Source organism: Bidens hawaiensis, unplaced genomic scaffold (genome assembly GCF_021521415.1).
Source record: "Bidens hawaiensis isolate Kalapana, Puna unplaced genomic scaffold, B.hawaiensis_p1.1 tig00040207_1, whole genome shotgun sequence".
Taxonomy (NCBI): Eukaryota; Viridiplantae; Streptophyta; class Magnoliopsida; order Asterales; family Asteraceae; genus Bidens; species Bidens hawaiensis.
In genome coordinates this window covers 8,430-80,518 of record NW_027497104.1, presented here as the reverse complement: position 1 = coordinate 80,518, position 72,089 = coordinate 8,430, and the positions used below count along the sequence as shown (strand labels likewise).

Sequence of the window (72,089 nt, the reverse complement as noted above, 5' to 3'; positions counted from 1 at the left end):
TGTTATTTATTAATTAATTAACTTGTATACTTTTTAATTATTATTATTATATATATTAAAAAGAGGATTTCTCCCCCTCGCATAACTCCTATTCAATTTACTATTCACTTTATTTTTTATTATTAATTTTCTTTTAATATTCAGTTTCAAGTCCACTTATTTTTACATATATTGTGTATTGTTTTTTTTTTAACTTAAGTTTTACTTTATTGTTTGTATAATTTATATATGTTTTAACTTTTAAAAATACAGTATAGATCGGTACACTATCAGATGGTTTTTATTCCCTTTATTTTACTTTTTGTTTCAAAAAATTATAATATTTAACAAGCTATATTTCTAAACCTTAAACTTGGACAAGTGTCGGCTTTACATGTTTCATTTGTCGGTTAAAACTTTTCTTAAACTTTGCCTTCGTATTTGTTATGGTTGGTCTTTAAAATGACTGAAACTTTTTTCATGATTTAAAATCTCATCGTCACATGTTTTTATATCCGCCTTTCGACGTTTGATACCACGCTTTTAAAATATGAATTTATTTTGCTTACTAATTCATGTTTACCAATTTGTGCTCGTATTTCCGATACTAACCGAATTTGAGTCGGTTCGTAACTGTAACGTGCTGGTTTTTTTGTTCCATATATGATAATTTGTTGTATTTTGTCATTGACAGATTTATATCTTTTGTTTAGCTTCGATGTCGTAACTCGATACAGACTGATTTCGCATCGACTCACAGCACATTTGTGATTTAATGTTTTTACCTATGTTTTTTTATTCGGTTTAATGGTCTCGTCGCAAAGCGCGGGGTCCTAAACCCTAGTTTTTATCTATATTGAGAAAAACCTTAAAACGAGCCAAAACTATGCTTGAGCTCGTGTGTAGTGTGAAATAAATATATAGAAGTCCAAAAAGGTAAAACATAAAAATACACAAGGCTCGAGCTTGGGCTTGATAACTCAACGAGCTTTGTTTGAGACTCTGGCTCGGCTTGAGCTTGAAAAAGCTCGGATAGTTTATCAGCCCGATCTCGTGTAGCTTGCGAGTGGCTCGGTTTGTTTGCACCGCTATTTTTGGGAAATTGCTAATGGTAGAATTCGATCTGTGATTTGGAGTTCTAGGTCAAATTTTGGTTTGATGTTGCTCAATTCAGGTTGTAGTTTCTAATTTGCAATTGATCTCAAGCATAATCTTTGTTTTATCCACAAATAATTTCGAAATGTTGCTATTTTTTTTTAATTGTAAGCACTAATTTTTGGCATATAATCCATCTGAAGTTCTAAGCTGCAAATTGTACACTATATTATCTTATGCTTTGATGATTTTAGTTTCTCAAAATAGCTAACTAGCTTTCCAAATTATAAAAAGAAACTTGAAATAATTGCGAGTATTATCCATTGAATCTCAGGTATAAAGAAAAAAGATGGGATCCTAAAAAGATTGTGGGCTCAGGTGGAATGCCATCATCTCATTCTTCAACTGTTGTGGCACTTGCAGTATCCATTGGTTTACACGATGGAGTTGAATCATCATCATTTGCAATTGCTGTTGTTATGGCTTTTATTGTATGTGATCTCGAACATAATTCCTTGCTAACATAAATAATCTTATTTATGTGATTATAACTTTGTATACTTGTTTATGTTTTGAAATAATTCAGGTTATGTATGATGCATCTGGAGTCAGACTCCATGCTGGTCGCCAGGCTGAAGTAAGAAATTTTTACACAAAATTTAGATTTTTCTATTGTATCTAATTAAGATTTGACTATATTTTCGGATGATCACATGCAGTGGCGGAGCCACACTTTCACCATCGGGTTCGGCCGAACCCGGTTCTTTTTCGGTTTTATATATAACCTATAGTGTTGAATTAACGAACGAACCCATTCTTTATCGGCGAGCGAACCCAGTGTCGTTTTAAAAAAGTATATTCGAACCCATTGATTATAAAAAGTTTAGTTATATTTTTTTAGTAACGGATATTCTTTTTATAAAATACAAAAAGCTTTTAAAAACCTATAAAAATTATTAACAAACATTATATATGGGCCAATAATACCCTATTACCCATATATGGATTAATAAAAAGCCCAAAATACTCATACCATGGATTAATAAGCCCAACCCAATCAACATGTTTAAACATAATACCTAAATAAAAAATATATAAATAAACAAAGAAAAACATGTGCCATAGACTCAGCAACCGATCAGCTTCTTTCTATCGACCAGATGGCCATTGCTTCATCACCTTCGCCGTTCGCCTCAAGGTTTCAATCATCTTCAACAACCAATACCTGTTGGTCTATCGTTTGAGAAATGTTTTTCTTCAATGAAGCATGTGAAGTCGGATTTTCGTAATCATTTGGATGACGATTATATGAATGATGCTTGTATTGTATTTGTTATTTTGAGAATGAGTTCTTTTCAAAGTCGCGATTGAAGATATTTTTCAAAACATGAAACACATAAGGAACAATTATAATATGCAATATCTTTTTATTTAATGACTTTGTATTTTATTGAATGCTAACGATATATTTTTGCTATGATAGTGATATTACATTTTATTTATCTAACCGAAGACCCGACCCATTCGGGCCCGAAAACTTTGACACCGGAAAAAAATTAAGCATCAAAAAATTCCGAACCCATAGAATAAAGTTCCTGGCTCCGCCACTGATCACATGCATTGTCATTTCAGTAGCCAATGATTAATTGGCTGCGTTCAGTGAACCGTTTGGCTTAAAGTTCATTTCTGCTAAGTAAACGAAAATGAACACATGTCTCATTCATTAATATATGTTCTTGAATATTCGTTCATTTATGCTTGTTCATTTACCTTCATTTATGTTCGTTAGCTTACGTTAATTCGTTTGTTTACGCTTATTTAACTTCGCTTGTTAACGTTTGTTAATATATACATTTATTTAAACTTTTTAGGCTCATATTAATTTACTCTAGTTTAAATAACTTCTTAGGCCAAGCACATTGTTATTCAAGTTTACTTTTAAATTGGTTTTTACTTAATAATGTCCGTTCGTTTACGTTCATGATCCGGTCGTTTATACTGTTAACGAACGGAGATAAACGAGCACAAACACATTTATTTTCTTAACGAATATTCGGTTGAATTTAAATGAATGAACACAACCATGCTATGTTCGTGTTTGCTTGGTTCTTTTACAGGACTAAAATCATGGTAGTTTAACTGAACATTGATGTGGTAGTTACATAACTGAGAGGTTTCATGCATAAATCTTTCAAGATTATCAGCTGTCTGTTACTAAGACAATAATTGGTTATGACCATTTTACCCTTATGTCAAAGTAACTCTCTTTTCACCTTTCCATGATGTATGGGCAAAATGGTCAAAATCATATAATTTGATAAAATGACCATTTTACTCTTATGTCAAAGTAACTCCTTTTTTACCTATCCATGATGTAAGAGCAAAATGGTCATAATATAATTTGATAAATGACCATTTTACCCATACGTTGATTTTTAGCTCTTGTTTACCTTCCCCTTGTGTGAATCCTCATGTATACTTGTGTTACACTTGTGCAGGTGTTGAACCAAATTGTCTGTGAATTTCCTCCCGAGCACCCGTTATCCACATCCAGACCTCTACGCGATTCTCTTGGCCATACTCCATTGCAGGTTTCTCTTTCATCTATTAATATAGTTTTTTAGTGCCAATATCGTTTCAATGGTTATATTACAGTATATGAATAATAATCTACCTTTCGAATGAATAGTTATAGGATGTTCCATGCATTAAACTTACACTTTGGGTGAACCTGACCCAATTGGCTATTTTTTGAATATTACCATTTACCCCTTGGGGATAAAACAGACCTTGAATTCGGCATATAATTGGTTTGGTTTATCTTTAATAAATGTCAATAGCAGGATCTTTATAAGGGAAATTCACGAAAATAATCGTAGTCATAATCTAATCACTCATTTGGCCAAAGTCGTGTATCTACTTTTACTCACGTATCAGACTTTTAACAGTTAACAATAACTTAAACCAAAGTATTATCATCCTTGTATAGAATGCAAATTTTAGATGGCTATATATGCTTCAAATTGTTTTGACGTTGACCTTGACAAAGTCTTAATCGAGTTTTCTTTATTAAATCTTTTCTATGCATTTAAAGAGTTAGTTTGATTTGGAACAGGTGATAGCGGGAGCTATGCTAGGATTCATAGTCGCACTTATGATGAAAGCATCCGAGTAGCACAATTTATGTCGCCCGAAGTATATGATGCAAGGGATTCAAGTGCTTTCGGCTTTAGAGGTGTGTTTCATGACCTCCAACAAGCTTATTGTATAAAAATTGTTATTTTTGTCAATTGTCATATTCTACCATTTGTAAAGTAACACACCATTGCTCTTATATTGGCATTCATTTATGAAGATGTAATTACGAAAACGAACTAAATATGGTTTATTATTGTGATCTCATATTTATAAGCCAGGATTATGTTCACGAGTTTATGTATATTTTTTCAACATATTTATTTTGGTTTTTATTTTATTCAAAGTCGTCGTTCTAAAAAAATAGTAATTAAGTATTTAAAGTCTACATTGTGTTTTAATGGTCAATCTAATATAAGTTGGTGTCTATTTATGTTACTTAGGCTTTTTCTAGATTTGGTATGAAGGATTGTGGTTGACTGGTTGGTAAGTTTGATGCCCTGTTTTGTCTTTGTGGTTGACAAGTTTACATCATATTCTCCGTCGAAACAAAGAGGTGATCCAATGGTAAAAGGTCTTCGTACGGAGCCCTTAAGCGCCCCCCGAGTTATCTCTAGTTCCGGGGAAAGTCTACCTGCCCGCAGGACAACTGACGGTAAACCCGAACGTCCTCAGGATCGAATTGGAAATCACAAACATTCTGTCTTAACTGCCCGGGTTTGCCGACCAAATAAACATTGCTTTAAATATTTTGTTTTTTTATATATTAATTTGACGAGTTAATTTTTTGGGTTTTTAATGCTCAAATTTTACTAACGATATTTATACTGTAACGAACATAACCGGTAACGACTAAATTCGCGTCGACTCATCGTCGTAATGCTCGGGTTTCACAAAGCATTGGTCTCAACGTTAGGGTTTTGTCAGCTGCACCAGCGTGTTGCGTCGGGCAAACAAAACTAATTTAGAAAAAAAAAATTGAAATGAGTCAAAGTCGAACTTGAGCTTGAGTTTCTGAAAAAGAAACAAAAAAAAAACCTTAAAGTGAGCCAACGTCACACTCGAGCTTTATTAAAAAAAAACTCGAAACAAACCGAAATCTAGCTCGACCTTGACTTCAAAACGAACCAAAGTCGAGGTCGAACTTTATAAAAGAAAATTCTTAAACGAGACGAAGCCAAACTCAAGCTCAAGCTATCGTAATTCAAATCCTAATAATAACAAACTCACGTGCACACGTGACCCCAACTCCCTCCTACATTCTTCCGTCCGATTCCGTCTGCAACCAAACAAACAAACTCTCACACCACCGTAACGCCGTCGTAACAAACTCCATCTCCACCGTTAACTCACTCTTAACCTATACATTCATTCAACTTCATTATTATTATTATTATTATTATTATGACTCCGAAGAAGCGATTCGTAACCGCTACATCCAGACGCCACATCTCGCCGTTCGTGTTAAAGTTTCTGATATTATTATCAATATTATTCTGTTTCGTAGTGTTTTTCGGAATGTTTACTCAATTTAGGTTTAAATCGGCGGCTAGTCTCACTGATTTCGGATATGATGAGTTGCGTATTGAAAGCTTTCGGATGAAGATAGCGTTCGTGTTCCTTGTTCGTGATAATATTCCGCTAGATTTCCTCTGGCATAACTTCTTCAAGGTTCGTACTGATTATTGGTTGCAAATTAGTGTTTATAAGTCTGTATGTGTGTTATTTAGCTACAGATAGTTTCAGTTTGTGCTTATTAGGTTTAGTATATAGTTCATATTGATGATTATTAGGTTTAGTGTATAGTTCTTGTTGATGACTCCGAAGATTATTGGTTGCAAATTAGTGGTTATAAGCCTGTATGTGTTTCATTAAGCTATAGTTGGTTTCAGTTTGCGCTTATTAGGTTTAGTGTATAATGCGTGTTGATGATTATCAGGTTCATGTTGATTATTAGGTTTAGCGTATAGTTCATATTGCGTTTTGAAAGCTTTCGGATGAAGATCGCGTTTGCGCTAATGTTCCTTGTGCGTGACAATATTCCGCTTGATTTTCTCTGACATAACTTCTTGAAGGTTCGTTTGGTTATGTATTTGTTATGTTAGATGATGCTGGTTACAATACGCAGCTTGTAATTCTGTATGTGTGTTATTAAGCTATAGTTAGTTGCAATTTGTGCTTATTAGGTTTAGTATATAGTGCATATTAATTATTAGGTTTAGTGTATAGTTCATATTGATTATTAGGTTTACTATATAGTTCACACTGATTATAATTGCTGATCATTTTGCCCTAATTTTGGAGTTATGAACTCAAAAGTGAGTATAAAGCTATAGTTAATTCCAGTTTATGCTTTTGTATTTCAATTTGATTGTTACGTTTAGTATATAATCCATGTTGATTGTTAGGTTTACTGTATAAGTGTATACCTCATATTGATTATTTGGGTTACTATGTATAGTTCATATTGATTATTAGGTTTCCTGTATAAGTGCATAGTTCATATTGATTATTAGGTTTACTATATAGCTCATGTTGATTATTTGGTTTACTATATGTAGTTCATATTGATTATTAGGTTTAGTATCTAGTTCATACTGATTATTAGGTTTAGTATCTATTTCATACTGATTATTTGGTTTACTGTATATTTCATACTGATTATAAGTGCTAATCAATCTGTCCTAATTAGGTTTACTGGAGTTAGAACTTACAGGGTCACAAAAATGCAGATGATTATGAAATTATGAACTAAAGTTCTACTATTGTCTTCTTATAGACAATGCTTGGAGATTTTACAGAATGTTTGGATAGTTATTACATTTTTTCATGTGTAGTAGATTTGATAGGTAAAACTACAGTTCATTATTGCTGATCTTTAAGGGCATATTGTGATACAAGTTTTATCTAATTTAATTTTGGTGTCTGCAGCCTTTAATATAGGAGAGAAATCTTAGAAAATGTAGCGTGCAAACTATATCCCCATGCCCATATGAACTTTGAATTCAAGTAATTTTTGGCCAGAATTAGTAAAATGTTTTTAGGCACATTATCGAGCATTTGAAGTTGATGAGCTTACAGAATGCAGATCCTGAGAAATTCTCAATTTACATACACTCGAAGCCTGGTTTTGTGTTTGATGCATCATCTACCAGATCAGCATTTTTCTACAATCGGCAGCTGGAAAACAGTGTCGAGGTAAACTGATCAGACTAATCAATGATTTCTTTGTTTTTTAAATGATATGATTTATTTAGAATCAGATAATTGGATGCAGTCAGATGCTTGAGTATTGAAAAGATGTAATTTATCTTACCATTAGATAATCAATTTTGTTACAGCTGGTATGACACTGATCTTTTGACTTCTGAATAATCAGAATACAGAAGCAAAGTCGGTTTATTACGACTTCAACTCATAATCAGATAAACAGTTTCAAATTCCGTATCCAAACACTCCCTGATATAGTTAACATTATGAATATTTTTAACTTGTTTATAGTAACTGTAGTTTAACCTTATTGTACAGGTGGGTTGGGGTAAGCCAACTATGATTCAAGCAGAAAAACTGCTGTTCAAAGCAGCCCTTGATGATCCACACAATCATATATTTGTTCTTCTCTCTGACAGGTTTCTTTCACTGAGTTTTTATATATTTATGTATGTGTGTGATATTATTACACAAACAGAATGTATGTAATGCTAAACTTGATTATCTATTGCCTTTAGCATGTTTTGATGAGACATTTGTATATTATTATAAGTTTATTTGTTTTTTTTTTCAGTTGTGTCCCGCTATATAAATTCAGTTACATATACACATATTTAATGTCATCTCCAAGAAGTTTTGTGGACAGGTAATTTTCAATGTCTAGGGGGAATATTAATTTATTTTATGTATAGTTTACATCCTGTGTTGTTTTCTTTTTCAGCTTTATTGATGCCAAAGACACACGTTATAATCCAGAGATGTCTCCTGACATACCTAAAGAAAAATGGCGTAAAGGATCCCAGGTTATTTTCACGAATATACCCTCCTATTACAAAATAAGATAAACTAAAACGAGGGTACAATTGTAAACTTTTTATAGGTTTTGGTGGAGTACAAATAACCTTCCAAAACAAAAATGCCTGTGAATCTGCTCATATGTTGGTTGTTTATCGATTCATGGGCATTTTTGTCATTTTACAAATTTTCAGACTTTAACAAAATTGATGGTTGAGTGATCCGGTAACACTATTTTAATATTTGGTGACTTATGCATACATTATTTCCCTATTTCTTTTCATTTCTTTTACTATTAACTTTAAACAGTTTGCATGTTTACTGATTACAGTGGATCACATTGGCCAGAAAGCATGCAGAGGTGGTTGCATATGATAATGTTGTTTTCCCGGTATTTAACAATCACTGCAAGGTATCTTTATTACCATTTAACAATATATTTGTTCTTATGATCTTATCTTTATTTCTTATTACCATGTCAATTTATACTGTTTTTGTTTTTTTATTAATAAATCAGCGGCGACCACTTCTAGACTTGAGCAAGGGAAACGAGTCTCTTGTAAGTAAACAAAAGTATTATGTTGTTTTACATGTAGAAGTTTTTATTACATTTTATCATGATTCCTATAAAGTTTTGACTAATATAAATCCACTTTTTTATTTATTTATTTTACATTATTATCATTATTATTAATATTAATATTTTTATTTTTGCAGAAAGAGCAGCAGCAACACAATTGCATTCCAGATGAACATTATGTCCCCACTTTACTTGCAGTAAGCGAAATATTATTAAATGTCCTTTAGCAATATTTTATATCCATTTGTTTCAGTTATTTTTAATAAGAAAGCATATTTTTTGGTTATTTGTTATAAAACGAATTACGCGGTTGGTCCTTATAGTTTACCCATATTACAGATTTGATACATAGGTTTCAAAATTACACTTTTAGATTTCAAAAATGTAACACATTTAGTCCCGGCCCTTAGATGGGGTTAACCTTTTCTTTTAAAATTTTCAAAATGACTAAAATCCCTTTATCTTGTAAGTATTAATTTAAAAAAATCATTGGAGGTGGGGCCAATAATTTATTATTATAATTTTAATATTAAAGGGTAAGGGTATTTTGGTCATTGCACACCTATTTAACAGAAAATTTAACTCCATATGTGAGCTGGGACTAAATGTGTTACTTTTAAAAAAAATGTCAGGTCTGAAGGTGTAATTTTGAAAAGCATGTATCAATTCCATAATTTTGGTAAGGACCATCCGTGTAATTCGTTTTTTTTATAATAATAGGCACACGCAAACATTTAATTATTATAACTTCAAAGTTCAAACAACAGAAATACATCCAAACACTATCTTATACAACCCGTTTTACTGTAACTCATAATATCCAAATGTAACTTTTAAACAACCAATAACAAAAACCCTAATAAATGCTTTTTATTTTGTTTTTTTATGATAAGATGCGGGGGTTTGAAGATGAATTGGCGAGAAGAACATTGACTTATTCTTTATGGAACCAGACAACTGAAACGATGAATACACAAGCCTGGCACCCTGTAACATTTAGTTATGCAAGTGCTAGCCAGAAAACCATTCAAGATATTAAGGTAATTAACCGCTTCAACTTATTAGTTTGCTTCATCATTTTTATATTTCATTTAAAATCATGTAGTTGGGTCGTGCAAGAAACCGAATAAAGAGAAAAAGAACAGAACACAAAAAGCAAAACCATTTTAAAAACTGTTGGTCTGTTTTTGAACTTTTGGTTTAGTTTTTTTAGTTATAATCAGAAAAGAAAATTACTGAAATATTTTAAAAAACCCTCGATCTGGTTTTTGAATTTGGAAAAAACCAAATTTTTTGGAAAAAAGTATTTGATTATTTGTTTAATATTTAAAGTAAATTTATAGTGTTGATTTACATATTTGGTTAATGAGCATTAAAATTTAAGCTCACACTGCGATATAATAGATTATTGGGTTCAATTCTCCCAAGCCCAAAAAACCAAAAAGAAAACCGACAAGTAATATATTTTATCAATTTATTTTTAGCCCTTACATCTTAGGGGGTGTTTGGGATACCTTATTTTACCTCCTTATAACTTTTCATTAAGTTAATAAGTTACAAAAGTGTAACTTATTAACTTTTCCCTTTCACATTAAAAGCAATCCCAAACACCTAATTCCTTTTCAAAAAGTTAATAAGGTATAAGTTGATGAAAATAAGCAATCCCAAACACCACCTTAAACTCGGTGTTCTTTTCTTATGGTGCAAGACTGCAAGGGTAAAACTGTCAAATTACATGCTTTTTTTTAAAGCATGAATCACAACTTTTTGTTGTGTAATTTGTAACCGCACTAAACATGTGCAGGATATTGACCATGTTTATTTCAAGTCTGAGAACCGGACCGAATGGTGTGGCGGGCATGGTGCTGGAGCCAGCCGAGGACCATGTTACCTTTTCGCAAGGAAGTTCACTCGCGGTGCCGCCATGCGTCTTTTAACCAACGGTGTGGTGGGTCCATATGATCCCGACACGTTGCTTCTAGACCGAATATAGGCTTGTCTTGTAGGCGGCAAATATGGAAGAGTTATAGCGGATGTATACCGAGTCGAGAGCATGTACATATGGAGGGTATTTCATATATGCCAGTTGAGAGTATTGCAGACCATCTAATTCCTTTAAATGTCAAAGGACATTATTCATTTGTTTAATTTTTTTTAATAATAAGATACTTTCACTAAAAGGTTGTGCCGGTAACCCTTTCTAAGCAGGCAACAAGTTGCGTTCACTAACCCTTTTTTATATAGCAAAACTAAGTCAAACACAGTTTACTGTTTTAACTTGCTTGTTTGTTATTTTTACACATTAGTATTCTAGATTCAATGCTATTATTTTATATTTTCTATGTTTTATTAGTAATGACTTTTAGATAATAATAATAATAATAATAATAATAAAAATAATATTTAGAGTTAATTTATGTGGAGCGCCATAGGAAAGCCATAACCGTCCATAGAAACCCCCCCCCAGCGTTATGGAGATCAAAATGGTCTCCGGCGTTACCAACATAGCGTCCATATGTGTGTTGAATTTATTACAGCCAGAGGGGCGGAGGCGCCATTGGGCGTGAATGCATGACCGCTACGGCGTTAAAAGTCAATAGGCAACCGCTAGCTTCTTATTTTTCAAGTGAACGTGAATGAGCGAATTAAAGGATGAGAGTTAAAAAGTAGATGATGATGATGATGATGATAATAATAATAATAATAATAATAATAATAATGATGATGACTTGTGGGACTCCGTTTTTGTTCTCTTTTGGTTTTATTTTAAATTTTTTGTTATATTTATATGATTTTTTCTGAACCTTTGTTTTCTGTCTATTTTTTGTTTTCTTTAGTTTCTTTTTTACCTTTTTATTTATCATGCATAAAACTTGGTTAGTATAGTAAGCTTGTTTGATTATACTTCCAAATTGGTTTTCCCTTTAATTAAATGTATAGTAAAAAAAAGACCTCACAATTAAGATAGAATGCTTTTGGATTATTAAATTGTATGTTTTTCTTTTTATTATCTTACTTCTTAGTTTTTAAGAACTAACAAATAGAAAATCTTATGTATATTTAATTTAAATGCATGATTTATTATTCTAGTGGTATGGTGTTTGTTCCTTTAATATAAAGGTGGTGAGCTCAAATACTTACAAACGCTCTAGCCTCACACCTTGCTTTGAGAACCTAAATATTTCGAAGCGCTTCATGCTTTTTTAAAAACCAATCATGTTAAAATAAAAAAAAAAATTATACCAGTTCTAAATAAACATATTAAAATTGTCGAAATTGACACCTCTTATCTGCTTCTCTATTGTAATTGGATCATTTTATTATAATATAAAAATACGAACAATAACAAGCCAAAAAAAATAACTTATGAAGAGAGCGGTATTCCACTCGACCACTTGTTAATCTTTGTCAAATCAGCTTTAGCGTCCTGAACTTTAAGATATACCACATGGCCTTATTAACGATGTTGGACATTATGAGGACTTAATGACAACCAAACAAGTGTAACTAATGAGGACACCTATAATATAGAGGATGAGTTGACATAAAACTTTGAGATGCTTGGTTATTCGTTCTAGTTTTGGCGAAATAGGTGAGATGGACTGGTTATGCAACAGGTTAAAATAGACCGGTTGAATTGCATTATTTTATTTTTATTTTTGTCTATTTTAAACTTTTTAAATAATAATTATTACCTGATTATAAAACAATAAACTCGACACACCAAAACAATTACGTTAATACTGATCGTTCGATCCTAACTCAACTCAATACTCTAAATAAATCTAATCAGACTTTATACAATCATCTTCTCTTTGAAGTACCTCATACGCTCTTGTTGAACCCTTCGACTCGCTACTAACCCGTACGCCATATTTGGTCACGTAAATGAACCCGAACATAACACGCTTCTATCCCGTTTTGACAATTGGCATTGATACGACTAAATTCGAAATCTAATCATAAATGAGTTCAGATATTTTTAGATCAAACATTTGATGAAATAAAATAAAATAAAATAGTTAGATATTTTACCTCAAATTTTAAGTCACATGCTACCAGTAATACTACAGTCAAAGTGTAGGCCTAAGAGAGGACAACTTAAAGCACATCATATATTCATATGATTCGTTTGCTTTTTATTATTTTTCTTCTTCACAAATGATAATACTAGCAACTCCATTGATTGAGCAGAGTACAAATTATTATGTTATGAGCTTCTTCTCTCTACTGATATTGTTTAGTCTCATCCCCCCTATGGATCACGCGATCGATCGAATTAGTGTGAGATCGCTCAGATCGGTATTGTACTGGTACCACACCGAAAAATACTGATGCCGAAAACGAGTAAATCCATATATTGAATGTTGTACCGAGTTTTCGGCTCAGTATAAGTACCATTGAAAATACTGAAGGCGGGAACATGAAAAAATGAATACCGGTATTGGTACCAGGGCCGGCTCCGAGAACGGTTAAAAATTTTTGGGCCGAAGGCGAAAAAAATTTTGGGCCCTAAGTAAAAAAGGCGTGTCTTGTTGGGTTTAACCAATTAAAATTTTAAATGGGCTTACTTGGTTACGATTTGATTGTGTGAAAAACCTTTTTTTATATAAAAATAGGGTTAAAATGTTTCAAATGAGGTTAGAACCCACAAACTTTTAATTGAAAGTCATACCCTTTTATCACTAAACCAAGCCATTGGTGTTTTTAAAAAACCAATAAATTAAAATGTGTTTGACAATCACAAAAATATTTTTTATTTTAGCTTTTTTAAATGTTAAAAAACAGTTTTCAAAAGCTCCAAATCCTAGCCTTTCAAAATGACTTTTTTGAAAAAGTAAATAAGCCAATAAGCATTTTTCAAACACAATCCCAAACATGCTCTAATATCGATAACGGTACCGATTGTGCTTGACTGGTACTGGTTCGATACTATACCCTATCCGAAATAAAAAAAAATCTCTAAACTACTGGTCCTTTAAATCCACTTAAACCCAAAAACAACATTCACATCTCACTCCACACACTCTCCATGGATCTCACCACTTCATCATTCTGCTCTCCAATTTCATTCAAACCTTCAACTCCACCTTCAAAACCAACCACCAACAGAATACCAATATTCTGTTACTCACAACCACCCGTGACGTCACCAACAACCACAACATCCCAACCCACATCCTCACTACCCGTCCGTCCAATCCCGGGCGGCTACGGACTCCCACTCCTCGGTCCGCTAGCCGACCGGCTGGACTACGCGTGGTTCCAAGGAACGGAAAACTTCTTTAAAAAAAGAATCGAGAGGCACAGCAGTACGGTGTACCGTACCAATGTGCCTCCCAGTTTTCCGTTCTTTTTGGTGAACCCGAATGTCATAGCCGTGTTGGATGTGAAGTCGTTTGCGCATATGTTCGATATGGAGCTGGTGGAGAAGCGGAATGTGCTTGTTGGTGACTGGATGCCGAGTACGAAGTTTACCGGTGATCGGAGAGTTTGCGCGTATTTGGATCCTACCGAGCCGCAGCATGAGCAGGTACGGCTCGGGTTTTACTTTTTAGGTTTTTCTTTAACCTAATTTTAACGGTGTTTGGTTTGTAGCTTCTTAATTATTAATATAATAATCATTAAGAGGCTACCTTCTTTTAATGGTTAAGAGGTAAAATGATTAAACACAAACTACCTCTTAACCATTAAAACCTAATCTTACCCACCGGTAGGTAACTATTAAATTATTAAATGATAGTTTATCTTTAAGACGTTACCAAACGGCCTCTTACGTTTAATTTTTAGGTTTTTTTAACCTAATTTTAAGGCTATTTGGAAACCTCTTTATGATTCATATAATCATTAAGAGGCTACATTCTTTTCATGGTGAAGAGGTAAAATGGTTAAAAGACAAACCCCCTCTTAACCATTAAAACTTAATCTTATCTCTTAACCTAACTATTAAGGTTAATAGACTCCAAAGACGCTATCAAACAACCTCTTGATTAATATGACCTATTAGTAGTTTATTACGCTTGATTATCTTCAATTTTTACTCTAATATTACACTCGATTATGTTTGATTTGACTTAATTTAACTTCGATTTTGCGATTTTGCAATTTGACTAGTTATTGCACTTGATATGTTCGGGGATAATTGATCATTTAGATATGAAATTATACTTGTTAGATCATTCATCATCTACATTCATAGAAAATTATAGTTGAATTGGTGCAAACGAGCCGATCCCGGGCTTGACTAGGCTCGAGCTAAGTTCGTTTTGACTTAAGAGAGCTTGAGCTCGAGCTCGGCTTGTTTATTATTTCTTAATTAATTTATGAATACATTTTTAGATATATTTTAGTAGTCTTAACTTAATGTCATTGGCTGATAATAATCTCAACTGAGTGTGTTCCCATTGATGGTCCCAAATTTTAAAAAATCTATGCGGTGGTTCCAAATTTTAAAAACCTAAACGACGTTAAATTTTTTTTAACGGGGGACCAATGAAAGTAGATTTTTTAAAATTTAAGTATGCTAGTGAGAACAAACTCAGTTAGAATTATCGGCCAATGATAATATATTTAAAGACACTTCCTCAATTATTATGATTATTATGAAATAATTTATGGTGAGTTTTTTCTTGTAATGAACTGTGAGATGTATTAAAGGTGTATATTTTTATATTAAGGTTGAATATTTCTATGAGTTGAAATAGTTGTCTGCCTACCTAATAATATCCCTCAATTGTTATAATTATTATGAAATAATTATGATGTATACCTCATAACAACTCAAGTTTTAAAATTATTTGATATATATAAAATAATTTGATATATATTTTAAGTAATGAATTATGAGACAAATTAAAGAACATGTGTATATTTTTATAAGAAAAGATAAAATATTTTATAGAAAAGTTGAAAACAATTGTATACCTAATAAGTTGCCAGTCAATCAGTTTTATGATTTTTGGTTTTTGGCATTGCCACATATTTGACATTTTCAAAAAATCCAATTTAGATTTTTTATTTTTGTTGTTATACATATCACCTTATCTTTATCTTTATCCCAGATGTCACAAGATCTCAACCTTGTGTTAGTATTTCCCATGTGCAAATTTAGGCAAAATTATTATTATTATTATTATTATTATTATTATAAAAGCTCCTTTAAAAGGAAAAATAAAAACAAAAATACATATGTATAAATATGGATCTATGTTTTGTAACACATGAAGATATTTGTTATAATTTATTGCAGGATTGTCACGATTTTGAAGGCCTAATCAAAATGAGATTTTATGGTCCTTTTATGACAATTGTGAAAACACACACACACACTTGGAACTGGTCTAGAACTCATGGCCTATAGCTAAACAACAAACAAGTTTATCATCAGATCAATACATAATTTTGTGTTTAATTGGCTGTTTATAATATATCTATATTAATCTTTTTTTTTAATTTTTGAAGGCCTTAATTAAGTGTGGGTCTAAAGCCCTTGTTTGATTTCGTTGGCCCACGGGCCGACACGAGAATTGTTTATTTTTTTGAATTTGAAAGATAATAATATAGTGGTCACAATTTTAGTTTTTGTTTTAGGTTCAATAAATGACTCATGTACACACATGCTATATAAATTTGTCTTTTAATCTCCCATGACTCATGGAGGCGCATGTAGGGACAAACATCCATGTGAATACCATGGTGATATAAAATACTACGTGTCATTGAATTTAATATTTTTATTTTTTAATTTTTTAATAATTAGTAAGTCACAATCATATCGCATCATTTGAGATGATTTTATTTTTTTAATTGACTTATTATAATTTTATATGCGGATAATTAACTCTTTAAATTTTAAAATACCTAAAATTGTCATTTTTCTAAAAGACAATAAATAAACACCACTGTCATACTATTGATATATCACTAACATCTCATACATGCTATACGGTGATAGGGTGTTGTATGGCTATATGAAAGAGTGAAGATGTTCAAATGGGTCATATGATAGTTTGAAAATGGTCATATGTCTCGTATAAGCGTCATAAGAACCGTATGATATGTTTGACTAACACACAAAAAAATAAGAAAAAGAAAAAAAAAACTGACAAATTCATATGGCCTTTATCTGTATGGTTGTATGACCTTTTTTTTGTCCCACCATACGACCCACATGATATGACAGACTCTGGTATGTAGACTTGATTTGATCTCATACATAGGGGTGCAAACGAGCCAAGTCGAGCCCCAGCTCGGCTCGTTTAACTTACACAGAGCTCGAGCTCAGCTTGTTTAGAGCTCTAATTTCAAAGCTCAAGCTCGGCTCGTTTACTATTTATCAATTATTTTTTATATAATTATAATTATTTATATATATATTTTTTCCATTATAAGTTTATGTATAAAATAATATATATTATTTAGTTATTTTTATTTATTTTTTCATAACATTATATATGTATTAATTAATAATTATTAAATATATATTCTAAAAAATCATATAAATGATAGGCTCGTGAGCCCGCTTGAGCTAGATAAGTGAAGCTTGAGCTGGTGCTCGTTTATTAAACGAGCTTAATTTTAGGCTCGAGCTCGGGCTCGGGCTCGACTAAGCTCAGCTCGATCGAGCTTTTTAACGAGCCAATCTAGAGTAGCTCGCGAGCGGCTCGGCTCTTTTGCAACCCTACTCAATACTGTCTATATGATGTGACAATGTACATTATTTTAGGTGATTGTATAAACTTGTATTTTATTTCACGATTATGGTTTAACTCGTGTTTAAAATGGCAGATCAAAGCCTTCGCAATCGACACGCTCAAACAAAGCTCAACCGTCTGGATCCCAACCCTAACCACGCTACTAGACGCAATGTGGGACTCCATCGAGCCACAGCTCTCCGCGGGTCCCGTCAGCTACATCATACCCATTCAAAAATTCATCTTCGCCTTCTCATCCATCACCATAGCCGGTGCAGACCCGGCTAACTCACCAGACATAGCCGAAAATGGCTACATCCGTATGGACCGCTGGCTCGCGGTCCAACTCCTACCCTCAATCCCAATCAACGCGCTCCAACCATTGGTCGAAATCTTCCTACATTCCTTCGCTTACCCTTTCTTTCTAGTGAGCGGTGACTATAACAAGCTATACGAGTTCATTGAAACTGAGGGCAAAGACGTAATTTCACGCGCTGAAACCGAGTTCAAACTAAGTAAAGACGACGCAATCCATAACCTTCTTTTTATTCTCGGGTTTAACGCGTTTGGCGGGTTTTCAATATTTTTCTTAAGTTTATTAAACGTGTTGGGAACCGATAAAACCGGTATCCAAGAAAAGTTACGAAAGGAAGTGAGAGAACTATGTGGGTCAGGATTGGGCTTCAGGTCCGTCCAAGAAATGGACCTGGTTCAATCCTTTGTCTATGAGACACTCAGACTGAACCCGCCCGTACCACAGCAGTACGGGCGCGCCCGCAAGGATTTTGATCTGAGTTCTCATGACGCGGTTTTTAAAGTGAAAAAAGGCGAGCTTCTTTGTGGGTTTCAAGCGTTGGCGATGAAAGATCCGAAAGTGTTTGATGACCCGGAAACTTTTGTTGCGGATCGGTTTACGGGCGAGAAGGGAAAAGAGTTATTGAGTTATTTGTTTTGGTCAAATGGACCGCAGTCGGGTACACCGACTGTGGCTAACAAACAATGTGCAGGAAAAGACTTTGTTACCCTTACGGCTACGCTATTTCTCGCACACTTGTTTCTTAGATACGATTCGGTTACGATAGACGGTACTTCGTTTACTGCTCTTGAGAAACCGTAAGCATGAGGAATGTGAGAGACCAAAAACCATGATTTGTTATTTGTGTTTTTTGAAGTGTTGAAAAACATGTTACCTTTGTATTTAAATAAATCTTTTTGTTTATTAAATGAGCATTTTATGGTCTTGATAGAATAAGTTTGGTTAATTGTTCAGAAGATACATAAAAAAATAGACATAATGTGGTACAAGGTGATAAACTGGGTCTGTTTGCGGTTTGACGGGTCCAACCTGAAACAAACCTGAAAGTAAAGTCGGGCATGTGACTCCAATCACAATATGAATATTCACGGGTTGACACGAACATGATCAGTTTAAAATGAATTTTATTTTATATTACTTTAAACTTATGACATAAGACACACTCTAAAAAGATAAAATAATAAAATGGGTTAATAAGCCAACCAACAAACTAATTGGGATGACATGAACACACCATGTTTAGATAAATATGTTTGTTGGTTCAACTTGAAATTGACCCGAACATGTGTGTCCAAAATTCGTAAACCGTTTAAACGTTTTAGAGAAAGTATAGTTACTAAGTTGAGACATTATTAACTGTAACACCAAAAACCCAACTTAAGTAAACTGTTATACAATGACATTAACCCAAAAACTTTAATATAAATAAGTCAAATGAGTTAAAGGATCATGAAATAAGAGTGTGATGTTTGGTATATTATTGAAATATGTGCTTATTTTCAACTTAATGTCCATTTGTTTGTATAAATACCTACTAGTTACTAACATTTTTCTGATATTGTATTTTTTATATGTTGTTGAGTTACTGTAGAGTGTAGACTGTTGGAGAATTATTGTGCAGATTGGCTGAATGGTCATTTATGGCTTGGATGCTAGCTTGGTCTTATTAGGTTTATTATGTATACTGATTGTAAGTTTAGGAATAAAATAAATATGTTATTACTTATTAGGTTTATTGGATTTTAATAATTCATATTAAACGGTATTGATCGATAATGATCTCAAGTCAGCTTATAGTCACTGGCGGTCCCAAATTTAAAAAATTTGGTCCCCAATGATCCCTCGTAAAAAGGATTTAACAACGTTATATTTTTTCCGAATTTCAAACACCCGAATTGAAACATTGTTTCGTTGTTTTGGAGCACCGTTTCAAACTAAATTATTTTTAACTATGGACCACAAAGGGCCAATTTTTTTTAAGTGAATTTTACATATATTCTCTTCCTAACATCATAATTACGTATTTCCTCAAACTTAAACAAACAATTACATATTTCCCATTCTATATTAAATTACCTATTTACCCCTATTTAAAATATCCCTTGCAACTAATAAAAAATTAAACTTATTAAAAAAACCAAAGATATAATAAATAATCAGATCATCTTCTCCAGTGGCCCACATACTTTCGGCCACTTCATCGTCGTCGAAACCACCACCACTCTTTACCACTTTCTCCGGCGAGTATGAATACTTTTACCATCTGAACACTTGATACCCATCAGTTTACAACAAAAACACAATTCGATTGATGAAAACCCTAATTCCACCTACCTCGTCCACCCCCTTTCATGTGAATCCACCGGTTTCATCCACCCAACTTCACTGGTGACGTCGATTCAGATTTGAAAAACAAGCAAACCGCAACTGTAGTGAAGAAAAAACATTTATATGCAATTTTAATTGTCTTTTTAAATAAAGGGTAAAATAGTAAATTAATAAGTTAATTGTAGTAAAATGGATATATATTATTATTATTATTATGTAATATATATGTTTTAGTAAGGAAATATGTAACTGATTTTTAGGAGTTAGGAAAATATGTAGTAAAAGAGTTTAGGTATGGTACACATGTAAATTTCTTTTTTTTTTATACCGCTTGTTGCAATAAATTAATGACTTGAAATCAATGTTTAAGAAATGGTATTTTACTCATACCGAATTTAGTTCAAAATAGTACAACCTGTTGAACCGAAATGTATCGGGAGTTCAACCGGGTTGAATAATTTACCTTGTAATTCCATATAAATAAAATTAATTTTCAACCCAAAAAATAACCTAAAAGTATATTAATAAACATCACACTTGAACCAAATATCACATATGAACAATGGTCGAGTCTGATAGAAAGTTTGTACTCTGTATACGAAATTAGTTAATTAGAAAAGATTTAAATAAACCAACATTGGATTTGCATGATACAAAATTGGTTGACTTACGAATCGTCATTTATCTTGCCTACTCATTTCAATTTTATCCGCTATGTTAAAATTCATTTTTCAAAAATACGGACAACAAAAAATATCAAAAATGTCCAGAATTTTAAAACTCGCTTTCCGGTTTAAACCCGTATTTCAAAAAAAAAGCCAGTAGTACAACATTCTAACAAACCGCCCAAAATACCGGACTCTAAATAACGTCCGCCTAACAAAAATCCAATATTACCGGTACGATATTCAGCAAACCGATACTATGGCTGTTCAAGAGTCGAGCCCGAGTGGTTTCGAGCTCGGGCTCGAAATTAAACGGGACAACTTAGTTATGCTCTAGCTTGATTTGAAGTTAAACGAAGTTAAGATCGAGCCAATGAGCCGAACTGAAGAGGTAGGTCCCAGCAGAGCCCAGTTGGACCCGCAAGGCTCACCTTGAAAAGGGACGTCTGCGCAGTTGAACCCGCAAGACTCCTTAACGGACGTCTGCGCGGTTGAACCCGCAAGACTTAACTTAAAGGGACGTCTGCGCAGAGACCAACTGGATCCGCAGGACCCACCATGCTCAGAGACGTGACATCCTTACGCAGTACGCAAGCTGTCCCCGCAGGAAACGCCTCCCAATGGTCGACGTACTCCGCCTGTTCCCGCAAGTAGCGGATACTAGCCATCAGGGAAGGCTACCCGCGCAGCAAGGCTACACGCACAAGGCACTTAACTCTCATAATAATTCAGTAATGTCACCTGAAAAAGGAATGAGCAAAGCCGGGAATACTCCCGCACAAAGCCGGGAAAACTCCCGCCCAAATGAGCCAGTCCGTACGATACTAGAGGATCTTTTGTACTGTACCTGACGAGGTATGGACAAAAGATCTGACCAAAGATACGACAACTCACTGACAACAGTATGACGAGCAGCACGCTCTTGTACTGTATGTCACTATTAGCCGCTGCCTACTCACCAACCTGTCGGAGCACGTGCATAGCCTGCAGTTGGTGGAAAAGGAATAGTACACAGCTGGCCTGGTCACTATCAGCCGCTGCCTACCCCCCAACCACCAGCATGGCACGTGCGTAGCCCACAGTTGGCAGAACAGGAATACTATTCAGCCGGCTGTACCTTCTTGGAAACCTACCTTCGGCTATAAATACTCCAACACCTTGGAATGGTAAGATCATCTTATATCTTATCTCATATCTTGATATATTACCTGATATATGCTCTAGTCATTCTCTTAATATACACTTATATTCAAGAGCAATCTAGTCTGATTCTCACGCCGGAGGGTGGTCACAAGGAGGTACCCCCCTTCTCAGTGACGAGCTCACGGTGTCTGTTTTGCAGGTTATCAGAAGAACCATCTTCGCTGGGTCTAACTCCTCGTGGGAAACATCTATTTAACCCCCAGATTATCCGTAATCTGCCTGGGGTCGATTAGTGTTTCTTCATTGGCGCAATCCGTGCATAAAAGCTAGAACTTAATTCTTTTTCAGTTTTCTCAAAACTTCTTGAAAGATGGTTAAAGTTACTCTGGTCCCAAAACCAACGAGTGACCAAGAAACCCCGGTAACCACAACCCCAGCTACTGGGGGAATACCGGCGACTACACAGTTTTTACGAACACTACACCGGTTACCCAAGCCGGGGCAAATGCAGTAAATTTTACGAACACTACCCCGGTTACCCAAGCGGGGGCAAGTGCAGTAAATTTTACGAACACTACCCCAGTTACCCGAGCTGGGGCAAGTGCAGTAAATAATCTTTCACTGGGATTCACCGATACCCAGTTAGAGAGACAACGAACGAGGCTCCCCCGCCAAACACTCGATGAAGTTAAAGCGTGGGCGGAAGCACGTCAAAAAGAATTCCAAGCTGAGTTGGATGAACGCTTACGTTCACTCCAACAAGCTGATGAATTCGGAGAGTACTTGGACGATGATTCGGAGGAATCCGATAGTGACGCAAACCCTCGTCATAGGGCGAGAGAGAAGCGTAAGGAAACGGACTCCCAACCGAGAAGGCATTTTGGAGAAACCTTCAAACCAAAAAACGCGGGTGGAAACCCACGTGACTTCTCCAAAACATTTAGACCAACTGCTGCAAATGCGGGAACGTCCAAATTTGCAAGGGACATTGCGGAAGCAATCGCCCCGAAAAGTGCCAAACAGATGTCCAACATCGGCACTTACGATGGTATATCTGATCCAGACGATCATTTGAACAGATTCATAGCGGGGGCAACCGTCAGTAATTGGACGGAACCTACGTGGTGTTACATGTTCCAAATGACGCTTGTTGGGCCAGCTAGAGTGTGGTTCGATCGTCTACCGGTCCACCACATCTACGATTGGGCAGACTTCCAGCAGAAGTTCAGCCAACACTTCAGGCAACAAAGAAAGTATACCGAAGAGCAATGGACAATCCTCAACTGCATCCGAGAGGAAGATGAGTCTTTGCTAGACTTCATCACTCGCTTCAACTCAAAGAAGCTAAGTCTGGGCACTATTAGCGAAGATCTTGTTCGCGCTGCTTTCATCCAGGGCGCGAAAGACCCAGAGCTCATCCGCACCTTAACGGGTAAAGATGGCATGCCGTCCACATGGGATGCCATCATGACAGCAGCTAAACGCTTTGCGGAAACGGAGAAGCAACTGGGTAGAGATCTCCCCCAGAGCACAAACCTTTACACCCAGAAAACAAGAGAAGACAACGTCCTTACCGCCCGACTAAACAAAAAGCGGAAGCTAGGCATTTGGCAGTCAAGGGTAAACTTTGACACCCCATCCGGCTTGCAACATCGGTTAGGCGGAAGGGATAACGTGCAGTCGAACCAGAACTCCAGATGGACGCCACTCACCAAAAGCGTCACCGAGATATTCGCCACTGAGAAGCTCCCATGGCCAAAGGCTCCAATAATCCGACATCGTCACAATGCTGATCGGAGCAAATACTGTGACTTTCACAGGACAAAAGGCCACAACACTGAAGAATGCACAGACTTGAAGGACATCGTCGAAGCATTTGTCAGAGATGGGACGCTCACGCACCTCGTGGCGTAATGAACGCTGAGCAGGCTAATGCGTGTAGAACCCCAGTTGGGGAAAACACGAATAAAACTGCAGCTTCAATGTCGGAGACTACATACTGCGTAAACAACGAGATTCCGAACCAAGTGCATATCGGCTCGAAAGGCTCGATGACACTCCCAAGAACATGGAAGGGAGCTCAATTACACAGTCTGCATGTAGATCAATTCCAAACTTGTAAAAGAAAAGGCCCAGAGCCACTTCTAATGGAAATGATTCTCCTTATCACATTGACGCTGATGGTCTTACATTTATACTTATGAACTTTCTACACTGATATGCCGGTCTTCACCGCATACATAAGTGGGGAAGTAAGTCGTTGCATGTGGAAGGCGGCAAAACCCGCATAAACACAAAAAACGGCAAACCTTCACGCAGGTCAGTCACAGGTAAAGTTTGGTCATCCCACTAAATGAAAGTGACGGTCTTACCCGCACAAATCATGATAGAGGAAACCGAACTAACCTATTGACAACCGCGCGTCGAACGGTTAATTTATTCAAAACACTGATGCCGGTTTTCACCGCATAAGTGTAAAGAAATCGTGGCGTGTGGACGGCGGCAAAACCCGCATACACAAAAAAAACGGCAAACCTTCACGCAGGTCAGTTATAAGGTAAAGTTTGGTGATCCCACTAAATGAAAGTGCCGGTCCTAACCGCACAAATCATGATAGAGGAAACCGAACTAACCTATTGACAACCGCGCGTCGAACGGTTAACTTATTCTAAACACATAGAAAATTTCTAACGAAAAGATAAGGAAAACCTTCACGCAGGTCAGCCATAGGTAAAGTTTGGTCATCCTACTAAATGCAAGTGACGGTTTTACCCGCACAATCATGATAGAGGAAACTGAACTTTAACCTATCGACAACCGCGCGTCGAACGGTTAACTTATTCAGAACACTTAGAAAATATCTTCAAGGAAAAAACGAGGAAAACCTCCACGCAGGTCAGATATAGGTAAAGTTTAGCCATCTTACTAAGTGCAAGTGACGGTCTTACCCGCACAATCACGAAAGAGGAAGCAAAACTTTAACCTATTATCTGCCACGTGGATATGTTAACTTATTCAAAGTACTTAAGAAATTGCTAAGTTAAACTACAGTATGCACAAGCGAATCATACATTGTTTATGCGGCAAAACAAGTGCCAAATTAAACTATATGCACGAGCAAGTCGTACAACGTTTATAAAGCAAGAGTAGCGGTCCTACCCGCATAAAGATTTATATTCCATAATAATTCAAGTATTACAAGAATGGCCGGGTATCTACCCGCCTACAAGAATATAAATCTATACAATGTAAACCTATCCTAACAGTGGGAAGGGATCTAAAGGTTCAAGCTTCAGGACCACTCCCTCCAAACCCACTTATACCCGCACCATCAGTTGGCTGTGGCGGTTCAAGGAAGGTCTTAAGAATAGTTAGCCCATCATCAGCAGCAGCAACTTCGTTCACCTTCTCCACCACCGGATGCGGGAAGGCGGCATACTGGTTCACTGCTTGGTCATATACAGCTTCAGTATCCACATCATAAAAAGGGAAGTTGGAAGGCGGGATGCCCTTCTCAACGAACCCTAGACCAAGCAGGAAGCCGGCCTTTTCCCCATCCTCATGAGAAGCGTTGAGGGCTGCGCTCATGGCATCGTCATAGGATGTGTCCGTGAAGACTCGATGCACAACCTACAAGAAAAAATACAAGTATCAAAACCTTTTCTATGTACAAAGAAAAGCGTAAAGATATTATGAAATTACGCATACCTGAGACAACGCTTCTCGAAGAAGCCATTCCTTGGCAACCAGAGCCTCCTGGAGGGCAGCTTGAGCTTGGTTACGGGCGCGTTCGGCTTCACTTTTGTTAAGGTTGGCGAGCAACACTTCCTTAGCAGCAGCCTCTTCAACGCCCTTTAGCTTCCGCTCAGTATGGTCAAGCACGCCCCTCTGGTCCAAGATCTCTTGGAGCTTCTTGGCGTCTTCCATAGCCAAGGCATCATGAGCCTGCTGGAGCCTCTCTAGCTTGGCTTTAAGCTCCTCATTCTCAATGCGTAGAGGCTCAGCAACAGCTTCAACCTTGGTGGCCCTCTCAGTTGCGTTCCGTGCAGTTTCCTTAGCCAGCCGAAGCTGTTCGTTAACAGCTTAGGCAGCCTTGGAACGGGCCTCGAGACGGGCCTGAACTTCAACTTCAAGGGCCTGGAAGGCCTTCTCCTTCTCCGCAGCAACGGCGGAGAGCCTCCTGTTCTCCTCCCGGACAGCCCGCGCTTGAGCTACTTCTTGGATACGAGCTGCTTTTAACTTGTCGTTTTCACGACAAAGCAGCTCGACGCGCGGCTGCATCCGGGCTAGGAGAATCCGGAGCTCATTTGTCAACCTACCCTCCTGGTAGCTTGACATCGCTTCCCCCAGCGCCCCCCTTGGGGCGGCGTGGCGCGCCCATTCGACGCATTCTACAGGCGTCCGAAGGGTTGTTCCTCGGCGGATGTTCCATCGTGGAACATACACTTCATTGGAATCCGACACTGCAAAAGCAAAAAGCAGTTAGAAAAAGATGATAATATATATATATATATATATATATATATATATAAAATAAATGCCAAAATAACCCTACGCACCTGTAGGGTCGACGACAGGCCTGTAGCCGCCAAACCCATCACCCAAACCTAACGGATATCCATCCAAGAGGTCAGGCAGATGGGAAGGAGGCAGAGATTGGCTTGACGCCCCAACCCCGGACATACCTGAAGGACCGGCCGTAGTCGCCGGCGCCGGAGGAGGCATAGCGGAGGCCGCCGCGGTAGAAACCAGCGGAGGTGAACTCACCGGAGGTGAACTCACAACCGCGGCCGCGGCTGTGGAAGAATCCACAGAAACACTCACCGCCGGCTCAGTGAAAGAATCAGTGAATATGGCACTGACAGCCGGCGGGGACGTCATCACGGTTGGAACAGTTGGCTCAACCGGGTGAGCAACTGAACCAACTGAAGCAGGCGCAGTCGCCTGGGTCATCGCCTCAGGTAGGTTGACCAAACCTACCGTCATGGGTCCGGAGGTGCTCCTCCCCGCTCCGCCCTGGAATGCGGTAGCATCCACGCCTGCACGAAGACAAGATATATAAGTATAATGGCGGAAAGCTATGTAGTTAAAGTAAAGGAAGATTATACTTACGGGTTTTCTTGAGCCTAAAGGTTCTGACAGGCGGGGACGAACCCGATGGAGCCGGCTTCTTCACGCCGCTCACCGTCGTCACACTGGGCTGCCCGGAGGTGACAGCCGTCTCAACCTCCGGAACAATGGTCTCGCTACCACTAGGGTTCCCCGCCGACTCCTCGCTCTGGGTTTCCGAGTCAGACCGGACAACCGGATCGGCAGTGGAGGCAACCTTCGCCTTGCCCTTCGTGCCAGTAGCTTTCTTTTTCCGCACCAACAAAGGACCATCTGCGGATTCCTCGTCAGAAGATGACAAGATTAGAGGAATTCCCGCAGAGGTTTGAGCATTGAGAGGACGAGGGTCAAAAATTTCTTTACCTGGCCGCCTGGCGCTCAGGATCTCGTGGCCTGGCGGGTAGACCTCCACGAACCGATCCACCGTTTGCTCAAGGATGGGCAACTCGTTCTCATCTAGAGCACGAGTACCCATCCGAGCGGGACCATCACTCTCCCGCGTCTGCAGGAGAGACTGCAAGTCGTTTCCTTCTGCAAACAAAAAGAAAAAACGGTTAGAACAAAAATCCTAAATTAACGGATAATATGAGGCATACCGTAAGGGACAGAGTTCAAACCGTATTCAAGGACGATGGGAATATGGGACGCCTCCTTCCACACCCGGCTCATCCCGAGCATCACCATCCCGGACTCCGCAAAGCGGTAAACCAGAGATTGGATCCGGGAAACCTTGGAGAACCATTCCGCCTCCTGGTAGTTGGAGGCGTGAAGGGCGGGGAGTGCTCTCCCATTCTTAAACGTCATCGCAAGGGGGACGACGCGAGCGGAGATATAGAAAAACTCCCGCTTCCACGACCGAAGACTGCGCTCGGTAGCGCAGATCTTCAAACCCTTGATCCGATTGACCAAGGTGTACCACCCCTGGATGCACCTCCAGGAGTAGAAGGTCATCAACCGATCAACGTGGGGCTACACGCCCAGAATGAGGCACACCCACTCAAAGTGGCGGATCTTGGCGATCGCCATCGGGTGTACCTCCGTCAGATGCACACCGTGCCTCTCCAAGACACGGTATACAAACTTCGTCAATGGGAACCTGAGATTCCCATAAACAAAGAATGCAGCATACACCCCTATTTTGCCCTTGGGGGCATCGTACACCGTCTGGTGTGGTTCCGGAAACTCAGGCCCGAACGGCTCGAGCATGAACTTCCGGACGATGTACTGAAAAAGCTCGATGGGAAGAGCACACTGGCATTCGCTAGCAGTGCTCTTATCGTCTTTATCAGACGTAGACGTCGGGATCTCGACGTGCACGTCAGATTCCTCGGCGGCAGCCTCAAAATCGTAAGAAGAAGACATGTTTTGGATCTAAAGAAGTGATTTCAGGAGAATGCTCGACAGAAAGTTTGAGTATTCGCCGGAAATCGCTTAGAAGAAGAAGCGTGAAGGTGTGGATTAAGATGCACCCTCTCCCCCTTTATATACTCATCGCAATTAATGCGATGAATTTAATGCGGAAGAGAGAGAAATCGCAGGTGCAATGAAACTATGACACGTGGCAAAGAGCAAGCTGGCAACAACTGTTGAAAGGACGCGTGCCATAAATTTCGCGGCCACGCGCCCGAAAACTCGCGCCCACGCGCCTGAAAAAGCGTCTGGAATGACCATGTACTGTCACGTCGCCATAACTTCTTGCACGTCGTGGAGCTGTCAGAAGAAACCGTCAGACCACGCTGACGTCCCTTCAACAGGTCAGACTGTTCTTATCCTTTCACCAACTCTTCGAATTTCAAAAACGAAATTCAAAAAAATTCAAAAAGATTCAAAAGTAAGCGGGATTATACCCCTTACCTTGGCAACCAAGTAACTATAAGATAGGTGCGAGTACAGTGTTAAGGCAAAACCCTTCACATACTTAGCACCTGCAGGGAATTGAAGCCAAGAATACCTCGGCAACCAACTATAAGACGGGTGCGGGTACAGTGTCAAGGCAAAACCCTTCACATACTTAGCACCCGCAGGGAATTGAAGCTAGGAATACCTTGGAAGTAAAGTAACTATAAGACGAGCGCGGGTACAGTGTCAAGGCAAAACCCTTCACATACCTAGCACTCCGCAGGGAATTGAAACCAAGAAGGATCTTCTGGGCCATGCTTGCGGAAACGGGAATGCCATCCCAGCATAGCGGGAACGTCGAGAACTAGATTGTTTGAAGCTCCAAGATGGAAGTGGTTGTTTAACATAATTGATCACTATGTTCAAAACTACCAAAACCTCATGGAGAATCTACACAATAGGTACTCAACGCTCCTGACTTGCGAGGAGGTTACAGACCTACCCGCATCATACCTAAAGATCAAGCAAAACAGTGGGAAATTCTGCACGTGACATTAGGACTTTCGCGGGAAGAATCCCCATGGAAAACCTTAAAACTAAACCCTTTTCAAAACCCCTTGCTTAAGTCCAAAAGTTCACCTCACTTATTAACAATTCATGAGAACATTGGACTGGGGGGACTTGAAGAGGTAGGTCCCAGCAGAGCCCAGTTGGACCCGCAAGACTCACCTTGAAAAGGGACGTCTGCGCAGTTGAACCCGCAAGACTCCTTAACGGACGTCTGCGCGGTTGAACCCGCAAGACTTAACTTGAAGGGACGTCTGTGCAGAGACCAACTGGATCCGCAGGACCCACCATGCTCAGAGACGTGACGTCCTTACGCGCAGTACGCAAGCTGTCCCCGCAGGAAACGCCTCCCAATGGTCGACGTACTCCGCCTGTTCCCGTAGTAGCGGATACTAGCCATCAGGGAAGGCTACCCGCGCAGCAAGGCTACACGCACAAAGCACTTAACTCTCATAATAATTCAGTAATGTCACCTGAAGAAGGAATGAGCAAAGCCGGGAATACTCCCACACAAAGCCGGGAAAACTCCCGCCCAAATGAGCCAGTCCGTACGATACTGGAGGATCTTTTGTATTGTACCTGACGAGGTATGGACAAAAGATCTGACCAAAGATACGACAGCTCACTGACAACAGTATGACGAGCAGCACGCTCTTGTACTGTATGTCACTATTAGCCGCTGCCTACTCACCAACCTGTCGGAGCACGTGCATAGCCTGCAGTTGGTAGAAAAGGAATAGTACACAGCCGGCCTGGTCACTATCAGCCGCTGCCTACCCCCCAACCACCAGCATGGCACGTGCGTAGCCCACAGTTGGCAGAACAGGAATACTATTCAGCCGGCTGTACCTTCTTGGAAACCAACCTTCGGCTATAAATACTCCAACACCTTGGAATGGTAGGATCATCTTATATCTTATCTCATATCTTGATATATTACCTGATATCTGCTCTAGTCATTCTCTTAATATACACTTATATTCAAGAGCAATCTAGTCTGATTCTCACGCCGGAGGGTGGTCACAAGGAGATACCCCCCTTCTCAGTGACGAGCTCACGGTGTCTGTTTTGCAGGTTATCAGAAGAACCATCTTCGCCGGGTCTAACCCCTCGTGGGAAACATCTATTTAACCCCCAGATTATCCGTAATCTGCCCGGGGTCGATTAGTGTTTCTTCACGAACCATGACTCGAGTCGAGCTAGGGTCGATTTTGGCTCGATTACAAAAATGATCAAATTCAGCTCAGGATGTTTCAAATCAACTTTTTATATAGCTAGTTATATTTGAGCTTTTTTCAAACGACCCACGAGCCCGAACTTCGAGCCCCGGTTTTTAAAACATTTGAGAAGAAGCAATCTTATAACATAAGACCCCTACTAAATAATAACCCACACCACACTGAACGAACCCAATGGACTTCGATACACCATCCGATCTCATAACCAAAACCCAGATCACATTCCGGACCACAGCCGGACTCTCATCATTCAACCTTAACGACACAACTCTGCCTTCGTTCGAACCGTCAATCTCATCCTTAAACCCTTCGCACATCAAATGCAAATTCTGTCAAGCTAAATTATTAAGAGGTTTAGACTCACTGGTTTGTGTTTATTGCGGGCAGTACCAGAAAACGGATCTTAACCCGGATCCGATTTCGTTTAATTCGACTCATGGGTATTCGTGGTTGCTTCAGTCGTTGAGCTTTAATGGATCGGTAAGGCTTATTATTATTATTATTATTATTAGTTTTGAAATTTAGTGGATTGTTGTGATTAAAGGTGAGGTTTTGGGCTAAAACCCAACCCGAAACCACATTTCTTGGTTAACGGTTTTCGGGTTCGACTAGGGGTGCAAACAAGTCGGGCTTGTTTCGATATCTATTTCTAAAGCTCGAACCCAACTCGTGAGTAGTTTTTTAAGCTGGTTTACTATTTCTTATTTAATTTTTATATGTTTGAAATGATACATATACAGGGGATGGTTCAGGAGAGGAGAGAAATGAGATTACTGTGAGAAATGAATATGGGCCGCTAGTTTTATTTTATGTTTTAAATGCTTAAAAATAAATAAGGAAAATATTAATGCATGCTCTCTCTCTTCAATTAATATAATTAATAAATATAATAGTTATCTCTTCAATTAATATAACTAATCAAATTATTATAATTGAAAAATAATAAGAATTCATTTACTTTTATAACTTATTTTTGCTCTCTTGATTTTTTATCCTACACAAGTACAATTTATTCATACATTAAAATTTCTTTCTATCTAAAACCAATTTCTTCCAATTTAATATATTAATATCCATCAACACGCAATTACATTGTGATGAACAGTACGAAAAACTATCTTACACGTGTTTGCATTAAATATCAACAAAAAAAGTACACAACCTACACAAAAACATATAACCTACACTTGTTCTAATAATAAGAAAACATATAACCTACACTCGAAAAACATATAACCAACACACAAAATTTAGCATCAATAAACTACGCACGCACACGAAAATGTATAACCTACACAGGAAAAACATATAACCTACACTCGAAAATTTTATCCTACACAAATACAATTTATTCATATATTAAAATTTTTTCTGTCCAAAACCAATTTCTTCCAACTCAATATATTAATTTCAATCAACACGTAGGTACATTGTGATGAATAATACAAAAAACTATCTTACATATGTCAGCATTAAATGTCAATAAAAAATATACAACCTAAACAAAAACATATAACATACACTTGTTTTAATAATAAGAAAACATATTACCTACACATGTATAGGATATGTGTATCCATAATTAGAGAGTGATTTATTATGGTTATATTAGTTGTATTAATTGAAGGGAGAGAATGCATTTATTGTTGCATTTATATTTTTTTTATTAAACATTTAAAACCTAAAATAAAACTAGTGGCCCATATTCATTTCTCACAGTAATTTCATTTCTCTCCTGAACTTAAACATATATATATATATATATATTTGTTTATTTCTTTTTCAATTATAATTTTATATATGATATTCGTGATTAGTTTTTCAAGCTCGTTTACTATTTCTTATTTAATTTTTACATATTTGAAATTATTTATATATATATCTATTTTTTTCTTTTTCAATTATAATTTTATATATAATATTTGTGAGTAGTTTTTCAACCCCGTTTACTATTTCTTATTTAATTTTTACATATTTGAAATTATATATATATATATATATATTTATATATATATATATTTATCTTTTTTCTTTTTCAATTATAATTTTATATATAATATTTAGTTATTTTTTTCATAATTTAAATGGATTAATTAATAATAATTAAATTTATATAAATATATATTATAAAAGGCTCGAGCTCTTGCTTGATAACTAAAGGACCTTTATTTGAGACTTGGGCTCGATAAGGCTTGGCTCGTTTCAAGCTCTTTATTGATCCAATCTTGAGTAGCTCGTGAGCGGCTCGGCTCGGCTCGTTTCGAGCTTTTTTGTTGATACGATCTTGAGTAGCTTGGGAGCCTAAACTCGGCTCGAACTCATGTGCAGTACCTTAAACGAACCTAAGCGCGATTCAAGCTGACATGAAGTACCTTAAATGAGCCTAGCTCGAGCTAACGTGTAGTAACTTAAAACGAGCCTCAACTCGCTTGAGCTTATATGCAGTACTTTAAACAAGCCAAAGCTTGGCTTGAGCTTATATGCAGTACCTTAAATGAGCCTAGCTCGAGCTGACGTGCAGTACTTTAAGCAAGCCAAGGCTCGAGCTTGGATGTAAAGCGTGAAATTAATACATGGAAGTCAAAATGAGTTAAAACGTAAAAATAATTGAACTTTATTTTTATCGATCTTTCCATACAAGGCTCAAGTTCAGGCTTGATAACTAATCGAACTTTATTTGAGACTCAGGCTCATTAAGGCTAGGCTCGTTTTGAGCTTTTTATCAATCGAATCACTAAGTAGCTCGTGAGAGGCTTGGCTCGATTGAACCCCTAGTCTTCATTTTCAAATGCTGCAATTTAAGATGATAGTTTTGATGATAATAAGGTGTTGTTTTGATGACCATTTTGTTCCTGTGTTTTTCCATTATTTCCCCTCACATACAGTTTAATTTGCTTTTAGGAAAGAATCGGGTCATTAGCCGAAGGAAGTGGAATAAATGATTTGCAGAGTCCTGCGGAAGACGAGTTAACTTTATCCGAACTTCTAAATTTGAAAATCTCATTGGAGAATATACCTGTAAAACTTGAAAAGAATATCAATATCAAAACCTCTGAAGATAACAGTCCTTTAAACGTCGATACGACAGATTTTGACAACTTTTTTACAAAGTCAAAGAGTGTGAATGTGTCGGATGTACATGAAGAGCAACCAGTTGCCAGAAAATCGGATCAAAATAAGACTTTTGAGGATCAGAGTTCTTTAAATCTCGATACAACTGATTTTGACAACTATTTTACAAAGTCAAAGAGTGCAAACGCGTCGGATGTACACAAAGAACAGCCCGTTTCCAGCAAAGCAGATCAAAATAAGATCTTTGAGGGTCAAGAAAGTTTTACATCAGATTGGAATGCAGAGTTTCAATTTGCAGATAACAAATCGGAACATGAAAAGCCTGTATCAGTTGACCCGTTCGACGGTGCTGAAGCTGACCTTGATAACTTCTTTACTAAGTCAAAGAACGCAAATCTGTCGGATGTACACGAAGAACAGCCCGTTGTCAGTAAATCAGATCAAAATAAGATCTTTGAAAATCAAGAAAATTTTACAGATGATTGGAACGCAGAGTTCCAATTTGCAGATAACAAATCGGAACGTGAAAAGCCGGTATCAGTTGACCCGTTTAAAGGTGCTGAAACTGACCTTGACAACTTCTTTACAAAGTCAAAGAATGCAAATCTGTCAGATGCACACGAAGAACAGCCCATTGCCAGCAAATCACACCAAAATAAGATCATCGAGGATCAAGAAAATTTTACAGATGATTGGAATGCAGAGTTTCAATTTGCAGACACCAAATTGGAAAACGTGAAGCCCGTATCAGTTGACCCGTTTGAAAGTACTAATGCTGACCTGTCGGCCCACATGGATGCGGCTTTCGGACCGACAGCAACCCGTGATTTCAAAAATCCCGATAATGCTTCCGACCTGTTTCAAGATGATCTCTTTGCCAACATAAATGAAGCATCTTTACAAGACGATCCAAATAATTCAACAACGGATTGGTTTGAAGATACCAACTGGCAAAAAAGTAGTACCAACGACACGGATACCATTAAAGATGATAACTTGTTTGACATTAAGCCGAATGTAAACGACTCAGTTCCGCCTGAAAAGTCAAATCTTGATAATTCAAACTGGTTTCAAAATAGTCAGTTGGCGATTGGCGGTTCTCGTGCCACTACCGATATTATGGCCAACAAAGACAACGGTGATGATGACGGTTTTGGTGATTGGAGTGCTTTCACAAGCTCAACTGCTAATCAAGATTCTGTTCAAGATTCTATCCAAGATTCTGTCCAATATTCTTGGAAAGGAAGCGGTATTAGTGAAAAGATGCCGGACTTAAATTTGTTTCAATCGGCGGTTGATTCACAGGAAGTTGATTTTGGCAACTTCTTGCAGTCAGAAGTGTCTACAGGAAGCAGGTAAAACATAATTTTAGGTTCTTGAAGAATAAAATAACAAAAAAACAGTTTTGTTTTTTTTTTTTGTATTCTTTAAAGTTCTGAATCATATAGAAGGGATCGTGAGAAACTAAAAAGATAAGAGAAAACTGAGAAAACTATTACTGACTAATCAATTTTTTATTTTTTATTATAAGGTTAGAAATGTCAAAAAGATTAAAAAAAAGTAAAAAATGAATACGCAGCTAATATAAGAATTCTAAGCAGTTAATGCGGAAAAATATCGGATATCGGTTGAGGACCGATATTTGAGATATCGGTTATCGCGGTGAGATATCGGTAATTTTAATATCATGTAATATATATATATATATATATATATATATAGCACTTTGACACTAACAATTCAGTATACTCTCCTACTATTAGCAAGTTATCCTTTTACAACTTGCAAAACACTAACAATTGTAGCAAGTAGGAATTGATTAAGACTCAAAACACCAGCATTAACTTCTAAAAGTTGAAAATTAAGACATAAAACCCTGATATCGGGAATATCGGAATATATCGGTGAAAAATCGGTCAATATCGCCGATATTATTCCTTTATAAAAAATATCGCCGATATTATTGGTACCGATATTTCACATGAAGACAGCACGGACATACCACCGAGATTGACTGCATAATATAAGATACATATATCCACCTCGCATGAGATACATACAGGTATTTTTGTATGAGATACATGTAGGTATTTTCGTGAGTTATGTATTTGCAACTTTGTGAGCTACATATGATACATGTAGGTATTTACGCGAGCTACATATTTGTAACTTTGTGAGCTGCATATATTTTTATATATATGGTTTGTTTGTTTGTTTGTTTTTTTAACCTTAAATTAAAAGAAATGAAATCTTAAAAAAACAAACTGATTGGTTGGTAGTAGTTTTTTCGGTTTTTCCTGTAACTTTGTGGTTTTCTCATAAAAAGTTTAAAACTTTACATGATTTTTTAATAAACAAAACAGCAATTCATTATTATCTTTACATGTTTCTTTTACATGTCCAGGAATGCTAATACCGAGGCTGGAAATACCGGGGAGGGTTCAAAGAATGATGAAAATACCCTTAATGCAACCACAGGTCCGAAAGATGATGTACAAACGCTGATATCACAGATGCATGACCTGTCATTTATGCTTAAAGACGAGCTTTCAGTTCCCTCAAAGTCCGATGATATTGGCACGTTTCATAGTTAAAAGACCAAGGCGAGACGTGTGTGTACATTTGAACTCGTTTGGTTTTTGAGTTCGGTTACTTTAATGACATTGTTAATCTTGTTGTACCACTTGTGTGCTTTTGAGTTGGATTATTAAGAGAATATATTGTATATGCTTACATATCTGCTTTATCTATAATCCACAAATGTGTTTATGTAACTGTGGCGAATCTAGAAGAAAATTCAGGGCTAACCTATATATATATTTTTTTAACCGCACATTCATACAGGATTGTTTGAGAATTCAAAACCCTCGAGGTCCTGTATGAGTGTAACAGTGAGCCCTATTTTTTTATTTTCCAAATTTTAAATTGGGTTTAACGTCTAACGAATCTAGTTGTTTATAACGTCATGTTTTACCCAACTCGTTTTGAATAGAATTTATGTCGAAACGTAGACTGGATTGTTGTGAATAAAATTTATATCGATACGTGGATAAAAGTAAGCACGTCGTAACAGAAGCTGATTGGTTTGGGCTACCCAATGTTGTCTTCCATCACGGGCGTATGAGATCGCCTTTTGCTATTGTATTACACTAGGTAACCGGTCTTTATTCATTACCTTGGGTGATTCATTAGTCGTTTAAAAAAATAAAAAAAAATAAAGCAAATAAGATCAACTAAATTAACTATACCAAGTTACCGATAAATGTATAAATACATAACAAGTAGAAATCCAAATTTTTTTCTTTTTCCTTTCTTTTTCTTTTTTTGAATAGAAGAAATCCAAATTCAAGATGAAACTTTCAGAGTTCACGGTTATATTTTAAAATATATATTATATTTTAATTTAATAAAAAATCAAATGAAATGACATGAAAAAAGCTTTTCATTTTTTCACTTTTCTTTTTACCTCGATAATTCAAAAACAAAACCCATTTTCTACCTTTTCTGCAACTACATATCGTCGGAAAAAAAATTTCTGATGAGATGTTTTACTTTTGCTATTTATATAATGTTTGCTTAGGGGTAACCTAATCTTCACTCAGGGGTTCCGATATATCAAACTTTTAAAAACAAATAAAATTTTGCACTATGCAACGAAAGTTTAGGGGTAACCCAGGTTACCCATGGATATAAGGTATATCCGCCCCTGCACCGTGTTTCTCTATCTTGGGACGAAATGTTACATTAGTTTTGATCCAAAATAAGTTCTTCAATGAATCGAAAACGTTCAATATTCAAATTATACGACATGCATAAATCACAAATAAGTACATCTACAACAATTGAGATGATCTTCTACATAACTAACTGTACAAACAACAAAGCCAGAGCTACCGATTTCCAAATCGTGGACAACGGAATCCCAAATTTTCCTTTACCGAACAACCCTTTCAAGAGATCCCAAAAGCAAAGTACCAACCAAAAGCTACAAAACATTTCTCCGAACCCGAATTCTATTACCTTCATCCAGTTTTCGCTATAGTCAACCTTAAACAATCTTAACATGCCGTTGATCAATGCTGTCAAGTTGACCAGTAGAATGACAACACCTGGCACTATCATGGTTGACTTGTCAAAAGTAAACCTACCATCATCATTTTCATTATCACCATCATTTGATTTGTGTTCCTTTTGTGTTACTTCAAAAACCGTGTCTGATAGACCGATGAGCTTTAGCATAACACTTAAAAATCCGAATAACCATGATGTCATACTATTTACTCTCCCCATTCTCTGTAAATTCCACCATGTACGAAGTGATGCACCTACACGTTTACACTCCCAAAGAACATAAAGATTGTAAATGACGAAAATACCCATGAGGATGAGAAAAGCTTGTTCGTCGATCTTGGGCAAGAAATGTGAGCCTGTGATGATAGAATACGCAGGAAGAGATGCATAACATAGCTCAAAAACTGAGAGGACTGGCCATGAACACAAAAGAAAATACGCAATGGCTTGTCGAAACCAAAGGTTTCCATGTATAGTAAGAAGTATCGGGTTTTTATCGGTGAATAAGACTTCAAAAAGGCCTCTGGTCCATCTTTTTTGTTGCGTCAATGAAGATGGAAATGTTGTAGCTGTACAACCAAGAAACGCAAGCGGGTCAGGTGAGGATATAGCGGATATCCATCCTCTCCCATGGATACCGAGTCCAGTTAGAAGATCTTCGGTTGCAGATCCGTAAAGCCAACCAACCTGAGAATATATTCCAGATTCTATTAGAGAAATGTATTAAATTTTACTATGCTAAAAACATATTTACTATATTATGAATGTTTAGCAAATTTTGATCATTCAAGGAATATACAAAGGTAAGTACATTATGCGATTCTCATGCTTAGATACCAATAACATTTTGTGAATCGCGAGAACTTCATAATGCATTTGTACCTAAAGCTTTGAATGTGATGTAACCACCTTTGTTTCTAATATTATGCACTACAGGTACATACATTATGTGGTTCTCCTGCTTCTCAACATATTGTTGGTTATAAAATAAATGACGTCTTATACTGGACAGAGAAAAGGTGTTTTTTGGGGGGGGGGTGTAATTTTTCTATGCATAACCTATACATGTTTAGCTGAACAACTAAAATTGAAATAAAAATGTATCAACAAATTTGTTTAAATGATATTTATGTACATAACATATACGTGTATTTAACAAGTATAAGATTTAAACACTATGAACCATTGATAAAAAAATAAACGACAATTTGGTCTTAATCGATCACCTGTGTACCCCAGGAGGTGCCATACTCATAGCTACTGCTTGCAACATGGATTGCAGCCTCAATGAAATTAGAGGGACTGCTTCGACGACTCTCGATCTTTGAACTTGATTCGGATAATATCCAAGCAGCTGATTCTCTTAAGTCAATTGATTTTCCGAAGATTTTATGTAGATATTCATTACTGATGATATTATCTATTAACAAAAGAAACACATGAAGAGTTAAAACAAGGTTTAGACATGTATTTACAATCCAACATGTATTTACATACCGGATTTTATTCTATCGTTCGGAGATGAACCATAAATAACCTTTCGTCGGTGAAAACAATTTGTTCCTGCGTAGAGTGTCCCTTGAATCGATGACATTCCATTTAAAAGATACTGATTTTAACATGAAATTAAGAAAAATAAATTTAGTTAGCTCTGATGATTTTATAAGACAACAAAAGCGAATATAAGCACAAAAAGATTAGCGAATTGATTCCCCAACGGGTCGTCCTTCAATCCATCGTAAAATGCTTGAGGAAACTGGAAAAAAGCACAGTTTTCTTCATCCTTGATACCAAATACCATACACATTGCATGAAGAAAAACTTGTGGATTATTCGCATACATATCGCAATCTAGATTTAGCATTAGAGGTGCATTTGTCATTACTCTAGAGACTCTAGTCTGCTCATCATTTAATAAAGGTTAAAAAACTCCACACACATTAATAAATAACGCACTTATATATTTTAAGGGGTGAGATCCGATACAAGTTAAATTCAAGTAGAGTAATCACACTAGTTCAAAAAATGTAAAGTTATAATAAATTTTCTAGCAATAGCATAATTACTCTAGTTATTTATGCGCTTAACATGTTAAATCTGTTTGTATTTGATTCTAACACTATATTTGAAAGCAGGGGCGGTGAAACAAAAATAAAGGCGACTAACCAAAACGTTCATAGCTCCGGCTTTGTAATGATGATGATGCTTGGGGCTCTTCTCTCTTGAGATGTATATTACATGAGGCAGATCGGTTGAAGTACGCTCTTTGTTCTCCGATATAACCTACAAAGTTAATGGAACATAAATCCTAGTTTGCCACTATGAGGACCACATTCCAAACTATGAAAAATGCCTTGGTCTTGAGTTCAAATTTGTTGCATAATCTTGGAGCTTAAATAACACTTTAAATTTATTTTTTTCGTAATTTAGTAAGTATTTTCAGATTCAAAGAACTATTCCAATACTGAATGCCGTTACTCGTTACCCCTCCCCCCTCTTTCTCCATGAAGAAACACTAAGTGACCCGGGGCAGATTATAGATAATCATGGGGTTAAGTAATGTTTCCCACGAGGATGAGGTTCAGCAGAGAAGATTGTTCTTCAGATGACCTGCAAAACAGACACCGTAAGCTCGTCACTGAGAAGGGGGGTTCCTCCTTGTGACCACCCTCCGGCGTGAGAATCAGACTAGATTGCTCTGAATATAAGTGTATATTAAGAGATTGCTAGATAAGATGAGATATCAGATGATGTCCTTACCATTCCCAGGTGCTGGAGTATTTATAGCCGAAGGTAGGTTTTCTAGAAGGTACAGCCAGCTGAATAGTATTCCTGTTCTACCAACAGTGGACTACGCACAGGCCATGCTGGTTGGTGGATAGGCTACGGCCGACAGTAACAAGGTCGGCTGTACACTGTTCCTGTACTGCCGGCTATGCACTGTTCCACCAACTGTAGGCTGCGCACGTCCTATAATAAGGGTTGGTGAGTAGGCAGCGGCTAATAGTGAAACAGTACTAGAGGGGGCTCCTCCTCGTACTGTTGTCGGTGAGCTGTCACCCGTGATTGGTTCATGGGCTGTTCTGGTCAGATCGTCTGTTCTGCCCATACCTTAGTAGGTATAGTACAAAAGATCTTCCAGAAGCATATGGACTGGCTCATTTAGGCGGGAGTATTCCCGCCTTGCTCATTCCTTCATGTGACTACTGAAGTAGCTAGTGCCTTGTGCGTGTAACCTTGCTGTTAGTGTGGGTAGCCTTCCCTGATGGCTTGTATCCGCAACTGCGGGAACAGGCGGGGTACTTCACCATTGGGAGGCTTTCCCTGCGGGTACAGCTAGCGTACTGCGGGTAAGGTTTTCTCTGAGCATGGTGGGTCCTGCGGGAGCAGTTGGTTGTTGCGCAGACGTCCCTGTTCAAGGTGAGTCTTGCGGGTCCAACTGGGCTCTGCTGGGACCTACCTCTTCAAGTCCCCCAGTCCAATGTTCTTCTCATGAATTATTAATAAGTGAGGTGAACTTTTGGACTAGCAAGGGGTTTTGAAAAGGGGTTTTTAGTTTTTAGGTTTTCCGTGGGGATTCTTCCCGCGGTTTTCCTGATGTCACGCAGAAATTCCCGACTTTTCTGCTTGATCTTTGGGTATGAAGCGGGTAGGTTTGTAACCTCCTCGCAAGTCAGGAGCGTTGAGTCCCACTTGTGTGGATTCTCCATGGGGTTTTGGTAGTTTTCAACATATTGATCAATTATGCTAAAACCACCAATTCCACCTTGGAGTTTCAAACAATATAGTTCTCGACGTTCCCGTCATGCGGGGATGTTATTCCCGTTTTCGCAAGCATGGCCCAGAAGATCCTTCTTGGTTTGAATTCCCTGCAGAGTGCTAAGTATGTGAAGGGTTTTGCCTTGACACTGTACCCGCACTCGTCTTACGGTTACTTTACTTCCAAGGTATTCCTGGCGTCAATTCCCTGCGGGTGCTAAGTATGTGAAGGGTTTTGCCTTGACACTGTACCCGCACTCGTCTTACGGTTACTTTACTTCCAAGGTATTCCTGGCGTCAATTCCCTGCGGGTGCTAAGTATGTGAAGGGTTTTGCCTTGACATTGTACCCGCACCCGTCTTATGGTTACTTGGTTGCCAAGGTAAGGGGTATTTTCCCGCTTACTTTTGAATCTTTTTGAATTTTTCTGAAATTCGAAGAGTTGGTGAAAGGATAAGAACAGTCCAAACCTCTGAAACGTCGTGCGACGGTTTCTTATGACTGTGTCAGGACGTGCAGGAAGTTATGGTGACGTGACAGTACATGGTCATTCCAGACGCTTTTTCAGGCGCGTGGGCACGATTTTTCGGGCGCGTAGCCGCGAAATTAATGGTATGCGTCCTTTCAACAGCTGTTGCCAGCTTGCTTTTCGCCACGTGTCATAGTTTCATTGCACCTTCGATTTCTCTCTCTTCCGCATTAAATTCATCGCATTAATTGCGATTAGTATATAAAGGGGGAGAGGGCTCTTTGTAATCCACACTTTCACTCTTCTCTTCATCTTCAAAACGATTTCCGGCGAATACTCATCTTTTCAGTCGAGCATTCCCTTGAAATCGTTTTCTTCTTTCATCTGCAAGATGTCTTCACGTGATCTCGAATCTACAGCCGATGACAAGAGTACTGCTGGCGAGTGCCAGTGTTCTCTGCCTGTCGATCTGTATCAATACATCGTCAGGAAGTTCATGCTCGAGTCTCTCGAGCCTGAGTTTCCTGAACCCCATCAGACGGTGTATGATGCCCCCAGAGGCAAGATCGGGGTATATGCTGCATTCTTTGTCTATGGGAATCTTAGGTTCCCATTGACAAAGTTTGTTTACCGTGTCCTTGAGAGGCACGGTGTACACTTGACCGAGGTGCACCCGATGGCGATCGCGAAGATTCGCCACTTCGAGTGGGTGTGCCGGATTCTGGGCATTGAGCCCTATGTGGACCGCCTGATGACCTTCTACTCTTGGAGGTGCATCCAGGGGTGGTATACGTTGATAACCCGGATCAAGGGTTTGAAGATTAGAGCAACCGAGCGCAGTCTTCGCTCATGGAAGCGGGAGTTCTTCTACATCTCCGCTCGCGCCATCCCCCTTGCCATGAAGTTCAAGAATGGGCAAGCACTTCCCAGCCTTCACGCCTCCAACTACGAGGAGGCGGAATGGTTTTCGAAGATATCCCGAGTCCAATCTCCGGTTTACCAGTTTGCGGAGTCCGGGATGGTGATGCTCGGGATGAGCCGGGTGTGGAAGGATGCGGATGCGCGAAAGATCCCGATCGTCCTCGAATACGGTTTGAACTCTGTTCCTTACGGTATGATCTGTTTCTTTTTGTTGATTTAGAATTTCTTCTAACTTCTTTCCTGTTTATTTCAGAGGGGAACGACTTGCAGTCGCTCCTGTACCCGCGGGAGGCTGACGGTCCCGCTCGGATGGGTACTCGCGCTCTAGACGAGAACGAGTTGCTCATCCTAGAACAAACGGCGGATCGGTTCGTGGAGGTCTACCCGCTAGGCCACGAGATCCTGAGCGCCAGGCGGCCAGGTAAGGCGCTATTCAACCCTCGACCCCTCAATGTTGAAACCTCTGCTGGAATTCCTCTAATCGTATGTTCTGATGAGGAATCCGCAGATGGTCCTCCGTTGGTGCGGAAGAAGAAGGCTGCCGGCGGGAAGGGGAAGGAGAAGGTGGCCTCCACTGCCGATCCGGTGCCTCGGTCTGATTCGGAGACCGAGAGCGAAGAGGTGGCGGGGAATCCCGGTGGTGATAAGACCACCGCCCTGGAGGCTGCGACGATTGTCACCTCCGGAGAGCCCAGGATGACAACGGTGACCGGCGTGAAGAGGCCGGCTCCATCGGGTTCATCCCCGCTCGTCCGCACTTTCAGGCTCAAGAAAACCCGTAAGTACAAACTTCCTTTATCTTTAACTTCATAGTTTTCCATCATTAATACTTATCTTCTTTGTGCAGGCGTGGATGTTGAAGCATTCCAGGGTGGAGCGGGGAGGAGTACCCCTCCGCCCGTGACGGTAGGCTTGGTCAGCCTACCTGAGGCGACGACCCAGGCGGCTGCGCCTGCTTCCACTGGTTCAGTTGCTCATTCCATTGAGCCAACTGTTCCAGTTGTGACGACATCACCGCCGGCTGTCAGTGCCATCTTTACCGCATCTTTCACTGAGCCGGCGGTTACCTTTGCTGCGGACTCCGCAGCGGCGACCGCGGCGGACTTCACCATGCCTCCTCCGTCATCGGCCTCGACGGCCGATCCTTCAGGTATGCATGGGGCTTCTCGCCAACCTCTGCCTCCTTCCCATCTACCTGACCTCTTGGACGGATTTCCCTTGGGTTCAGGTGACGGGTTTGGCGGCTATCGGCCTGTTATTGACCCTACAGGTGCGTAGGGTTCTCTTGGCCTATTATATATATATATATTTTTTTTTTATATATCATCTTTTCCTAACTGCTTTTTGTTTTTTGCAGTGTCGGATTCCAATGAAGTGTATGTTCCACGATGGAACATCCGCCGAGGAACAACCCTTCGCACCCCTGTGGAATGCGTGGATTGGGCTCGTCACGCAGCTCCCAGTGGTGCGTTGGGGGAAGCCATGGCTAGCTACCAGGAGGGTAGGCTAACCAATGAGCTTCGGGTTCTCCTGGCCCGGATGCAGCCGCGCGTCGAGCTGCTTTGTCGTGAAAACGACAAGTTAAAAGCAGCTCGCATTCAAGAAGTGGCTCAGGCGCGGGCTGTCCGGGAGGAGAATAGGAGGCTTTCCGCCGCGGCTGCAGAGAAGGAGAAGGCGTTCAAGGCCCTTGAAGTTGAGATTCAGGCCCGTCTCGAGGCCCGTTCCAAGGCTGCCCAAGCTGTTAACGAACAGCTTCGGCTGGCTAAGGAAACTGCTAGGAACGCAACTGAAAGGGCCACCAAGGCTGAAGCTGTTGCTGAGCCTCTACGCCTCGAGAATGAGGAACTTAAAGCTAAATTAGAGGCGCTTCAACAGGCTCATGATGCCTTGGCGATGGAGGACGCGAAGAAGCTCCAAGAGATCCTGGACCAGAGGGGCGTGCTTGACCACACTGAGCGGAAGCTAAAGGGCGTCGAAGAGGCTGCTGCAAAGGAAGTGTTGCTTGCCAACCTTAATAAAAGTGAAGCCGAACGCGCCTGTACCCAAGCTCAAGCCGCCCTCCAAGAAGCTCTGGTTGCCAAGGAATGGCTTCTTCGAGAAGCGTTGTCTCAGGTAAGCTTTTCATGTCATTACGCTTTTCTTTGTAAATAGAAAAGGTTCTGATACTTGTATTTTTTCTTTGTAGGTTGTGCATCGGGTCTTCTCAGAGACGTCTTATGACGATGCTATGAGCGCAGCCCTCAACGCTTCTTATGAGGATGGGGAAAAGGCCGGCTTCCTGCTTGGTCTAGGGTTCGTTGAGAAAGGCATCCCGCCTTCCAACTTCCCTTTGTATGATGTGGATACTGAAGCTGTTTATGACCAAGCAGTGAACCAGTATGCCGCCTTCCCGCATCCGGTGGTGGAGAAGGTAAACGAAGTCGCTGCTGCTGATGATGGGCTAGCTATCCTTAAAGCTTTCATTGAACCACCACGCTCTACTGATGGAGCGGGTCCAAGTGGAAGTGGTCCTGAAACTTGATTCTGAAGATCCCTTTCCACCATTAGCGTAGATTTTTGCTTTTGTATAGCTATCTTTGTAATATTTGAATTTGATGGAATAAAGATTGTGTTAGTTCTTTGCCTTGTTTATTTTACGCATGCTTTGATCTAACTTAGCAATTTCTTTAGTACTTAGATAAGTTAACTTTTTAACGTGGCAAATTATAAGTTTGTTTCGCTTCCTCTTTCATGATTGTGCGGGTATGACCGTCACTTACACTTAGTAGGATGGCTTAACTTTACTTATATCTGACCTACGTGGAAGTTTTCCTCATCTTTTCCTTTGAAATTTTCTAAGTTTTCCTCAGAATAAGTTAACCTTTGGACGTCGTAGATGATAGGTTGAAGTTTTGCCTCCTTGTTCGTGATTGTGCGGGTAAGACCGTCACTTGCACTTACAAGGATGGCTAAACTTTACTTACATCTGACCTGCGTGTAGGTTTTCCTTAAAACTTGAAATTTTTACCGTGTGTTTATGCGGGTTTTGCCGCCTTCCACACGTAACGACTTACTTCTTCCCCTATTTATGTGGTGAATACCGGCACATCAGTGTGGGAAGTTTATAAGTATAAAGGTAAGGCTATTAACACATTGTGAAAGGAGAATCATTTCCATTAGAAGTGGCTCAAGGCCTTTTCTTTACAAGTTTGGAATTGATCTACATATAACATTTGCGTAATTGAGCTCCATTCCATGTTCTTGGGATGGGAGTGCCATTGAGCCTTTCGAGCCGGTGCGCGCCCTTTCCCAGAACTTCTTTGATAAGGTATGGCCCTTCCCAGACCGGGGCCAGCTTTCCTGGGCGTTCTTGGTTCGAAGCCTCGTTGTTACGCAGTATGTAGTCTCCTACATTGAAGTTGCAGAGTTTTACCCGCGTGTTGTAGTACTTTTGCATTTGTCGCTTGTAGTTCTCTTCACGCACTGCGGCTAAGTCTCTGCGTTCCTCGGTTAGCATAAGATCTAACCGTCTTTCCGCATCATTGTCTTCTGGCTGAATCAAGACCCTTGGTGAGGGTAAACCAATTTCGACCGGGACCATGGCTTCAGTGCCATAAGTGAGGCTGAACGGGGTTTCTCCCGTACTGGCCTTTTTCAGCGTTCTGTTTGCCCAAAGGACGTGCGGAAGCTCGTCCACCCAGCCGGATCTGTGTTCCAAGAGTCTCTTCTTTATGCCTTCAACGATGCTCTTATTTGCTCTTTCCACCTCACCATTACCTTGCGGGTGTGCCACTGAGGTAAAGGTGTGGGTGATTTGAAGTTCTTTCAGCCACTGTTGTAGCTTCTTGTCAGCAAAGTTGGTGCCGTTATCGCTCACCAAATTCTGTGGAAGTCCAAAACGACAAATAATAAATTCCCAAATAAATTTTTTGATATGTTTCGCGGTTGTTTGGGCTAAGGGTTTTGCTTCTATCCACTTGGTGAAGTAGTCGATGGCTACCACTAGGAACTGAACATTTCCTGCTGCTGTAGGAAATGGGCCTGTCACATCGATGGACACTTCTGAAATGGCCATGAAAAGGTGACTGGAACAAGTTCATTCTTCGGGCGGTGCGTGTTGGGTGCGTAAAGCTGGCAAGACCTGCATTTTCTGATGTATGCTAGCGCATCCGTATGCATCCCCGGCCAAAAGTATCCTGCGTTGTTTAGCTTAGCTACAACAGCGCGGGGACCTGCGTGTACTCCACAGATGCCTTCGTGTACTTCCCTTAGGAGGTAGTCAGCATCTTGGTTGTCCACGCATCTTAAAAGTGGGCCAAGAAAGTTACGTCTGTAAAGGATGTCATCGATGAGTTGATAATTCAGTGCTTTACAGCGTAGTTTTCTTGCCTGTGTTTTTGACTCTGGTAGTGTACCTGCCGCAAGGTATTTTATTATTGGTGTCATCCACGTTTCTTTGCCGGTTTAGATGACACAAATTTCCTTGTGCGGGACCGAAGGTGTCTCGAGGAGTTCAATGCGGATGTCCTTTCCTAAGTGGGTGAAGGCTAACGATGCAAGCTTGCTTAACGCATCCGCAGATTTGTTTTCACTTCGCTTGACGTGTATGACTTTGCAGTCGTTGAAATCGCGCATAAGGGATTTTGCTTGTGCGAGGTACAGGGCCATTGTGTCGTTCACGGCCGTGTACGTCCCGTTGATTTGATTGGCTACTAACATGGAATCCACGTGGGCTTCCAAGTGTTTCACTCCCATCTTACGCGCAATTCTCAGCCCAGCCAAGAATGCCTCATACTCGGCTTCGTTATTCGTACTTGGAAAATCCAGTCGAATAGCGTAAGTGTATTCTTGGCCTGCTGGGTTGGTTAGTTTCAGCCCTTCGCCTGAACCCTCGTTACTGGCTACTCCATCAGTGTAGAGTCGCCAGACATCATTGATGTCTTGTGCTGGAGAGGGTTGAGCCTCTTCCTGGCACTCTTTTTCCCGCGATGCAGGCACTTCTGCAATAAAGTCGGCCAAAACCTGGCCTTTTATGGCTGGTCTTGGCTTATACTTTATCGCGTACTCCCCCAACTCAATTGCCCATTTGGCTAGGCGTCCTAATAACTCGGGTTTGCCTAGAACGTTTGCAAGTTTGAAGTTGGAGAGAATGGTGATTGGGTGACCCTGGAAATATCGTCTTAACCTGCGTGAAGCGTGTATAAGTGCTAAGACTAATTTTTCGAGGGTAGAGTACCGGGTTTCTACGTCTGTTAGGATACGACTGACATAATAGATTGGCATCTGGATGCCTTTTCGCTCTACTAGCAGGACTGCCCCGGTTGCTCTATCTGTTGCGGAAAGGTATAGGATTAACTCCTCTCCCGCTTTTGGTGCTGTGAGCGTTGGGAGTTCGATCAAGCGTGAACGAATCTCCTGAAAAGCTGCTTCCGCTTCTGGTGTCCAGCGAAAGTGCGTTTTCTTTAAACAGTTTCTCAACGTTGACACGAAGGGAAACGACTTATCCGCGTGGTTTGCCAAAAAGCGATTAAGTGCCACTAGTCGTCCATTCAGTGTCTGAGCCTGTTTGATGGTAGTAGGTGATTCCATTTTGATAATGGCTTCGACCTTTTCAGGGTTCGCTCTGAAGCCATCTTTAGTGACGATGACCCCCAAGAACTTCCCTTCTTCCATTCCAAAGGCACACTTGCTCGGGTTGAGCTTCATGTTTATCTTCCTGAGCGTGTTGAAAGTTTCTTCGATGTCTTTCAACATCGCTTCTGGGTCAGGGCTTTTGATGACCAAGTCATCCATGTAGACTTCCAAGTTCCTCCCAATTTGGGCATGAAACTGGTTGTCCATCAGGCGTTGGTATGTGGACCCGGCATTCTTAAGTCCGAATGGCATCATTTGGTAACAAAATGTGCCATCGGGCGTCCGAAAACGATTTTGTCCTGATCATCAACGGCCATGTGGATTTGATGGTACCCTTTATACGCGTCCAGGAAGCATTTAAGGCGGAACGGTGCCAACGAATCCACCTTAAGATCAATTTCGGGTAACGGATAACAATCTTTGGGGCATGCTTTGTTCAAGTCCTTGAAATCTATGCATATGCGCCATTGTTTGTTATTCTTCGGTACCATAACGGGATTTGCAACCCATGTTTGATATCTATTAACACGTACGATGCCTGTGTCAAGGAGCTCCTTGACTTGGGTTCTACACGCGTTAGTTTGTTCTGGCCCCATTACTCTGCGCTTTTGTACGATTGGCGTAACAGCCGGATCGCATTTGAGCTTATGCTCTGCCTTACTTCGGGGTACACCAGTCATGTCAGCTGGTGTCCACGCGAAGATGTCAGCGTTTTTCTGTAATAAGCACTTGAGTAAGGTGCGTGTGGGATCAACAACTGTTGGGCCAATGGAAATGGCCTGGTCAGGGTACTTGCCGTTGAAGGCCCATCTTTCTGGTTCGGTGATGGTTGGTTTAGCCATCTTTGGTTTGGGTTTAGATGAGACAGATGCGATGCATACCTGGGGAATGCCGGTGATCATCGCTACACCCTCAGCTGTTGGCCATCCCATCATGCCGTGGACTGAGGATACCACGGCGTTGAATCTTGCCATCCTGTCTCTTCCGAAGAGAATGTCGTATGTGTGATGTGGCTTCCTCATTACGACAAAATCCACGTCTTATGTGCGTGAGTGATTCCCGTCCGTAAGAGTGACGGGGAAAGATAGGATACCCAGGGGGGTGTTTGTGCTGCCATCGAACCCTTCCATCGAGGCGCAGATCGTTTCCAGGCGTTCCTTGTCTTCGTCATCTAGCTTGTCGAAGAACTGCCTGTACATCACCGTTGACGAGGCGCCGTTGTCAGCAAGAGTGCGAGAAGTGATGTAGTGCCCCAGCTGGCTTTTGATGACGATAGGGCCTTCTTTGCTGGGTCCTCCTGGCACTCGCGGGAAGCGCACCTCAGCTTCCTTCCACGCACATGGTTCTGTCGTTCGCCTTTTTCTTCCTCTGATCTTACCATGAACCATGTTGATGCTGATGTCAACGGGCTTTCGTCCGTTGCCTCGGTACCGGTTGTCGTTCCTTCCTCCCTTCTTGATTGATGCCACCAGGTGTGCCAGTCTTCCATCCTTGACGAATGCTTCAACAATATCCTTCAAGGATGTACACTCTTCCGTACTATGACCTTTTGTCCCGTGGAAGTCACAGGATTTACTCTGATCCGCATTAGGTCGCTGCCGGATCATTGGAGCTTTTGGACATGGTAGCTTTTCAGTGGCAAATATCTCCGTGACGCTTTTTTTGAGTGGCGTCCACCGGTGTTTTTGGCTTGAAGGGTGTGTGTTATTTCTTCCGCCAACAAGAGGGTGAGAGCTGGATAAGGTGTCGAAGTTTACCCTTGACTGCCAAATACCTAGCTTCCTCCTTTTTGTTCTGCCGGGCGATCCGAACATTGTTTTCTCTAGTCCTTTGCGTGTAGAGGTGTGTACTCTGGGGAAGATCCCTTCCCAGTTGCTTCTCCGTCTCGGCAAAGCGCTTGGCCGCCGTCATGATGGCATCCCATGTGGATGGCATGCCGTCCTTACCCGTCAATGTGCGGATAAGCTCTGGGTATTCGGCGCCCTGGATGAAAGCGGCGCGAACAAGATCTTCACTTATGTTGCCCAGACTTAGCTTTTTGGAGTTGAAGCGAGTGATGAAGTCTAGTAAAGATTCATCCTCCTCTCTGACGCAGTTGAGGATCGTCCACTGTTCTTCAGTATATTTCCTTTGTTGGCTGAAGTGTTGGCTGAACTTGTTTTGAAAGTCCGCCCAATCATATATGTGGTGGACCGGTAAACGATCGAACCATGCCCTGGCCGCTCCAACCAGAGTCATCTGGAACATATAACACCACGTGGGTTCCGTCCAGTTACTGACGGTTGCCCCCGCAATGAATCTGTTCAAGTGGTCGTCTGGGTCGGATAGACCATCATAAGTGCCAATGTTGGACATTTGTTTGGCACTTCTCGGGGCGATTGCTTCCGCAATGTCCCTTGCGAACTTTGACTTTCCTGCATTTGTAGCAGTTGGTCTAAAGGTTTTGGAGAAGTCACGCGGGTTTCTCTCCGCATTCGTTGGTTTAAAGGCTTCCCCAAAATTCCTTTTCGGTTGGAAGTCCGTTTCCTTACGCTTCCCTTTCGCCTTATGGCGAGGGTTTGCGTCGGTATCGGATTCTTCCCTCTCATCGTCTGAGTACTCGCACTCACTGTTCATATTGAGATGTTGGCGAGTACTGCCGAATTCGTCAGCCTGTTGAACTGAACGCAAGCGTTCATCCAATTCAGCTTGGAACTCTTTCTGACGTGCTTCGGCCCACGCCTTTACTTGATCTAGTGTTTGGCGAGGGACCCTCGTTCGTTTTTCCAACTGGGCATCAGTGAACCCTAGTGGAATATTGTTTACTGCACTTGCCCCGGCTTGGGTAACCGGGGTAGTGTTCGTAAAATTTGTATAACCGCCGGTGTTCCTAGTTGCTGGGGTTGTGGTCACCGGGGTTTCTTGGTCACTTACTGGCCTTGGGACCGGAGTAATGTTAACCATTTCTTCAGAAATTTTGAAAAAACTAAGAATTAGTTCTAGCTTTTATGCACGGATGGCGCCAATGAAGAAACACTAAGTGACCCGGGGCAGATTATAGATAATCATGGGGTTAAGTAATGTTTCCCACGAGGATGAGGTTCAGCAGAGAAGATTGTTCTTCAGATGACCTGCAAAACAGACACCGTAAGCTCGTCACTGAGAAGGGGGGTTCCTCCTTGTGACCACCCTCCGGCGTGAGAATCAGACTAGATTGCTCTGAATATAAGTGTATATTAAGAGATTGCTAGATAAGATGAGATATCAGATGATGTCCTTACTATTCCCAGGTGCTGGAGTATTTATAGCCGAAGGTAGGTTTTCTAGAAGGTACAGCCGGCTGAATAGTATTCCTGTTCTACCAACAGTGGACTACGCACAGGCCATGCTGGTTGGTGGATAGGCTACGGCCGACAGTAACAAGGTCGGCTGTACACTGTTCCTGTACTGCCGGCTATGCACTGTTCCACCAACTGTAGGCTGCGCACGTCCTATAATAAGGGTTGGTGAGTAGGCAGCGGCTAATAGTGAAACAGTACTAGAGGGGGCTCCTCCTCGTACTGTTGTCGGTGAGCTGTCACCCTGTGATTGGTTCATGGGCTGTTCTGGTCAGATCGTCTGTTCTGCCCATACCTTAGTAGGTATAGTACAAAAGATCTTCCAGAAGCATACAGACTGGCTCATTTAGGCGGGAGTATTCCCGCCTTGCTCATTCTTTCATGTGACTACTGAAGTAGCTAGTGCCTTGTGCGTGTAACCTTGCTGTTAGTGCGGGTAGCCTTCCCTGATGGCTTGTATCCGCAACTGCGGGAACAGGCGGGGTACTTCACCATTGGGAGGCTTTCCCTGCGGGTACAGCTAGCGTACTGCGCGTAAGGTTTTCTCTGAGCATGATGGGTCCTGCGGGAGCAATTTATTTTTTTCGTAATTTAGTAAGTATTTTCAGATTCAAAGAACTATTCCAATACTGAATGCCGTTACTCGTTACCCCTCCCCCTCTTTCTCCAGGGCCCACAAATTATAAAAAAGCAACAAGTTATACGCACGCAATTTTGGTTTGAGATTGCTTGACGATAGAGCTTGTGATTTATAATTATAAAATTAATACGCATAGATGACATGAGAATCAAATGATATAAACAAATTTTTTCTTATGAAAAGGACCATTATTTTATTTAATGCTTTAGTCCCCCAAAAAACTGAGACGACCCTGTAACCAAACTAAGCATTATCAAATGAGGGATCAAGAGACTCAAATGAAAAGTCTCATTATTTTTTCATTAAAGATTTGGGTGTTAACATATTTTCACCAAACTATGATTTATATATTGGATAAAGTTAGAATCAAGAAACTTTTATAGTATCATAATCTCTCTATCTATTTATCTATCAAAGCATCAAAATTTGATACCTTAATGATGGTTGGATGGTCTGATCGGTGGACACCACTAAAAACACCAAAATCTGTATCATGATCACATGGGAATGATCCCTGATCTGCAATATCAATCTTCTTGTAAAGCTCCCCATATTCATTCTAAAATCAGGCACAAACAAAATAATGTGAGGTCACCATGGGACTTCTATATTGTCTCATTTAGATTTAGATACATTATTATTATTATTATTATTATTTATTATTATGTCTAACTAGAGTTTTTGTCTCATTCGCTATTTTTTTTTGTCTTGGTTTGCTAATTTAACCCATTTAAGAGCGTTTGTTTGATCTGTTTAACCCGTTTAATTAAAAAGATTTGATATTTTATAGTTGTAACAAACGAAGATGGGTTATAAGGTCAATCCCCAACCAATGAATGACTTTTAACTCATCTATTACAACAGATTTACAGCACGTTAACGTGTTTATGAGTTATGACACTTTAGAACCTATTTTCTCATTAACCCTTTTGACACGCTTACAACCTATTACGATAACGGTTATTAATTGGCGTTGAACAAATACTAGGAACTTCCAGACTTCAACGATAGCTTAAACTTGGAAAACTTTCTATGCAGAAGTTTTGTACTCATAAGAAACAATTGTTATTAACTAAATGAAACCATAAAAACACCCTATTGAATACTTAAGTACAGTGACGGACTCAGGAAAATTTCTCATAGGGATCGGAAATTTTGGATGCCGGTTCTCTACCGGTGAATATTAAAATTTTCCAATTTCTTCGGGTCGGGCCACAAAAAAATAAACAAAATCAAATTATAAATACAAAACAAAATTATGTCAATTGCGTGGCGCATTGAGACAACAAGGCCCCGAATTAGTGCACAAAAGCGCACCGGTTTACGTATGTGATAAAAATATGTATAAAATTTATATATTGTTTATAGAAACAAAACGGCAAAAACCAAATACTTTTACTATATATATAACATATAATATTGTTGTGCAAAATAAAAAGATTAAAAATAAGATAACAAAATAAAGTAAAAAGAAAAAAACTAACTAGGTCACAAAAAAAATATATGGTAACTTGGTTAAAACAAAAATAAATAACTTAAGTTTATTTAATTTTAAGTCATTTAATATATATGTGCTATTTATTATTGAAAATTAAAAATTGAAAAAAAATAGGAGGTAAAGAAACGTGTGCAGTCACTAATCACTATAGACAAAAAAAATAATAATAAAATATGAACTTTAAATCAAACTCCTCTCACATTTCACTTACCCATTCCAACTGCATCCCCAAACTCGCCTGAAGATTTTCCGGCGTTATTTCTTTTCCACAGTTCCATTTTTCTCTTTCTTTTTTCGGTATTTCACAGGGGTCGGTCAGAATGTTTCCGTATATATAACACTGATTATTTTTTTCTCACAGGGTACGCCAACCCCCGTAGTCGAACCGTAGGTCCGCCCCTGCTTAAGTAAACCTAAACCAAGACTTAAAAACTCCTACATTATTTCAAACACTAAGAGATAATCTTAAACGTAAATAAATAAAACAAATCAAATCAAATAACTAAATAAACTAGTCAACCCCCTTTAAGTTGTTTACATATATAGACAGAGGTGGCTCGTGGGATAGTGAAAATAAGTTAGGGCTTTAGGCCCACACTTACTTAAGATCCCCAAGTCCAAAAAAATATTATAATTATAATGGGTAAAGTAAACTCAAAGTAATGTATTGGTGTTGTGGTAGACTTGGTTGTTACTAAAGTATAATTTATGAGTTCAAAACTTTTAATAAGCAAAATTTTATTCTTAACAATTTCCATGAAAAGACCCAAATTCTTTTTTCGATTTAGGCATCCACGGTCGTTTAGTCGGCCCTGGATATAGATTACACGAAGTTATGTTCATGTTACACAATTTTAAGTGACACACAGAGTTAGAATTATTTGACGTTTGAACTAAAAAAACATTTCAAATTAGTACCTTCATTTTTTCCCACTCTTGTTGGAACTCCAATGAATCATTTTCTAAAGGTGTGGACGTAGTATTAAAGTATCGAAACGGGGCTCTAACTTGAACATTATACTTTTTGCAAAAAGGGACCCAAAGTTTTGCAAATTTTGTTGTCTCTACAAGGGAGTAGAACGTAAGAAGCGAGCAACCATCATCAGACAAATAAAGAGCTAACTTGTCTGCAGGATAATCCACTGCCAACAAAGATAACACTGTGTTCATTGTTATGATAGACGACTCAAGAATGGGATCTGCAGTGGTGACAAAAATATCCACAGCTGGAAACTCTGATTCGCTTACCCTGAAACGCATTTAGTCAATTAAATATATTACAATTCAAAAAATAACGTTCTATGTGCATAGCGAAGTTTCATTTTCGAGCATGCATGCATGCTTATCAAAGTCACATGAAATCTACAACACGACACGTTGATGTTTTCAAAACTGAACTAGTAATCAAGCATGTCGTTTAACAGTTCATTCATAGGTAGACCAAAAAAAAACCGGACAACTATAACACACACACACACATATATATATATAAAGGATCCAATACAATAATCCCTTATCCTACATTATGTACGCGACTTCCTACACCATCGATTTCAAAAACCACAAGATGGAAAAATTGTGAATTTCATCAATTATTAATCCGTCCTAATTAATTGTTTGCGTGAATCAGTTCATGATTTACATTGATCTTAGACCTAAGTTTTGGATATGAAGATGTCAAATTAGGTCAATTTTGAACTTAAAATGAATAGAGGATTCATAGTGTTAAATTGATGAACTCTGATAAAAAATTGAGGAAGGAAATCAATCTAAAATCCTATAGAAATCATCAATCAATCTTCTTATCAACTTTAATTTTTGAACTAAACATGAACTGAAAGTTACAAAGCGTTTAAATATACAGTTTGTATTTTGCTTGACATTGACAGTGTGTAATTCGTCTGGGTCATAAATTTGTTCAGAATATTTTAGATTTTTGTTCTGAAAGTTTTAATTGGGTAACTGGTTTGGTCAGAACTTTGTTATAAATGTCTTAGATTTTTGTTTGAACGTTTTAAATGTACAATGTATAATTCATTGTGGTAAGAAATTTGTTCTAAATGTCTTAAATTTTTGTCTGAATGTTTCAAATGTACATTGTGTAATGTTTCAAATGTACATTGTGTAATTCGTTTTGGTCAGAAGTTTGTTCTGAATGTTTTAGATATTTGTCATGAGCGCTTTAAGTGTGTAATTCAATTTGGTAAAATGTACAATGTGTAATTCATTTTAGTCAAAAATTTGTTCTGAGCATTTTTCACACTCTGTTTTCAAAACCTGCACATATTATCTTTGTTTGCAATCGTATTATTCACTTGCCCAACCCTAATCATAGCTCACTTGAACGTAATATTCTGAACCCTAATCAGAACTCAACTGAGTATTATTCTACAATCTCACAATCGATTGTTGATTATACAACCTCCAACACATCAATTTGATTGTTTAAATCGTCAATTATTATTTGATTTAAAGATTCATGATGTTCAACGATGTTTTATTTTTATTTTGGTTTTAACTTTTGAGATTTTGTAGTTTAAGCTCTAATTAGGGTTAAGAAATTGGATGAGACAAAACGTGAAATCCAGAAACTAGATTATACTCGATGAATTTTATGTGAAATTAGTTTTGGGTTACTGATTCGATATTTATAGTTTTTGCCACCACATTCAATACGTTCAAAATGTTGGTAATTTCCATTGTATTAGGCCCGTCACGTGGTGGTGGCTGGGTTAGACCTATTGGGCATATAGAATTCATTAATGATGTAATGGGTTTATGGGGTTACAATTGGGCTTTAGTTGTTGGTCAAGTTGGGGTCTCCTTATAAATACATAGTCATGTTAGGGTTATGGAATTGTGAGAGGGATTATTGTATTCAAGTTTTGTGCTAGTTTCTTGAGTATAATAATACGTGAGGTTTACCGTAAATATCGTGTGCTCGTTTGTGTTTCCGTTATCAATTCGTTCTTGAATTGGTAGATTTCTTTTTGTTGTTGGCTTGCTACTCACGTTGACTTCAATAAGGAAATAATAATATAAGTTGATTTTATTATTTTTCTTGGTTCATAAAGTTTGATCGATTTGTTCTCGTATTGGAGTTTGACGAAGAACGATGCGTGATAAAGAAACAATGAAGACGAGCGGGAACCCGAATGAAGGTACTCTTGAACGTGCATAAGATTTGGGATACCATTAACCCGGGTGCAACCGACGATGATAAAAACAACATCGCGATTGCGTTGATTTATCAGTCGATCTCGGAAGCAACAATCATGCAAGTGGGTAATCTTGATTCGGCCAAGGAGATTTGGAACACGATTAAGACGTGTAATATGGGGGCTGATCGGGTTAAGGAGGCAAGATTGCAAACTCTTATGAACGAGTTTGATGGTATGAGGATGAAAGAGACGGAGACCATTGATGAGTTTGTGACGAAACTCTCATGTACGGCGTCGAAGGCGGCGAGGTTAGGAGAGATGATCAAGGAAACTAAGATGGTCAAGAAGTTCCTTTCAAGTCTACCCCGAAGGAAGTTTATTCAAATTGTTGCATCTCTTGAACAAACTTTGGATCTCAAAACTGTTGGGTTTGAAGACGTGGTGGGATGTTTAAAAGCATACGAGGAGCGGATTCGGGAAGAAGACATGCACTCCGAAACCCAAGGTAAGCTTATGTTTCAAAATTCTGAATCCTCAAGTAGTCGGTACAATGATTATGAGTCCACTCGTGGAGGACGTGGACGTGGAGGAGGGCGAGGACGAGGTGGTCGCGGGTTGGGTCAAAATCGAAGTCATCAAGAAAACGCCATGAACCGGGAAAACCGTGAACATAAGGGCAAAACCCGGGACCTCTCAAAGGTTCAGTGTTATCGATGTGATGAGTTTGGACACTTTGTCCATAAGTGTCCTAACCGAAAACAGAAAGTTCAAGGTGAAGCAAAGTTAGCTGAAGCATCCGAGATAAGGGATCCTTCTTTGTTTATGATGAAGAGTGTTCAAGAAACGATGTTCTTGAATGAAAAGTAGGTTATACCCGGAAACTACGAGTCCAAAGATGGTGATGACTGATACCTAGACAACGGTGCGAGTAACCACATGACGGGTAACAAGTCTTTCTTTTCTGAACTTAACAATCGTGTCACGGGAAAGGTTAAGTTTGGTGATGACTCTTATGTTGATATAAGCGGTAAGGGGTCGATTTTATTTGAGGCTAAAAGTGGTGAACATCGTTTGCTTACGGATGTTTATTTCATACCGAGTCTTTGAAGCAGTATTATTAGTCTCGGTCAAGCCTCAGAACACGGGTGTGATATTCATATAAAAGATAACTACCTTACGATGCATGATGGGCAAGGTAGGTTGATGAAGGTGACTCGTTCCCCTAATCGGCTATACCGGATACAATTAAAGATTGGAAAACCGGTTTGTTTACTTAGCCGAATTGAAGAAACAAGTTGGTTGTGGCATGCCAGGCTTGGCCACTTGAACTTTGAGTCAATAAACCTAATGGCTAGGAACGAAATGGTTGAAGGGATGCGTGGCGTTACCCATGAAAACAAGTTGTGTGACTCTTGTTTGGTCGGGAAGCAAACGAGGCAATCCTTTCCTAATTCGGCGGCGCTTAGGGCGAATCAAGCCCTAGAACTTGTGCACGGTGATTTGTGTGGACCGATTACCCCTCCAACAATAGCGGGTAACAAGTACGTGTTTGTTTTAATCGATGATTACTCACGATTTGTTTAGACGTATTAGTTGAAGGCCAAAGATGAGGCGTTTGAAGCTTTCAAGAAGTTTAAGGAATTGGTTGAAAGTGATGTCGGGAAAAAGATCAAGACGTTTCGTACCGATCGAGGTGATGAGTTTACCTCACATGAGTTTAACCAGTTTTCTGACATGGAAGGCATTCGAAGACATCTAACGGCACCATACACACCTCAACAAAACGGGGTGGTTGAAAGACGGAACCGAACCTTATTGGAGATGACACGAAGTATGTTAAAAGCAATGGGTGTTCCGAATTACTTATGGGGTGAGGCAATCCGACATGCAACAAACATCGACAATCGGATTCCTACTCGTTCCCTAAAGGAGAAAACGCCATACGAGATGCTAAAACAAAAGAAACCGAATATTGCTCATCTTAAAGTATTTGGTTGTGTGGCGTATGCAAAGATAGTGGGCACTCACTTGAAGAAGCTCGATGACCGTTCGAGGAGTTTAGTGCATATCGGAGTCGAAACCGGATCCAAAGCTTACCGGTTGTTCGATCCGAAGACCCAGAAGGTTGTGATAGCTCGTGATGTGGTTTTTGACGAGAAGAAGACGTGGGTTTGGTCTAATTCGGGTCAAACTAATGAAGAAACGGAGCTAGCACCGGGTTTATTTTGGGTTGATTGGAATGGGGTTATTGATACCGGTGTTGGGCAAGTTGTAACCGAGCCTATGGGAAACAACAGCATTAGCGACGAAAATTCAGCTTTGTCGCCAAATTCAGCAACAGAATCAGCGACAGCTTCTGTCGCTAATTCAGACAGCCCATCAGCACCTTTAGCGACATATTCTGATACTCTGGTCGCTAATTCCAGCAACTCAGCAACCTCTTTAGCGACACCAGCAGCAACTGGTTTAGCGACAACAGCACTTGACGAACCAGAAATTAACCTAAGAAGATCTACACGTGTTCCGATCGCACCGGTTAAGTTCAATGGTTATGTCCAATGTTCGGAAGTAGAGGAGGACATTGAACTTCTTTTGTTAGAAGAAGGTGAACCAAGGAATTTTGGTGAAGCAAAATCCAAACCGGAGTGGATAAAGGCTATGCAAACGGAACTCGAATCCATTAAAAGAAACGATACATGGAAGTTGACCGAGTTACCGAGAGGGGCTAAAGCTATCGGATTGAAGTGGGTTTTCAAGGTCAAAAGAAATGCAGATGGTTCAATTAATAAATATAAAGCAAGACTCGTGGCAAAGGGTTATGTGCAACAACCCGGAGTTGATTTTGACGAGGTCTTTGCTCCGGTGGCGAGACTTGAAACCGTACATATGCTCATTGCCATTGCAGCTACTGAAGGATGGCAATTACATCATTTGGATGTAAAGTTAGCATTTTTACATGGAGAGCTACAAGAAGAGGTCTATGTTTCTCAACCAGATGGGTTTGTTAACCCCAGGGAGGAAAACAAGGTCTACAAGCTAACCAAGGCTTTATACGGTTTGAGACAAGCACCACGGGCGTGGAATACCAAACTTGATGGTATTTTAACGGGTTTGAAATTTTGTGAGGTGCTCGAAAGAACAAGCGGTGTATCGGAGATTGATTGGAACCGATATTATTATTGTCGGTGTGTATGTCGATGATTTGGTCGTTACGGGTTCGAACAACGATCACATTAATCAGTTCAAACTTGCGATGTCCAAGAAGTTTGAAATGTCTGATTTAGGAATGCTCACTTACTATCTCGGAATCGAAGTCTCACAGTTGGAGAATGAGATTCAAATCAATCAAAGTGCTTATGCTCGACAGTTATTGAAAGAAGCCGGGATGGAGGATTGCTATCCTAAAAGTGTACCCATGGATCCTAATGTGAAATTATCTAAAACCGAGGATGATGTTTATGCAGATGCAATGGAGTACCGAAAGTTGGTTGGGTGTCTTCGTTACTTGTTAAACACTCGACCTGATTTGGCGTTTTCGGTTGGCATGGTTAGAAGATATATGCAAACTCCAAAGAAGTCTCACTTGGCAGTAATTAAACAAATTCTTCAGTTTATTCAAGGAACTGTTGGATGGGGGATCAGGTATAAACGAGGTGGATCAAAGGAGTTGATCGGGTACAGCGATAGTAGCCATAACATTGATGAAGATGATGGAAGAAGTATTACCGGTCATGTGTTCTATTATGGGGGAGCCCCGATTTCTTGGTGCTCACAAAAGCATTGCACCATAGTGCTTTCATCATGTGAGGCAGAGTACATGGCGGCGAGTTCAGCTACTGGACAAGCTGAATGGTTAGGTGAACTTTTGGCAGAATTGACCGGAGGGAAATTGAAAAAAGTGGTGTTAATGATTGATAACACATCGGCGATTGCTTTGGTTAAAAATCATGTTTTTCATAGTCGAAGCAAACACATAAAGTCCCGATTTCACTATATTCGGGAGTGTGTGGAGCGGAATGAGTTAGCAGTGGAGCACATTAGTGGTAAGGAACAACGAGCTGACATTCTTACGAAAGCACTTGCGAGAATCAAGTTTAACGAGATGAGAAGATTGCTGGGTGTTGAAGATCTCCTAGTTTCGAGTCGGAAATTACCGGGTGATTGTTGGTAATTTCCATTGTATTAGGCCCGTCACGTGGTGGTGACCGGGTTAGACCTATTGGGCCTATGGAATTCATTAATGATGTAATGGGTTTATGGGGTTACAATTGGGCTTTTATATTTGGGCTTTACTTGTTGGTCAAGTTGGGGTCTCCCAAAAAATACATAACCATGTTAAGGTTATAGAATTGTGAGAGGGATTATTGTATTCAAGTTTTGTGCTAGTTTCTTGAGTATAATAATACGTGAGGTTTACCCTAAATATCGTGTGCTTATTTGTGTTTCCGTTAACAATTCGTTCTTGACAAAAAAACTCGCGTACGTAATGTACGATAACTGATTATTGTACAATAATCCAGCCCTATATGTGCATGTGTGTGCAGGTGTTATATGTGTATGTATAACATTAACTTAAAGCAAAATATGTAATTGCTTTGTCTTTTGGTGTCGATTTATGATACTAACAAAATATAAAACTTGAAATAAAAAAATTATGAATCTTGCAAATATAGTAAAGGAATCCTATCCAACAACTGTTTTGGTTTGTCAATTCAACTTGTCTAACCGATAACCATCCGGACATCCGGTTTAAATGAAGAAGGTTCAAAATTAAGCTCTTGATCAACAATATGTTGGACTCGGTTTGCCCAAGACACATTATAATTGATGTGGCTAGTACGTCATGATCCAAGTCGGGTCATACCCAATAACAAGCTAGACAAACACCAATTATATTTATATATGATATGATCACAAGTAAATAAATATTGACACTTATGTTATTTGGAAAGGGTTTCTAAATATATATTGTAGTTGTGAAATGAATAAATCAATGGATGATTTATGTTTTGAGAGAGTGCATTCCATAATGTTATTTAAGATGGTTAAATAACAATATATGAATAAAGTTACCTAGCATGTTAGCTACATTGTGTTATACTTATAACAAAATGTAATAAGTTTTATAACACAACACATTAATGGAAAGTTATAAAAAATAAAATGATAATAACAACAAAGAAGGAAGCCCCCCCCCCCCCCCTCTCTTTTTCTTTCTCTCTTATTATTTTATTATTATATTTTCCTTAGTGGGTGTATGCAATGGATGTGATTGGGGGACTTGGGTGGTGATTTTGAATGACCATCTTTCCTTACTACTCTTTTTCATTTTGTACTGTAACACAAGTAACAAAATCTCTCTTCTTTCTCTCCAAAATTCGGCCAAAGCAAGGAAGAAGGTGATTTTCAAGTGTTAAAAATCCTAGCTAAAGGCGTGTTGTCGGAGCTTGGGGTATACTAGCTTGAGGAACTTCTCTTTTGGAGTCTTGCCTACTATTTCACCATCTCCTTCATCCTATTTTAGATTTACTTGAAAGGCAGTTTAACATGCATGAACTTATAGTGACATGCATATGCTTGTAAGTATGTTTTTCGTATTTGGATCCGGTTTTGTGTTTTGCATGTGTAAAATTGGTTTTATACACTATAAACTAACAAGATTTAAAACTTTAATCCGCTGCGTTTTTCATAAAATTGGGGTTTTATGACTTTGATAATCTTGTTAAAACCCAACAATGGCATCAAGAGCCGCTTATACGGATGCATGCTTCATTAGACCCAAAAATTTTCGGGTTTATGGTGGGGTTTACCATATGGCCGAAAAATTTTGGGGTTTTGGTTACCCCATGATTTTTCAAGATTATACTTTACATGCATGTGGTAATCTTGAAAAACTAAGTCATTTGGATGATTAATTGTGTTGTTTGGACAAAACCTAAAACTTTCGGTTTTGTCAAGTCTGGCCGAAAGTTTCAAGGGTTAAGGGGAACCATTTTGGATCTTGTATTATTGCATATTTGGATATGTAATAGATGTTCATAACCTAGCCATGGCCTTGTGTTTGGTTGAATGTTTGTGTTGATTGTTTGTTCATTCAAATGGTTGTTTGTTCATTCGATATGGTTGTAATATTTATTTGGGTTTGTAATCTATTTATTCATTTCATTTGGTTTGTAATAATAAGTAGATTAGATGCATTTCTTTAACTAGAAAAATGTATTAGGATATGTTTTGTAAAATAAGATGCAAGGAAGGAAGCCCAAATAAAATGATGGAGACCACAACACGGGGTGAACACTTGGAGCATTTGGATGCGAGATCAAGTGGGAGTTCACAGACACAAGATTATGTCCTTTTGAGTCCCTTAGGAGAGACCTTTTGGCACACTTGTATTCGGTCAACAAGTGTAGTCAACATTAGGAGGCTATGGTTATGAACATGTGGTTGTATGTATTTTATGCTTGCATGGTTGATTTACTTTTGTTTGTGTTATTGTAATGTGGTTTGCTAAACAACTTAAAATCAACAACTAGCATAAAATTGGTTCCTTAGAAATCATTAGGTAATAAAAATTGGTTTTATTAAAGTCTAATGATTTCATAATAAAATGGGTTTTATTAATAGGAACTTTGAAAATGGGTTTTCAACTAAGTACCATACATTTGAATGCATGCAAATGAAAGGTACATAAAAGTTTTCCAATATAGAATTTAGAAAACTAAAATCCCTTTTATAAAATAAGTCAAACACCATTCTTTTATACAACACTCAAATCACTTGGGAACTCGGTATGGGATAAAGGTCACCTAACCATGTTGGAGGAAACTTGTGAGTTTGAGGTGGGTTTACCATATTTGTGGGATAAAGGTCACCTAACCACTTATATGTGTAAACTCACATGTGGTATAAGTAGGACGACTTACATTGGAAACCATGTGAATAGGGTCACCGAAGCATGGCGTACAATGGTGTTGATGGGATTAAACATGCCAACTAAACATAAGATGTTTAACCGATCCCATAAAACTAGAAGTTGCAAAGGGTTGCAATCATCAAACGTTGACTACCTTGTTAATTTAAATAGTAGGATAAAGGTCACCTAACTACTATTTGAATGTAACGTTGGGTTCTAGATTTTAATCATTAATTGTCTAGGAGACATAAAGGGTATTAACGATTAAAATTAATTATTGATATTGAAAATACTAAAATTGAGCTTTGTTATATTTGCAGATGGCCGCAATCAACAATCCACCTAACATTATTATTCCTCCCGTTAACAACCTATCACTAAGATCTATTCTTGACAAGGATCGTCTAAACTATACCAACTTTATGGATTGGTATTGAAACTTGAGAATCGTTCTCAAGCAAGAAAAGAAATACTACTTATTAGAGGAACCTATTCCCGATGAACCTAGCATTGACGATGCCGAAGACCATAACAATTGGGTTAAGCACAATGAGGATTCGGTGCAAGTTTCTTGCCTCATGTTGGGAACTATGATTCCCGAGATTCAAAAGGATTTTGAACTTCATGGGGCATACGACATGATCACCCAACTTAAGGAAATGTTCCTTACACAAGCTAGGGTGGAACGCTTCAAAACGGTTTGAGCGCTTCATGGATGTCGTATGGAAGAAACCCAATCGGTCTCATCTTATGTACTTAAAATGAAAAGCCACATTGATCGTCTCGAGCGCCTTAATTGTCGCGTCTCAAACGAATTAGCCACGTATTTGATCCTAAATGGCTTTACTAAAAAGTTTGAGACAAAGGTAAGGGACAAGTCATGGCTAAGTTCAAGGGAAAGGCGAAAGCAGGACCACCCAAACCGAAAGAAAAGAAGCCAAAGGTTTGCGCGGAGGATCCGTGCTTTGGATGTGGGGAGATAGGGCATTGGATGAGGAATTGTCCAACCTATCTAAAAGAGTTGAAAGCTAAGAGGGATGCGGCGCAAACCTCGGGTACAACTTTCATGATTCATATTGATCTTAATATTATTTCCTCTAACACATGGGTATTGGATACCGGATGTGGAACTCATATTTGCAATTTGTTGCAGGGGTTCAAAGGAAATGAAAGATTCAAGAAGGGAGATATTAGTCTCTTCATGGGCAACGGAGCAAATGTTGTTGTCGAAGCCCGAGGGGACTACATTTTGAAGCTTCCAAATGGTTTAGAAGTTATTTTAAATAATGTTTTGTATGCTCCTAGTTTGACTAGGAATATTATCTCTGTTTCACTTCTAAGACAATATAGTTATGATTTTAAGTTTATGGATGATTGTATTTATGTTTTCATGAAAGATGTATTTTATTTTAAAGCAATGCCATCTAATGGCATTTATGAATTGGTTCATGATAACACATCTTATGATAACATATTATACCAATCAAGCACCAAGAGACTCAAAATGTATTTGAGTAAAACTTATCTTTGGTATTGTCGCCTTGGTCATATAAACAAAGATCGCATACACACACTTCAAAAGAATGGTCTTTTGGAATCAACTGATAATTCATTTGATAAATGCGAGTCTTGTATGTTAGGAAAGATGACCGATGACCCCTTTAGTGGAACAAACGAAAGGGCAAAAGACTTATTAGGTATCATACATTCGGATGTATGTGGTCCTTTTAAGGCAATGACAAGGAATGGTGAAACATACTTCATTACCTTTATTGACGACTATAGTCGTTATGGGTATGTGTACTTGTTAAGACACAAAGATGAAGCTTTTGAAATGTTCAAAATCTTCCAAAATGAAGTACAAAATTAACTCGATAAAACCATCAAAGTACTTCGTTCGGATAGAGGAGGTGAATACCTAAGTGATGCTTTCCAAGATCATCTTAGAAGTTGTGGGATCATCTCACAACTTACTCTACCCGGAACACCACAACACAATGGTGTGTCCGAGAGGAGAAATCGAACTCTATTAGATATGGTTCGATCTATGATGGCTAGAAGCACATTGCCTCTATCATTTTGGGGTTTCGCTTTGCTCTCCGCGGCCCATATTCTAAATATGGCCCCAACCAAGAAAGTGGACAAGACACCTTTTGAAATATGGAAATGGAAGGGCTCCATCATTATCATATTTAAAGGTATGGGGTTGTGAGGCTTATGTCAAGAACAACACCCAAAACAAACTTGAAAGTCGATCCACTAAGTGTATCTTTGTAGGATATCCCAAAGATTCTATGGGATATTATTTCTACAACCCAACCGAGCAAAAAGTGTTCGTTGCTCGAAAGGCCGAGTTCTTGGAAACTAAGTTCCTTATGGAAGGTACTAGTAGAACGGTAGAACTCGAGGAGGATCGAGAACCACAAGCCGATACACGTTTGGTTGACACTAGCAATCAACAAGAGGTTGTTGAGAATGATCAAATGGTTGATCAAAACACACAAAACGTTCGCAAATCCGGTAGAATTAGTTATCCACCCGAAAGATATGGATTTTTCATGGATGGATGCTATGTGGTAGATTTGGGTGAACCCACCACATACCGTGATGCAATGTCACAATCCGATTGTGACAAATGGCTTGAAGCCATGAACGTAGAGATGCAATCCATGCATGACAACCAAGTATGGGATTTGGTTGTACCACCTCTTAATTCCAAACCGGTTGGAAGTAAGTGGGTTTTCAAGAAGAAAACCGATATGCATGGAAACTTGGATACTTATAAAGCAAGACTTGTAGCAAAAGGTTTCACTCAAACTCAAGGGGTTGACTATGATGAAACTTTTTCTCTCGTAGCAATGCTAAAGTCTATTAGGATATTGTTTGCCATAGCCGCACATTATGACTATGAGATATGGAAAATGGATGTCAAAACCACTTTTCTAAATGGGCATCTTGAGGAAGATGTCTATATGTTTCAACCCGAAGGTTTTGTCGATCCACAACATCCTAATAAAGTATGCAAGTTAAAGAAATCAATCTATGGATTGAAACAAGCATCTAGAAGTTAGAATCGCCGTTTTGATGAAGAAGTTAAGAAATTTGGATTCATCAAGAATAGTGATGAAGCTTGTGTGTATAAAAAGGCTAGTGGGAGCATCATCACTTTCTTAGTGTTGTATGTTGATGACATACTACTATTTGGAAATGACATTCCAACCATGGAAGGTGTAAAAACATGGCTTGGAAGTTGTTTTTCCATCAAAGATCTTGGTGAAGCCGCCTATATTTTAGGAACAAAGATCTATAGAGACAGATCAAGACGGTTGATAGGTTTAAACCAAAGTACATACATTGATAAAATCTTGAAAAGGTTCAAGATGGAGAACTCTAAGAGAGGTTTGGTACCTATTCAAAGAGGGACGATATTGAGTGCATCTCAATGTCCAAGCTCAAAGGAAGAGCAAGAGAAAATGAATGGAATCCCGTATGTATCAGCTATAGGATCCATCATGTATGCAATGATATGTACTAGACCGGATGTGTCATGCGCTTTAAGCATGACAAGTAGATTCCAACAAAATCCGGGAAGTAGCCATTGGATGGCTGTCAAGAGTATATCGAAATACCTTAGAAGGACTAAGGATATGTTTCTAATATACGGTTCGGGTGATGAGGAACTTGTTATAAAGGGTTACACGGATGCGAGTTTCCAAACCGATCAAGATGATTCTCGATCACAATCGGGATATGTTTTCGTTATGAATGGTGGGGCAGTCTCTTGGAAGAGCTCGAAACAAGATGTGGTAGCATTGTCCACCACAGAATCGGAATACATCGCCGCCTCATTGGCAGGTCAAGAAGCTGCATGGATTAGGAAATTCATTGCCGACCTAGGAGTGGTCCGTACCATTCAGGATCCTCTAGAAATCTTTTGTGACAACGAGGGTGCGATTGCTCAAATCAAGGAACCTCGTGCACATCAAAAGACGAGGCACATTGAGCTGAGGTTCAACTACATAAGGGATGAAGTTGAAAAGGGAAAGATATGTATTCGCAAAGTTCACACCGATTAAAACATTGCGGATCCACTCACGAAGCTCCTTGAAAGGCCAAAGCATGAAGGTCACACTTGTGCCTTAGGACTTCGATATTCTAGTGATTGGATATGATCGAATTTTGTATTTGGATAACCGAACAATTGTTATTTTGACTCATTCATATGATTATGGTTTATAATTATGACATTTTGAGTTATGTTCCATTTTAGCATGTTTAAATCCATGAATAAGTTAATTATTCTAAATGTCCGTAGTCGTTTTATATTTGTGGGAACAAGTATGAAGGTAAGACTATTATGAACTTGGATTGGTGGATATTCATAAGGTATGAATATAGAGCAAAAGGTTGCTACCAAGGTTCATAGATTTATGGGATATAAATATTGGACTGACCCGCTCTCAAATGTTACTACATGGAATCTTTGTGATTGATCATAAGTAAATTTGAGTAAAGGAGAATATCAAAGTATCCTCCGACCTGAGATACATATTGGGTCTTGATATTCACCAAGTATTATGCTTTGACTTAGTTCTTCGCTGCTATGAAACATGACGGTACATAAGTCTAAGATCAGGTATGGTACTAGGTGATTGTGAGAGACGTATGTAGTCAAGAGGGGATTTGTCCCTCTTATTCGTTGAGAGTAAGATGTCTAAGGCCTGCTAAGTTAAATCAATAGAGAATGATCACTCTGTGTCTCTAGATTTGACATGACATCTGTGGCAAAAGGATAAATGATAGATTCACCTAAATCATTTCAAGTAAGGGACTTGAAGGGGATGATGTTATTGAATGGCACTTCGTCATGCGTATTAGGGGTAGTAAACCGTAGTTAGGCGGTATTTGCTACTTGCATCAATCTTCTATGTATCTTGTGCAAGTGGGAGATTGTTGGACTCGGTCTGCCCAAGACACATATTATAATTGATGTGGCTAGTACGTCATGATCAAAGTCGGGTCATACCCAATATCAAGCTAGACAAACACCACTTATATTTATATATGATATGATCATAAGTAAATAAATATTGACACTTATGTTATTTGGAAAGGGTTTCTAAATATATATTGTAGTTGTGAAATGAATAAATCATATGGATGATTAATGTTTTGAGAGATTGCATTCCATAATGTTATTTAAGATGGTTAAATAACAATATATGAATAAAGTTACCTAGCATGTTAGCTATATTGTGTTATACTTATAACAAAATGTAATAAGTTTTATAACACAACACATTAATGGAAAGTTATAAACAATAAAATGATAATAACAACAAAGAAGGAACCCCCCCCCCTCTCTTTTTCTTTCTCTCTTATTATTTTATTATTATATTTTCCTTAGTGGGTGTATGCAATGGAGGTGATTGGGGGACTTGGGTGGTGATTTTGAATGACCATCTTTTCTTACTACTCTCTTTCATTTTGTACAACATAACACAAGTAACAAAATCTCTCTTCTTTCTTTCCAAAATTCGGCCAAAGCAAGGAAGAAGGTGATTTTCAAGTGTTAAAAATTCTAGCTAAAGGCGTGTTGTCGGAGCTTGGGGTATACTAGCTTGAGGAACTTATCTTTTGGAGTCTTGCCTACTATTTCACCATCTCCTTCATCCTATTTTAGATTTACTTGAAAGGCAGTTTAACATGCGTGAACTTATAGTGACATGCATATGCTTGTAAGTATGTTTTTCGTATTTGGATTCGGTTTTGGGTTTTGCATGTGTAAAATTGGTTTTATACACTATAAACGAACAAGATTTAAAACTTTAATCCGCTGCGTTTTTCATAAAATTGGGGTTTTATGACTTTGATAATCTTGTTAAAACTCAACACATTATAGATTATATGTACATGACTCGCAGATTACAAAGTTCTAGTTTGAACAACGTTCCTACTCTCAAGATTACAATGTTTTGAAATCGAAATTACCTCTTCAAGAGTCGGTTTGGGTACGTTTTCGTGGTGCATTGATCCCATTTGATACACACAGAAAGAATCCAGTTGAAAGTAAACCATGACTCGCAGAAAAATGCAAGCAACCACAAGATGTGTTGGTCCTGGTCTTTAAAATAAACGACTCGATAAACAAGTATGGAGACGAGAAGAGAAAGAATTACAAGTTCTATGGCCCGGGCCTTGTTGTTATTATGGACTATTGTTTCTTGTATAGGGAGACAAGTTGAGTCTTGAATGTTAGTAGCCATGTATAGTGTCAACAAAGTTGCATAGATGGGTAGTTTTGAAGTCTTTGCGCTGTAGAATTGGTGTGTTTAAATAGGTTTTTATAGAGTTTTTTCCAAGAGTGAAGAAATATAAAGTGTAAGCAAACTCGCAAGATATATACATTTTCTAGAATCGTATAAAAAATAAATATTCATTGCAATGTTCTATGTAAACATTATCTTTTAATGAAACATTTTCTAGAATCGGATAACTTTTTTTGACTTGCTAAAAAGAAGTTTCCAATCACTGTTAATAGTCTCCAAGCACAGGCGTCCTTGATGGAGAGCTCAGGGATCACTTTACCCAACGTTTTTTTATAGACCATAATGCATGCGTGATTGTAAAGTTGATGAATATTATAAAAGGTCCTTGCATGAGTATTTATTTATAGTTGGTGTGATTATGTAATATGCTAACAACGACTTAATGATGAGGATCTAATTGTTAATCAAACGGTCCAAGAAAATTAAAAGAATCCAGACTAGAAATCAAAGGTTTTTGAAAAAGACTTTGATTTTTCAAATCATATTTTTCATTCATAACATTCATACGAAACCTAGAATCCTTGAAAAGGATTATTAGAACAAGAAAACAGGAACTAAACACCAAATGTGAGAATATGAGTAAAACCCCCACTACATGCAAAAATAATAAAAATAAATAATTAAAACATTAACTAGTAAAAGAACATAACACTTAACTTAATGAAATTACTAGACGTGTTACGACGAAAATTCAATATGTGTAAACCGGTGGTGGCGGTGTAGGGGTGTGGCGGGCTTCGAACGCGGGTCGGATCGATCGGAGCTCGATGAAGATGGTTTCAAACCGGGACTCGAGCTGCGCAAAGGATTCCCTCCATTTACGGAACTCGGGCCTAGATAGTGTTTGTGTAGCCATAAGTCCGGAGGGATCACGACGACCCTGATACCAGTGATACGAACCTAATCGTTAATTAAATGGTCCAAAAAAATAAGAAAGAATCCATACTAGAAATTAAAGGTTTTTAGAAGAGTTTTTGATTTTTCAAATAATATTTTTCATTCATGATATCCATACAAAACCTAAACTCGTTAAAAGGATTACACAAGAAACAGAAACTAAATATTAAACGCGAGAACATGGGCGAAACCCTGACCATACAATAACTAGTAAAACACTGGTGAAATTACTCAACGTGTTACGACAAAATTCAATATATAAAAAATTTTAAAGAAATGTTTAAATAGAAGTTATAATCAAAAAGTTGCAAGTTATATATAAATTTACATTGCGGTATGCAGGTACGATACTAGTACCTAATACCGGTGTTGAAAGTTAATCTTGAAACGAGTTAAAAGAAAAAAAAAAGTTGAAGAGGCTAAGGGAAAGTGTTTTAATTTTATATTTAACTAGTTTTTATCCTCCGTATTACAGGGTTGTTTAAAATTTTCCGTTTATAATATTGTGAATGTATTTTTTGGATTTTATTTTATTTATTATAAGAAGTTAATATATACTTGAAATTATTTTGATTAATTAATTTATGTTAGGTTATGTTCATTATTTAATGAAACGTTGAATAAATTATCTACTTAATTTGTATATTTATTCATTTATGTTCATTTGTTATAATTTGGATATTATTTTGTGAAACTTTTCATTTAAATTAAACTTAAAAGAAAAAAGAATCGATAAT

At 38.8% G+C, this 72,089-nt stretch overlaps 4 protein-coding genes and 1 pseudogene across 6 annotated transcripts in view; 4 read left to right on the top strand and 1 right to left on the bottom strand.

The window, feature by feature from the left end:
• The window catches only part of LOC143591964 (uncharacterized), a 5,123-nt gene extending 758 nt beyond the window's left edge, over window positions 1–4,365 (top strand). The window contains exons 2-5 of the mRNA XM_077072005.1: window positions 1,409–1,565; window positions 1,661–1,711; window positions 3,573–3,665; window positions 4,190–4,365. Coding sequence (XP_076928120.1) covers window positions 1,409–1,565; window positions 1,661–1,711; window positions 3,573–3,665; window positions 4,190–4,249 — 361 coding nt within the window. The 3' untranslated portion in view covers window positions 4,250–4,365. The remainder of the gene's footprint in view (window positions 1–1,408; window positions 1,566–1,660; window positions 1,712–3,572; window positions 3,666–4,189) is intronic.
• A 1,216-nt stretch (window positions 4,366–5,581) lies between these two features.
• Window positions 5,582–10,963, top strand: LOC143591963 (glycosyltransferase BC10-like). Of its 2 annotated transcripts, XM_077072003.1 has the most exons (10): window positions 5,582–5,880; window positions 7,291–7,407; window positions 7,738–7,838; window positions 7,994–8,065; window positions 8,141–8,222; window positions 8,546–8,626; window positions 8,732–8,773; window positions 8,932–8,991; window positions 9,688–9,834; window positions 10,599–10,963. In XM_077072003.1, the coding sequence occupies exons 1-10, from the start codon at window positions 5,614–5,616 to the stop codon at window positions 10,785–10,787; spliced, it is 1,158 nt and encodes a 385-aa protein (XP_076928118.1). In that variant the 5' UTR covers window positions 5,582–5,613; the 3' UTR covers window positions 10,788–10,963. The 2 variants fall into 2 exon arrangements, with proteins under 2 accessions (XP_076928118.1, XP_076928119.1); XM_077072004.1 differs by lacking the exon at window positions 8,932–8,991.
• Window positions 10,964–13,826: 2,863 nt separating this feature from the next.
• LOC143591958 (fatty acid hydroperoxide lyase, chloroplastic pseudogene) lies at window positions 13,827–18,604 on the top strand (annotated as a pseudogene). The gene is made up of 2 exons (XR_013145818.1): window positions 13,827–14,327; window positions 17,582–18,604. The product of XR_013145818.1 is annotated as a fatty acid hydroperoxide lyase, chloroplastic pseudogene (transcript).
• Window positions 18,605–30,866: 12,262 nt separating this feature from the next.
• LOC143591957 (uncharacterized) lies at window positions 30,867–36,389 on the top strand. Its single transcript, XM_077072000.1, has 3 exons — window positions 30,867–31,172; window positions 33,594–35,119; window positions 36,169–36,389. The coding sequence occupies exons 1-3, from the start codon at window positions 30,867–30,869 to the stop codon at window positions 36,356–36,358; spliced, it is 2,022 nt and encodes a 673-aa protein (XP_076928115.1). The 3' UTR covers window positions 36,359–36,389.
• Window positions 36,390–37,619: 1,230 nt separating this feature from the next.
• On the bottom strand, window positions 37,620–70,449 carry LOC143591962 (cellulose synthase-like protein H1). The gene is made up of 8 exons (XM_077072002.1): window positions 70,118–70,449; window positions 54,971–55,301; window positions 52,988–53,113; window positions 40,002–40,118; window positions 39,526–39,735; window positions 39,333–39,444; window positions 39,062–39,255; window positions 37,620–38,522 (listed from the first exon to the last, which is right to left on the bottom strand). The coding sequence occupies exons 1-8, from the start codon at window positions 70,390–70,392 to the stop codon at window positions 37,620–37,622; spliced, it is 2,268 nt and encodes a 755-aa protein (XP_076928117.1). The 5' UTR covers window positions 70,393–70,449.
• Between the last annotated feature and the right edge of the window lie 1,640 nt (window positions 70,450–72,089).

Excerpts from the sequence above, each read along its gene's own strand:
- LOC143591963 (XM_077072003.1), top strand. The coding sequence starts at position 5,614 with ATGACTCCGAAGAAGCGATTCGTAACCGCTACATCCAGACGCCACATC. Across the intron at positions 7,839-7,993 it reads TTTGTTCTTCTCTCTGACAG|TTGTGTCCCGCTATATAAAT; the intron begins GTTTCTTTCACT and ends TTTTTTTTTCAG. Across the intron at positions 8,774-8,931 it reads GCAAGGGAAACGAGTCTCTT|AAAGAGCAGCAGCAACACAA; the intron begins GTAAGTAAACAA and ends TTATTTTTGCAG.
- LOC143591957 (XM_077072000.1), top strand. The coding sequence starts at position 30,867 with ATGGACTTCGATACACCATCCGATCTCATAACCAAAACCCAGATCACA. Across the intron at positions 31,173-33,593 it reads CGTTGAGCTTTAATGGATCG|GAAAGAATCGGGTCATTAGC; the intron begins GTAAGGCTTATT and ends ATTTGCTTTTAG. Across the intron at positions 35,120-36,168 it reads GAAGTGTCTACAGGAAGCAG|GAATGCTAATACCGAGGCTG; the intron begins GTAAAACATAAT and ends TTACATGTCCAG.
- LOC143591962 (XM_077072002.1), bottom strand. The coding sequence starts at position 70,392 with ATGGCTACTAACATTCAAGACTCAACTTGTCTCCCTATACAAGAAACA. Across the intron at positions 53,114-54,970 it reads AAGAGTGGGAAAAAATGAAG|AATGAATATGGGGAGCTTTA; the intron begins GTACTAATTTGA and ends GCCTGATTTTAG. Across the intron at positions 38,523-39,061 it reads GCACCTCCTGGGGTACACAG|GTTGGTTGGCTTTACGGATC; the intron begins GTGATCGATTAA and ends ATATATTCTCAG.